Source organism: Diuraphis noxia, unplaced genomic scaffold (assembly GCF_037042655.1).
Source record: "Diuraphis noxia isolate RWA-SAM2 unplaced genomic scaffold, SU_Dnox_SAM2 contig0001, whole genome shotgun sequence".
In the NCBI taxonomy this organism is placed as follows: Eukaryota; Metazoa; Arthropoda; class Insecta; order Hemiptera; family Aphididae; genus Diuraphis; species Diuraphis noxia.
The window spans coordinates 91,090,503-91,162,591 of NW_028301711.1; the positions used below are offsets into that span (position 1 = coordinate 91,090,503).

The 72,089-nt window shown below is 27.8% G+C and overlaps 7 protein-coding genes across 7 annotated transcripts; 5 read left to right on the top strand and 2 right to left on the bottom strand.

Annotated features, from left to right (window-relative positions):
• Positions 1 to 1,214: 1,214 nt before the first annotated feature.
• Positions 1,215 to 1,563, bottom strand: LOC149062399 (THAP domain-containing protein 1-like). Its single transcript, XM_089219677.1, has 2 exons — positions 1,493 to 1,563; positions 1,215 to 1,425 (listed from the first exon to the last, which is right to left on the bottom strand). The coding sequence occupies exons 1-2, from the start codon at positions 1,561 to 1,563 to the stop codon at positions 1,215 to 1,217; spliced, it is 282 nt and encodes a 93-aa protein (XP_089075803.1).
• Positions 1,564 to 7,403: 5,840 nt separating this feature from the next.
• On the bottom strand, positions 7,404 to 8,205 carry LOC149062400 (uncharacterized). The gene is made up of 2 exons (XM_089228693.1): positions 7,984 to 8,205; positions 7,404 to 7,496 (listed from the first exon to the last, which is right to left on the bottom strand). Exons 1-2 carry the CDS (start codon positions 8,203 to 8,205, stop codon positions 7,404 to 7,406), a joined length of 315 nt encoding a protein of 104 aa, XP_089084819.1.
• A 7,162-nt stretch (positions 8,206 to 15,367) lies between these two features.
• Positions 15,368 to 18,555, top strand: LOC149062401 (zinc finger BED domain-containing protein 4-like). The gene is made up of 4 exons (XM_089216378.1): positions 15,368 to 15,958; positions 16,068 to 17,530; positions 17,667 to 17,918; positions 17,997 to 18,555. The coding sequence occupies exons 2-4, from the start codon at positions 16,313 to 16,315 to the stop codon at positions 18,285 to 18,287; spliced, it is 1,761 nt and encodes a 586-aa protein (XP_089072504.1). The 5' UTR covers positions 15,368 to 15,958; positions 16,068 to 16,312; the 3' UTR covers positions 18,288 to 18,555.
• A 9,876-nt stretch (positions 18,556 to 28,431) lies between these two features.
• LOC149062402 (uncharacterized) lies at positions 28,432 to 29,833 on the top strand. Its single transcript, XM_089215313.1, has 4 exons — positions 28,432 to 28,634; positions 28,684 to 28,837; positions 29,290 to 29,441; positions 29,671 to 29,833. The coding sequence occupies exons 1-4, from the start codon at positions 28,432 to 28,434 to the stop codon at positions 29,831 to 29,833; spliced, it is 672 nt and encodes a 223-aa protein (XP_089071439.1).
• Positions 29,834 to 30,060: 227 nt separating this feature from the next.
• Positions 30,061 to 31,671, top strand: LOC149062403 (uncharacterized). The gene is made up of 2 exons (XM_089215314.1): positions 30,061 to 31,507; positions 31,574 to 31,671. Exons 1-2 carry the CDS (start codon positions 30,061 to 30,063, stop codon positions 31,669 to 31,671), a joined length of 1,545 nt encoding a protein of 514 aa, XP_089071440.1.
• A 17,621-nt stretch (positions 31,672 to 49,292) lies between these two features.
• On the top strand, positions 49,293 to 51,641 carry LOC149062404 (uncharacterized). The gene is made up of 3 exons (XM_089216822.1): positions 49,293 to 49,535; positions 50,941 to 51,392; positions 51,492 to 51,641. Exons 1-3 carry the CDS (start codon positions 49,519 to 49,521, stop codon positions 51,608 to 51,610), a joined length of 588 nt encoding a protein of 195 aa, XP_089072948.1. The 5' UTR covers positions 49,293 to 49,518; the 3' UTR covers positions 51,611 to 51,641.
• A 5,825-nt stretch (positions 51,642 to 57,466) lies between these two features.
• LOC107172757 (uncharacterized) lies at positions 57,467 to 58,087 on the top strand. The gene has a single exon (XM_015523054.2). The coding sequence runs from the start codon at positions 57,467 to 57,469 to the stop codon at positions 58,085 to 58,087; it is 621 nt and encodes a 206-aa protein (XP_015378540.2).
• The last annotated feature ends 14,002 nt before the right edge of the window (positions 58,088 to 72,089 follow it).

Genomic DNA, 72,089 nt, shown 5'->3' on the forward strand with positions numbered 1-72,089 from the left:
CCAAGCTGTCGCCATCTAATCCATTACCCAGATCAACACGGCCATAATATTTTCCATCGGAACTGTCAAATTCAATATTTTGCCGAATAGCCATTTCATCCATTATAAGTGAACAATAAATAGGAATTGTTGAATTTTTAACTTTTAAGGATAGTGATTTTAATGCTTCTTCTGTAAATCCTGGATCAGCATTAACATGGGAGTACCACTTACTTAAAGTTCTAGGGTGTGGTAATATAGTATTGAACTGTTTTCTTACATAAGTATAAGCCTTAGCCGAAAAGAAATGTAACGAAAGAGCAAATTGACGAACTTCTGGACTATACTTTTTAGGTACTTTTTGTCCCAAATTTTTTTAGCCCAATTGGTTATGAGATGTTTATGCTTACCAAAATTATCTAGCAAAATTTCAGAAGCATCATCATTTAGTAAATTTTGGTTTTTCAGCTTATCAATGATGGCAGACATAGATAAAATTATTTTTTCCTGCCGTCTGACTCGTTGTTGAAGAACTTTCAATTTTTTATTTTTAGCAGCAAGTTCATATGATAATTTTTGGATACCATTTTTTAGGAAAATACGATTTGGTGTATCAGAGTCAGCACGAACACTTAATGCTTGATAGTTTGCTTTGTACTTTTTCTGAATAAAAATATATACTTTTTTTAGTTACCTAATCATACTAATCTATATATAAAGAAAATAGTATAATTTTTAACTGATACCTTAACTGCTGGATGGTTTATATTAAATTCATCAGATTTTAAAAGAGTTAACATAGGACTTTTTTTTTCTACCTTGTCATACTCAACATTACTTCTTAACAACTAAAAAAAAAAAAAAAATACATAATTACATAACTTTAAGCGTTTTGTTTTCAAACTAGGTACTTCAGCTGAAGGTGAATAAGATTTCAGAGATACAGAAGTACAAGTATCGAGAGTGTCGTTCAGCTTTTCTATACCTTCTAATGAAATATCACTGGTCAATACCTTATATTAAAAATAAATATATAAATATCATAATAAATATGTGTCAATTGTTTAATTTATTTCCAATATCATTATTAATTAAGTACCTTAACGGATGATGAAGAGCAACTTAAATCAGCAGAGAATCAAGGTTTTATCATTTCTGGGTAATCTATTTTTGCCTAAAATTGAGAGTTATAGTTAACTATATCAAAAAACTTATAGTTAGTTATAAAAAAATTATTAAATAGTTACATTTTTAACTCTAGATATAATTAGACATGGAACTGCATTATGATTTAGTAATCTTCTGGATTTATAGCTAATAAAATTTGAAGAATCAAAATGGCAAGAACAAATTATACTATTTTTAGTCAAACTATTTGAACTAAGATTGTTTGCCACTAAAAAATCATTCCATTTCTCCATCAACTCAGGATTAGATAGAGGAAATCTGGAAAAATATCAAAAAAATGATACTTAAAATTTAAAATGTATTTAATATTTAAATCTTGTCTTACTTGTGAAAGGAAATATCATGAGACTTGCTCTTAGGGTTTTTTGATCTGCCACATATAAAACAACTCGGCATTATGATCACACTTTTTAAGGATTTGAAAACAATTAATAATGTTAAATCATAGAGTATATTACTCTATGTGTTAAATATGTTAACTAATATATAACCAATTTTCCTAACTAGAATCCAGAGAAATCAAAAAGGACGACAATAAGAGTCAAGAGATCATAATACACATTTTTTTCTTTGATTTATATAGATAGATATTAATATAACCTTAGATCATATACTATATATACTACTGTATATGATCTAAGAATATAACATTATTATTGTACTACGCAATCTAGCGGACAAGGAGAGCGCAGTTGGACTCTCGATAAGGGTCAACGACCTAACATTTGGCTTCACTACTAGAACACGGGGAATATATGCAACAGATTCTCTATATTACTCTATGGGCTCGCCCCTACAGAGTCGCCATCAGGGGGTTACACCCTTCTACCTTAATTACCGACATCTCCTCCACTCTGGACGAACAAGGTCACCAGGTAAAACACGTTCACAACGTCAAAGACAAAAATAAACGTCCCCTCCCACTATTCTTTGTGGAGATATACCCGAACGAAAACAACGTGGAAATTCACAGTATTAAGTCTTTACTTAATTCCAAAGTGACTATCGAAAAACCCCACAAAAAGAGCCACAGCCTTCCTCAGTGTCATAGATGTCAATCTTTTGGTCATACGCAAAACTATTGCAACCACGCCGCCCGTTGCGTTAAATGTGGCGCGGATCACCTTACACAAGAATGCTCCAAGGACCGGGAAAGTCCAGCAAAATGTGCACTTTGCTCCGGTGACCACACCGCCAATTTCAGGGGTTGTCCAGCTTTCCAAAAAGCCCAAAAAAAAACAAGACCTCCAATAGCACCTACAACCAAAGTTCCGGAGCCACAATGTCATTCCAGGCCGAAATCGTACGCCGAAGCCACCCGGACTCAAGACGCTCAGATAATTTTTCCGTTACATTATCCAATTTCATTAATAACCTCAACTCTCTTATCAGCCCACTAATTACTCTCCTTTCCTCAGTTCTTAATGCTTTAATCTCCAACGTTAACTTATCTCCATAGCTATTTCCGTAAAAGTCCCCGTCATTAAATCCTTATCTTATGTCTCTACGTTATAGCTTACGTTGCATGTGCCAATATTGCTTATCAATTATCATATGTTTATTAAAATAATTGTCGAGCTGTAATACTTATTGTGAAAGCTAATAAAAAAAAAAAAAAAAAAATTCTAGTGTTATTATTTGTTTTTTTTTATGTTTTCTGATCTTCTAGCCATTTTTTCAATTAATCTATTTAAAAATAATGCATATTTCATAATTAACAATGAGGTTATAACCTTTGCTAAATTTCCTATAATTTAAGGTAACGCAAGGTTCTATACGGTTAGGTAAACATTGTTTAATACAATTTATATTTATATATTTATTGAACTGACCAGTGGCAAATGATGTAAAGTACTTATTTGAGTATTGGTATTTAAATACTATTTAGTGTATTAAATACCTACTAGAGTATTCAACACTTTCCATTAATTATTTATTTGAACAATTAGTTTTGAACAAACCATGTTTTTGAAGTGTAATAAACATATTTTAAATGTCAGGTACACAAATTTGATTGCACATGTTTAATAAATATATTATGAACTGCAGTGGTGTAATTAGGAATTTGTCTTAGGGGGGGATAGACATTTTTTTTACACACAAAATACTAGATTTTCAAGTACAGTGATAAGTGGTATCTAGGAATACTATTTCATCAAAAATCGTTAAATTAATTTATAGGTACTCAAAATGTATTAATTAATGTTGCTTAAAATTTCTACACAATTTAGTACCTATACAATAGTATAATAAGTTCTACAAAATGTAAATATTGAATAAATTAATATTAAATTTTACTTTTAAATTAAATAATAGTTATTAAAATATTAATTTTATATTATGCTATTTTTTTGTACTGTTTGATTTATTATATAGGCTCTGGGGGGATCTATCCCCTTCATTACACCCTTAATTACGCCCCTGATGAGCTGATTAACTGATTTAACCAAAATATAATTATAAGACTAGATTAAATAGTAATTGTAATTTTAGTACTATTTCTTTTAATATATTTTTTAGTGTGGTAGTTTAAATTATTAAATGTTGGTATACTTAAAAATATAATATAAACATTGAATTGAAATTACTGTTAATCTAACTTCATTAAATACAAGAATTATAGTAGTAATATAATATAATAAATAAAGATTAAATACCTATAACGTAATATAATATCCATATAATATATATTGTAATTAAAAACTGTCAATTATATCATGGTTGCACATTCTAAAAAATAGTTTGTAAACATATATTCTATACTACTGTTTATAAGACTTTAAGAATAAGATAAAAATTAAAAACCATGTTTGAATAAAATACTATTTATTTTATGGTTTAATACCTATTATAGGTTATCAATTTTTTTTTAATTTTCCCATTCAACTAATTGTATCTTATATAATATATTATATAGATGTTTATACGTTTTGAATAAATATTGGACAAGCAAATCTTGAGTCTTAACTTTTAAATAACCTTTATATTAATTGGTAATTACATACAAACAACAAATTTACAAGAGTTAATAATAGTAACAAATGTATACATTATTTTCATACATGAATCGTTTTATTCATTCATATTTTATTATAATACACATGAATAATATTCTTTAAATTAACATCAGGTTTTAAAAGAGCAATGATAACTCATTTAACTTATAGTATTTTTACATCACTATGTCTTATTTAAGCATCAATATTCTATACTGCCAATTGTATGTAATGTTTTTATTTTGAATCTTTACAGAAGAAAATTGTTACAAAGATAAAATAGCCAAATATGTAAGTTGGACAAAGGTCGCTACATCATGCATTGATGATTTTCATGCATATAATGAAGCAGTAAAAAAAAACAAAAGTATGTAATGGTATTTATATTATGGCAAAATTATTATAAAATTTTTTTATACAATTTATCACATGGCCAACACTTTGTTTTGCCAACTTAAGGCATTTTCAGGAGTATTAAAATATTTTACAAAATATTCCCTCAACTCTTTTGCATTTGTAGAAGCATTTCCTACTCCTCTTCTTTCTGATTCTTCTTCCATTCTACAACTCATAGAATCCTCTGTAATATAGCCATCCCTGCGGCGAACAAAATTGTGTAACACACAGGCTGCTTTTGTTATAGCTATAGCAACATTGGGAGAAGCTAAAATTGGGGTATGAAAAACTCTCCATTTATTGGACAGAATTCCAAATGTACACTCAATATGTTGTCTTGCTCTGGACAAGCGATAGTTAAATATACGTCTTTCATTATTCAAACTTTTTCCTGGAAAAGGTTGCAACAAATGTTTGTTTAATGCAAACGCTTCGTCACCAACTATGACATATGGGCAAGGCTATGGTACACATTCTGTATCATTTGGTAAACATGTGTCTGGAGGGAAATTAACTTGACCAGAGTAGAGTTTCTTACCAAATGCTGATTGTTTGAAAATATTGCAATCACTTTCTTTTCCAAACGATCCAACATCAATAATTGTGAAGCAATAGTTAGAATCACATATACCAAGAAGAATTAATGAAAAAAACTGCTTATAATTGATGTATTGAGTTCCACTACTTTTAGGACACTCTAATCTCACATGTTTCCCATCAACAGCACCGACCAAATTGGGGAATTGGGTTTTGGTATAAAATCCTTCAGCAATATCTAACCAATCCTGAACTGATGGAACAGGCATTTCACTTGGTTGTAATTCTTCCCAGATAACTTCACAAGTTTCTTTAACAATTTTTGCGATTGTTGAAACGCCCATCAAAAATCAAAATGTAACGCTGAATAGTTTGTTCCAGTAGCTAAATACCTTTAAATAAAATTAATTCCGTAAAATACACATTGTTATGCAGGCTGATATACTGTCTTTGCTCAGAATCATTTTTACAATGATTTTATATCATTGAATTCAAATTTAACAAATTCAAAACATTGAACCCACTCGACACCCACTGTACAGCAGAGCAGTACCCACTTGCCGAACCTTTTTTCTATTGAAATATTATAATTTTATTAAGATATTCACAATATATTTATACATCTAAATATTATTTCCAGTCTACTCTTCAAGACATCATTCGCCATTTCTTATCCCTACATACTTCATCTCTTATGGTGATAACCATCTTTTACACCACATGCTTCATTGTGTCAATAATGCCATGTAGATCTTTTTGTGTCCACCTGTCCCACAATTATATTTTAACACTACATTCTGTTTGTAAATATTCTAGTTTTAAGCTGTTTTATTTAATTTTAATTCTGTTATCACTCACTAATTTATGTACTTCACATACATTCTGTAAATTGCCGTTTGGCATATGTGTTAAATAAAATAAATAAATAATTTGAAATGTATAATAAATTATATACTTCTTTGTTATAATTTTTGTTCACAGTTCTTGAACTCCAAAAAAAATGGAAATCTCTTAGAGATTGTTTCCGTAGGAAATGTGTCACCAAGTCAGGGCAGGCAGCACAAATAACTCACAAATATATTTATGCAGATATTATGGAATTTTTGAGGCCTACTATGTTAAATCGAACGTATGTTACTCAGTATGCAAACAGATCATAAAATGTATATTATAAAAAATGTTATTGTTTTAGAACGGAAAGTAATTTTGAACACAGTGATGGGGACGGAGACAAGGAAGAAGAAGAGAACAATGAAATAACTGAAGTTTCAAATAACATAGCAATGGGGCATCATGATGAAGAGTATACAAATACACTTAAACGTAAGAAACTTATCAATAAAAAGCCAGCAGATTTTGAAACCCGTTTGATAAATATTTTCGAACAACGTAAGACAGAAGAAGACCCTGAAAAACATTTTTTGCTGTCTCTTTTACCTCAAATTAGATTGTTAACAGAAGACCAAAAAACACAGCTTTACATTGACATTCTAAACAGCATCCAAAGATTAAAAGGTTCTTCAAATGCATCATCATTTAACCAAATACCAATTGCTAATGACTATTCAACTCGGAGCCATCATAATATTTACAATGTTCCCCCTCACTATCCATCACAAACCAATTCCATTCCAACTTTAAACCACCATAATTATAAAGTAAATACACAATCTCCAATATCAGTCGCCCATGTTAATAAAATAAATCCCTATAGTTCATCTGGCATTCAAACACACTCTGCATCCCAAATTGTTTCAGTTCCAATTGAAAATTCTTATTACAGTCCAAATTCACAATCGCCATCTGTATCCAGCACTCTTTCAAACATAAACTATCAAAATACTTTCAACATTCCAACAAAATATTCATCTCCTTCTACTTCTATCCCAACTAGCCACCATTATAAGCTTAATACCCCATCAGAGTCTCCAATACAAACCACACATGTTAACAAAATAAATCATTATAATGCATCTTCTCTTCAAGAATTGTCTACATCTCAAACTGCTTCTATTCCCACTAAAAATGTTTATTACAATTCTAATTCTCAATCTCCACAGTAAAAATCCAACTAATTTAATTGCAAGTTGCAATTTAAAAATATAATACAATACAGACAGGATTAATATTGTATTTAGTTTAATGTTATATTTATTTTTATTTTTATTTGTACTGAATTTTATTGAAAATTCATATAGAAAAAGAAAAATTGATATTTAGTTTTATGGTTTTGAAATCAAAATGTTTAAGTTTTAATTTGTTTTTATTTAATATTTTGTAACTAAACAAGTTGTTTAATAAATATTTTTACCTTAACGTCACAGTAAGTCTTTCTTCTGCTGGAATTGGTAAACGCAAACAGGTAACTTGTTTTTGAAGTTTGAGGTTAACTAAAGAAATCTTTAAAAATATTTTAAAATTATTTTATTAGAACCCTTAAAATAAATAAATGTTTGAAATATTTTTTTTACCACATTTTTATGCATCTGGGAAATATTTTAACGGGGGGGGGGGGGGGCAATTTTTTTTCTATTACCAGGCCAATTGGTAAACATTTTTTTCTATATTTTATTATAGAATTTTTCTTTTAAAATTAAACATACTTATATAGGTGTAATAAAAAGTTAATTCAAATTTTTTTATCAAATTGTTAAAATCTCACATTCGTATTTAGGAAACATGCATTTAAAGTCATTTTAAATCCTGTGTGAAAATGTATAGGTATTAAGATATTTCAAAAATGCAATATATAAGTCTTCAGGCCAAGGCCAAAGAATCAAAAATAACTTGGCTAATCATAAATAGAAATTGCAAGAGTGTGTGAGTACACAACCTTCCCCCTCCAAATATCACCCCTGATTTTTACATTTGAAATTAATTTACTTACCAGCTCATCAAACGATTTAATCGACATTCTGTAGTATTTAAAAAATTCTTCTGGGTAACTCCTCAAAGTCATAAAATTTGTTTGAAATTGACCCTCGATTGGCCTTTTTAAATTTAATGGATGTACCCAATGTCGTCTTGGACCATTTTTTGACTTTTTTTGGTGCCTTTTATATAATACATAAATAATTGACATAGCTTCTTTGTCGTTTAATAAATCCATGGCAATTTGAAAATTTAAATATTTTTAAAGAACAAAATAGGTACTAATGATGTGCCACGTATGGTGTGTAATGATATACTAAAGAATATCAGGTCTCAAGTGCAATGACATCTGAAACTAAATTTTGAAAAACGCGGACGCACGCGTCCAAAACGCACAGTGTGTACGTAATCGGCGCGAGCGTTCAAAACGCAGCGTTTTTATAAAACGCCGACGCGCGCGTCTAAAGCCTAGTTTACACGATGCTAGTTTACTAGCGACTAGTAAGCTAGTTCACTATCTGATAGTAAAAAAGCATTGTCTAGTTGAGCGTGCTAGTAAACTAGCAAACTATTTTGATACTAAACTAGTTTGCGAGTTAAGTTAAAATATTTCAACTTTACTAGCAAATAAGCACGCTATTTTATCCGATGCGAGTAAAAATAGTATCATGTAATTGGGAAATAGTTGTTTATTTTGAACTAGTAGCTTGTATTTCCCCGGTAGTGTGTGTGAAAACAACAGCAGTGAGTTTGTGAAAACACTAAAAACGATACGTCGATACCGAATATTCATTATTCAGATATTATAATAAGTTTTAATTATTTATTGTTTCTGTTAATTTTCTTGTTGAATATATCATAAACAAATTAAATCAAACAACAGTGGGTACTTCACGATGACCAGTCATGAGGCTGTACTGACTACTGGTACTAGTGGTACTTTAACTACTAGTAACTACTAGTATTTGAATATCGTGTATATGAAATAACTATTTTACTATATACTAGTGAGATAGTAAGATAGTATGGTGTTTCACTAGTCGCTAGTAAACTAGCATCGTGTAAACTAGGCTTAAAACGTCTAGTGTGTAAGGCACTTATAGATACTCCGAATTTTATTATTTACATACCTATATGTTTAACAATTTATTATTTCCCGTTAATATCATAATTTCACAATTATTATGATATTATATAATATGTTTTATACGTCATTGCAGTCTAATATATCCAGACGTAAACTCGACATATTATATTATAAATAATTAAATAAATATAAAACTGTTTTTGAATTTTTAATACATGTAATTATTTTGAAAATGTGATGGTAATAGTACTATAAGTTATAATCACGGGATTCGGGGTGCTAGCATTAAAATTCAGGGTGCTAAGCACCCTTAGCACCCCTGCGATTTGCGCCTATGGCGTATATGAATATATTATGTATTATTATACATTATGTACCTATAATATAAATCTATAACATAAAATTATATTTATTGTAGACTTATTATTTGTATAAGTAATTTGCTAAAATAAATATTTATTTTGTATGAATTTGTTTATAAATATATATTTTTTTTGTCCTAAAACCATATTTTTTTCTAAACATCTAATTTAAAAAACTTCTTTAAGGTAATACCATTGATTATAAATACCATAGATTGCTCACTGACAGCGTATCTGTAGAGTTAATTATGGCGGATTTCGCCGGGATCGCTAGTGATTAATTTTATTACAATGCGTCTATCCATATAACGTGTACCACTTATATATATATATATATATATATACACTTATATACCACTTGATCATAATACACCAAGTTTAAATACCCATGGTTGTTCAGAAATAACTATTTTAAATAAGTAAAGAAATGTAAATGTCTATTTCCATCATTCACGTGCAGACATCGTCAGACGTCATGACGTCACACCGATGGTTGAATTCGTATTATTATTATCCTATAAATCGATGTTTAAATTTATTATTTTCATAAAATAATTATTGTTCTTTTAAAATACTATAATATATTAATATATTATAATGTGTGGTGATAAATGTGTTTTTTATAACTGTACAAATACAAGACGAAACTCCAAACATATTTTCCACAATTTTCCAACAGACAAAGAATTATTAAATAAATGGATTATTAACAGTCGTAAATTTTTAAACAGTATCATTTTGATTATAAATATTGGTATCATTTAAATAGTATTCATAGTCTATGATAGTACCAGTGGCGTATTTAGGGGGTGGGGGGGTCAAGGGGATAAATCCCCCCCTATAGACTGTATACACACAATTAATTCTAGTCCTTACTCGTTATAATTTGACGATTATTATTTAAAATATTATGATAATTTTTTTTTTTTTAATCAATAATTGATTAAATTTGCAAGAATAAAACCGCCGAGCGCTGCTAGTCAGACGGGCTAGATTTTTATTATTCCCAATAGAAAATGACATTTTTGACTGCAGACTGCAGTTCAGTCTTGTAAAATTGTTAAGTATTCGAATAAATGTAATAATATGAATATGTATTCAAATACTTTTTTTAGATTCTGAGTGGAGCAATGAATGTATTGATTTTACAATGATGTGTTTTTTTTATTTTTTATTTTTTTGTGTCTGTCATCGCGTTTTAGAATAGTACAAATGCTTAGATTTTCTTCAACAGTATCTTTTCTGATAGGAAAGTGAACCTATATGGTACTTTGGGGGGGTCAAAAGTAAAAATTTCCCCGTAGTTTTCAAAAGCGCCGTGAAAAACAAATGAAAAATTAAGGAAAAAAGGGGAATTTTTACGCAAACCCTATGTTGGTCAAAATCGATTTCGGTTTTTGGTGAAATTCTAAAAAAAAATGTCCATAGATACATGAAATTTTCACTGGTTGTTTATATTAACACTTTCTATAGGTATTTGATACAATTTTCAAAATATTTTGAATTGTTTTGAGCTGTTTACGGGTTTACTTAGTTTCCAACTTTTTTAGGTTTTTTTTTTTTTGAATGTCAATAAAACTTTATTTGTTGGTTAACAAATGTTGAAAATTTAACCCTTTCAGACCCGACTTTTTTAAAATAAAATAAAAAATTCTTTTTTTTCGTCATATTTATATTTATAGCCTTGAAATCAATTTTGCCAAGTTTCGAAATTTTAGCATTTTTTTTTGCGAAGTTTTAAGTCGGTACACTATAGTGTACCTTGGGTCTTCGTGGAGTCAATATTTATTATTTTTTTTTTTAATATTAACAAACAAATTTAGTAAAACAAATCAAATCAAATTTATTTTTAAAACCTTTAAAACATATAAAATTATACAGTCTTCTTCTGCGCTTTTTTAACAATACAAATAGTTCAACAAATCGTAAAATTACAGTATTTTTTTGTAAAATAATAATAATTATAATAACCTTTATCAAATATAACAATAAAAATAGTTCACCAAATCATAAAATTACAGTCTCTTTTGTATAATAATAACCTTTATAAATATTTAATTATATATATATACAGGGTGATTTTTTTATCATGAACCACTCATTATTTCAAAAAGTATCAATGTTTTTGAAAATATTTTTTTACAAAGTTTCATGTTGTTAAAAAAACAACGTTTTTATAAAAAAATTATATTTTTTAATATTTTTTATCCTTATAATTTTTTAAGTTTTTTACTTTTTTGAATGGCAACCTAGAGTTTTAATTTCATATTCCAAAGCAGAATATTTTTCTAAGTATTTTGATACGTAAAAGTCGAATTTTGGACGAGTAGTTTATGAGTTATAAGTATTTAAAGTTTAGATTGGCGGAGTGGAGTGGTACGGGGTTACCCCGCAAAATGTTTGTCCACTACTCCGCTTGTCTAAACTTTAAATACTTATAACTCATGAACTACTCGTCCAAAATTCGATTTTTACGTATCAAAATACTTAGAAAAATATTCTGCTTTGGAATATGAAATTAAAACTGTAGGTTGCCATTCAAAAAAGTAAAAAACTTAAAAAATTATAAGGATAAAAAATATTAAAAAATATAATTTTTTCATAAAAACGTTGTTTTTTTAACAATATGAAACTTTGTAAAAAAATATTTTAAAAAACATTGATACTTTTTGAAATAATGAGTGGTTCATGATAAAAAAATCACCCTGTATACATTATACATATAGGTATAGAATAGAATAATACTAACCATAGAATAATATTAGGTACTCTATGTCTATCATGCGTTATACACACAATCGGAATAATTATTATTATCGTCATGCGAAATCGAATTAGCGCGTCGAACGAACCGCTAACGTGATACGAAGACCCAGGGTACACTATAGTGTACCCATATGTTTTCGAATATAAAATAAAAACGATTCATTTCAAAGACGTTATACAAATTAGACAATATTCGTTACTATCAGATCTCTTCTCACGGGGAAAAAAAGCCGGAGATCAACAATGCGATCTAACGGAGTAAAAATCAACTGTAATTTTAAAATCTATTATAAATTTTTCAATTCGGGATTTTTTTCGATTTGTGATTATTAAATAAGTAGAATCACATTATACATCATTCTTATCATTTTTATTCAAATGTACGTGTTTTTTTCACGTAGTAACAATTATCATTAAACTGAAAAACCAAATAGTTCATTTATAATAATTTACTGAATTTTGAGTACACTATAGTGTACTCTGGGTCTGAAAGGGTTAATACGATGTTTCTTATATATTGTTACAATAGTGGTTGAAAAATATTAAAAATTCTTAGTCACAGTTTTTTTTATAACCATTTAAAGTTCAAATCTTGACAAAATACGGAAAAAACACGAAGATTAGCAAATTATTTTGAGTTAGAAATTCATAAAAATTTTTCTTTTTGAATCTAAGATTTGAAAATTTAATATAAGATTCTTCATAAGTATGCCTAATTTTATCAAAAAAAAATCTCTACCGGAAAGTCAAATTAAATCTTTATGAGCATTTGAAGTTCATATTTTGTATCTTGTATTGTTTTAACATGATTAACATGATTTTGGTTTAATAAAACATTTAATCTCAAGTAATGTGTTGTGTATTATCATTTTGGCCAACGTAGAAAGTATATTTTATATTAATAAGCTTTTATAATTCCTGGAAACTTGTGGGGGGGGGGGCTATGCCCCCTCAATTTAGTAATTATCTTAAAAAGTAATATACCCCCCCCCCCCCATAACAAAAACCTAAATACGCCACTGGATAGTACATATTAATATATTATAATATAAGAAAATAAAATTAACATATTATATTGTATCATTATATATATTTTATTCTTATAAATATTAGGAAACATTAGTTTAGAAGTCCAAAGCGTTTAAAAAGAAAAAATATATGTTCGGAACACTTTGGAAAAAACGAATATATTAATCCTCATGCTACAAAATCGAGACTTATGCCTAATGCAGTCCCAAAAAAATATCTGATTGGTATGTTAAATATTACACATACTTGAACTATATTTACGATTCAATTATTTTATATTAATTACTATTTTATTATTTTATAATAATTAAAAAGTACCTATATTCAACTGTTATCGTGGATGATTTAATTTCTTGTGTTTCAACCGACTAAGTTAAAAATAAGTCACCAAAATCTTGGTCGTGGAATGTCGAAGATAGTCCTATCGCTGGTAAATTTTAAGTTAATATAATTTATGTATAGTCTTATGACTTATTTAATATTTATTTAGAAACGCCTGTTAATGAAACTATTGACACTACTCCAGTCAAATTGATAAGAAATCAAGCTGTAATAAATTCAGGTTTGTTTTAGCTTTTATAATATATTTTAGATTCTGATCGGTACTGATTTTACAATAATGTGTTTTTTTTTATTATTTAAACATTGATAAAATTTCATATAAGGTTTATCATAATTTGTTGCTAGTGAAAATTAAATAAACAGTAGTCGAGTAAGTAACGCTCTGCTTTTTAGTAGGTCACTATTATTTATCTGTTAAATTTGAATCCAATGATAGGTATCATTGTGTTCAAAAAACAATTCATAACAGAGACATAGGTAGGCGCCCACAGAAGTTTTTCTAAGGGGGCAATGTTAGGATTTGAAGATAAATATTATAGTTTTATTAGATATTTTAAAATAATAAGCTTTTTTATTATACCGTAGGACGGGGTGTAGTGGACCTGGTCGTGTGAAGTGGACCATTCTCATTTTTTTGAATGTCCATCAGTATAACTTTAACACGGTTGGATCAAAATTAATTTACTGAATTTTACCTCCATAGCAGTATGACAAAGAACAATTTTTGATACCAGTGATAACAATTGTACAGGACGATCCTTATCAATTCTTATCATTTTGTTTTGCTCAAAATATCGATTTTTTTTTTACATTCAAACGTCGTCTGCAACTCAAAAGTAAGTAATACTAAGTATATTTTTCATACTTTAAAATGTGTTTATTAAGTTCTTGTTAACCATTTAACATACTAATAATAAGAAATTTGTTATAATTTTCATACTTAGAAATAATAATATTAAAAATTTCAGAAACGTAGTGCGAAGTGGACCACGACAAAATGGCCAGAAATCACAAGAAAAATTATACCGGTCGGTATAATTTAAAATACACAAAACAAAATTTAGCCTTGGCAATCAAGGCTATTAAAATGAAACAACTTTCATTAAGAAAAGCGTCAGAAAAGTTTAGTATTCCACGTACAACATTAAGTCGAAAAATAAAGGGAACTCATACATTAAATTACGGTGTTCAAAAAGTTTTAAATGACCACGAAGAATCTTTGTTATGTGATTGTCTTTTGTTATGTGCACAATGGGGATTTCCTATGTCAAGAAAAGACTTGAGGTTAGTGGTGAAAAGTTATCTTGATAAGTTGGGGCGTACTGAAAAAAGATTTAAAAATAATTTACCTGGTACAGAGTTTGTTATTAGATTTTTGAAAAATAATCAGTGTTGGGTAGTAACGTAACGCAAATTACAAATTACTGTAACGCAATTACTTTTTCAGTAACGCAGCAGTAATTTCATTACATTTTACTTACAATAACGCAATTGTAACGCAATTACTTTTTAAAAGTAATTTCTATGAAGTAACGCACTTATTCGTTATTTTCCACGTTACTTATTAAAATAATAGTTTTGAATGTAATACAAAAATAAGCTAACAAGATATTCCAGAAAAATTAAAAATCAATTTTATTTACTTTTGATTCTGATAATAGTTAACAATATTATTAAACATTCCAGGAATTAATGTTATTACTTTCATTATCAGAAAGAAAAGAGTTCGGTTTAAAAATAAAATTTAATTAAAACGAATTATGATTTACGACTTATGACTTATATACCTACCTACCGGCTACCTCGATGTTAATACCTTACCAGACTGCAGTGACCATTTCCAATTAATACTATATAAATAGACATATAGTATAATTATTATACTTATTATATTAATACGATTTACGAATACCATAGGTATTAGTGGGTATTTAGTATTTACCATTACTTATTAGTTCCAGTCGTTAAGGACTGATTTTGTAATTTAACAATTAACTACCTGCATCTCCCAAGTATACGCCGAATTATTATCGTCGGACCTCGCACGACCCAAAAGTTCTAGTAAATAGATAATAGTAACAGTTCAACAGTTGACTAGATACCTTATTACTTACTACATCGTTTATAAAATAATATTCTAGTGTCTAGTGAATAGTTATTATAACATATTAGTTTGAGTTTAATTATATTAACTCTAAATTAAAACAATGAGTGAAATGATTGAGACTGAAGTATCAGCAAGTGTAGCAAATATCACTGAACTACCATGGCCAACATATAATAAATATTTTGAAGTTACATATACGGATAGTAAAAACTTTTTCGTGAAATGCAAATTATGTATCAAATCCAAAACATATTCTACTGCCATAAGAAGTAGTTCAAATTTAAAAAAACACATAACAGTAAGTAGAATTCATAATTATTAAAGAATATAGGGGTTAGGGCTATAGGTATTGTAAATTGTAATCCTGATAATATAAATTATAATGATATATTCTTTGTAATTAATAGGATCTTTCCAATCAGTGAATGATGTGGAAAATACTGATGATACCATTGAAAACAATATATGTGATGAACCTGAGCCAACTTCAAGTTCAAATATTTGCAACACGTTGGACTCTTGGATCACTAATATTAGTACCACGTCCACTCCTAATAAAGAATTTGAACGAATAAGGGATAGTACTTCATCTGATACAAAATGCTTGTCTGCAAGTTCTTTTACATCATCTACTTTGAGTAATATTTCCACGATGCAAACATTTGTTGATAAAGTAACAAAGGATGAAAAATTAAAACTAGACTCAATGTTAGCAAAAGCTATTTATGCAAGTGGATCACCTTTATCACTTCTTGATAATATTTATTGGAAGAAACTGTTTGAAAAAATAAGGCCAGCTTATGTATTACCTTCTTCTTATCAACTATCGAATAAACTTTTGGACAGTGAAGTTAATGGTATAAAATGTTTTGTTGAGAAACTTATTGTTGGATCACACTGTCTAGGGTTGATGTGTGATGGATGGTCGAATATTAGAAATGAAAGCATTATTAATTTTGTAATAACAACACCCAAACCTGTGTTTTATAAATCTCTACCCACATTAACTGAAAGACATACAGGTAATTATATGGCAAAAGTAATGATAGAAATTATTGAAGAAGTTGGACCAGGAAAAGTATTTGGAATAGTAACTGACAACGCTGCTAATATGAAAAAAGCTTGGCGAGAAATAAATAATAAGTATGAGCATATTACAACATATGGTTGTGTTGCGCATGCATTAAGTTTATTAATAAATGGTATTATATCTTTGAAATCATTTCAAAAAGTAATAAAAGGTGGAGTATCAATTGTCAATAACATTAGAAGACGACACGTCTTACATGCAATATTTAATGAAAAACAAAAAGAATCGAGTATAAATAAAAAAAAATCATTGATGTTGCCTGTTCAAACCAGATGGGGTTCAGTAGTAGTTTTTCTTAACAGTCTTTTAGCTAATAAACAAATAATACGACTCTTAAACATAGATGAGCGGTGTGAAGAAGACATTATACCAAATGTGAAACAATTTATAAATAATGAAACATTTTGGGACCGTATAAAAAATTTACACAATTTTTTAAAGCCCATAGCATACTGGATTACAAGAATAGAAAGTGATTTACCACAACTCAGTATTGTTCCAGAGATATTTGTTGAAATTAAAAAACAATATGATACTTGTATAAAAAATGTTTCTTGTTTTGAGACTGAAAAAAATATAATTAAAAATAAAATTCAATCAAGAAAAGAATTTAGTGTTCAACAAATTCATTTAGCTGCAAATGTACTACATCCAAAGTATCGTGGAAATAATTTGACTGCAGATGAAAAAATTGATGCTGCTACATTCATTCATAGACTATCTACAATATGTTTGGATATTGATGAACAGAAAGTCATGTATGATTTCGCTCAGTATAAGGTAAATTTAAAAAATGATAGTTTTTTCAATGAATCTTTATTTCTTCAGAGATAAAATAATAAATAAGTAAAATATAAATTGTAGACTTGTAGTAAATACATTTTCCATTTTGTTAATAATTTATTTTTTAATGTAGGTTAAAGAAGGGATTTTTTCAAATACCTATGTATGGGAGGCGTGTGTCAATTTAGAACCAACAGTGTGGTGGAATGCTTACTGTTCATCTACTGAACTTTCAAAGTTAGCCTCAAAGATTTTGTCACTACCTGCTACATCAGCTGCTTGCGAAAGAACATTCAGTACATATAAAGATGTGCATTCGTCCAAAAGAAATAGACTTACCAACAGCAGAGCAGGAAAATTAGTTTATGTTAAACACAATTTAAAGGTGAGATTAATCAAACATAATTTGTATATTTTCATTTTTATTTACAGTATTCAATTTGAAATATATTTTTGTTGGTAGTTGAAGGAAGAACAAGAAAAACAAGTGAATCCACCACTTGCTCAACAAGATTATTATGAAAAACTTTTAGAAGAATATGAAGAAGACAGTAATAATGAGCTACAACTAGAAGAAATTGAAGAAGACAGTAATAATGAGCTACAACTAGAAGAAATTGAATGTGAAGACAATACTAAAGAGAGTAACTGTAGTGTTATAAGTGTTAACTTGGAAAATGAAGAAGAACAGAACTCAGACATTGATATAGATAGTACTGAAATAGATGAACTTATGAATATGATAAATTCATAAAATAATATTATGATAACAATTATATTATGTTTATGGTTTTTATTAATAAAAATTATTATATTAAATTAATTTATCAATTCCTTTTAGGCTTTAGGTATATCTACTAAACTAAACTAAACTATATTCAGTACCTAGTTATCTACTAGTTATCACTAGTATTCCTATTAAAAACTTGGCCATATACCTGCATACTACATTTATATTTGTATATATAAATCTATAATAAGTATTTAATTTTATAGAACTATAGAAGTGTATGGTACACTAATGTGAGCATTCGGTATACTTAATATAGACATATAGTATCATTTAAACATTTTTGTATGTTTTTTTATCAATTTAAAAATGTTGAATACTATTTTAAATGTATAATACCATTAATACAAAAAAAAACCATTACTAATGAAGTAATGAGTAGGTAATGGGTAATTAGTGATTGGTTTCAGTAGTATTAAATTATAAAAGTAAATTATAACAACTTTTTACTTTATACATAAAAATAAAACTTATTTAAAAAAAAACAAAATTTATTAAAATACTGAAATATTTCACACATTTGAAATATTTCATGAAATATTTCATTTTTTTAAATTTCATGAAATTTTCAAACACTAATACAAATACGATTCCAGAAAATTTCTTTCTAAACTATTTCCGTTCTGATAAATCCGCTCTATATGTAAATTACATGATAAAATTTTCTTAAAATATAACAACGTGTACATATTTTACTTTCTATAGATTTGTTAAAAAAAGACAATATTATAAACTCACCAGAAATATTGAAGCTCCGAACTCCTACATTAACGTACAAATCAATTAAAAGCTATCAGCATAGTCCTATTGATTTAGATAATAGTCCTGCTTTCACGGATATTACGCCGAAAACACGAACATTTGTATCACAATTAATAGACATGCCAAGCCCAGTAAAAAAGACTAAGCCAACCAACACAACTCTTATAAAAAGTCCTACAAAATTAACATTAAAAAATAACATACTTCAAGAAAAATTAAATAGAATAAAAAGATTATTAAAACAAAAACGAACAATTATTAATTCATTAAAGGCGAAAATTAATAATAATACAAAAAAATACATTAACATAGTAATACAATTTTTTAATCAGGCCCAATTTCCGTCAATTAATTCCAAAGCTCTTATTAATATGCAAATAATGCACAAAAAACGTAAACCTTGGTCGAAAGCAGAAAAAACTTGCATTAGCTATTTATTACAAATCACCGTCTACCTACAAATATATGAAAAAAAATATGGAATTATTCTGTCAGGCGAAAGTACTGTTCGGCATTGGTTAAATTCTATTAACTATACTAAAGGGTTTCCTCCTAAATAAATGGAACAAATCAAGCATAAGACTTCAGATGTCATATGACGAAAAAAAATGTGTCATTTTATTAGACGAAGTTTCCATTATGAAGGCCATCGAATATAATAAAAGTTTAGATGAAATTGAAGGGTTCGAGGATCTAGGCTCTTTAGGTCGAACAAATAAATTAGGCTCTCATGCACTTGTTTTAATGGTGCGTGGCTCATATAAGAACTGGAAATTCTCTTTTAGTTATTATTTCACTGGTAGCAGTATGAAAGGAGATTCTTTAACTGCAATCGTAAAAGAAGCTGTAGGAAAACTTTTGGAGCTCGGTTTATTACCTACGTGTATTGTGTGTGACCAGGGTACTCAAAATAGACGGATGTTTTCTCTGTTGGGAGGATCAGACAAAAATCCGTCAACAGTTATTTGTAATAAAAAAATATTTTTAATTTATGACGCACCTCACTTGCTTAAAAGTGTAAGAAATAATCTAATGAATGGAGATTTTTCAATTGAAAATAATATAATATAATTCAAGGATATACAAAAAACATATGAACTTGATAGTCATAGCGAGACAGCAAAGGCAATGTGCAAGTTAACACCAATACATCTTTTCCCCAATTCCTTTCAAAAATGTCTTGAAGTTAGCAATACAATTATTGTTCAGCAGATCAGTGTCAGCTGCAATTAAAACATGTGTAAGTACGGATCAGTTAACATCGTCATCAGCAATTCATACGGTAGAGTTCATTGACATAATGAATGACATATTCGATACATGTAATAGCAAAAATGTATACGATCCAAACCCTAACAGAAGGCCTTTATGCGATTCAAATACTGCGAATTTTCGTAATTTGGAAAAAGTTCGAACAATATTTCAAAAAGCAGTGAAAATATCAACAAAAAAAATCTAGCATAACCCCATGTTTTGTTGGAATTATTTGAACTACCACAGAACTTGTCGAACTTTTTCAATCGGAAAAATATGATTCTGGACGCTCTCAAACGAAAAAAGAATACTTTTTGTTAACCAATTGGCTAACACAAGATGCTCTGGAAATTTTTTTTTCTATTATGCGCCAAAAGAATGGGTACGTACAATTTTTTTAATGAAATATTATTTATTATATAATTGGAATTTGTTTAACAAAAATCGATAAATCGATAAAGGAAATTAATTTAAAATGCCCAGATTCGATTAATTCAATATGTAAAATATATTTAAATTATATACTTGGTATTTTATTCAGAACTAAAATTTTTAAACAGTGTAAGTGGGAAAACTCAAAAGTCAGAGATAAATATTATCAGAATGCTGCTAAATTGCGTGTTTTACAAAATGAATGATTTTGATTTATTTTACAGACAATTTATTTTTATTTTTAAGCAATTCATATTATCAATTATAATTATAATTTTGTATGTATATTTATGACAGAGTCAGTATGTTCTTGATTTATCAATTTTTTTATAATTAAAATTTGTACATTAATATTTTTCATTTAATAATTATTTACTTGATTTATTAACTTATTTTCATCTGAAAGCCAACAAAAAAAATATTAAATGAAATCTACAAATGACAACCAACTTTTATAAAAAATTATGCATACATAATTACTTTATTTTACATATTTAGTTTTCAAAAAATGTGCACATTATGAATTAATAATCATTGTTTATAAATACGTCGCGTCGTAGAGTATAGACGACAGTAAGACTGTACGTGTGACAATAATAGCGATGATAAAAACCAGTTATCCCCGCACCGCGTTCGATCAAAGTACTGGTGGTTGGAATCATGATAAAGAAAAGAGGTATGTCAGCCACATACGCATTTTCGTAAAATTTGGCGCAGGCAGCCATATTGCTTTTCTCCGTTATTATCATTTATTGTTTTATCAGTGTTAAATGATTAAACAAAAACAATAAACATTTAAAATTTTAAAATTAATAATTAAAATAATTTGGCATTTTGGCTTTGACATTTTCTTTTTAGAATTTTATTGTATTAAAATTTATTATTAAGGATGCCTTTATGTATTTTTGAAGGTTGTAAGAGTGGCAGTAGAAGCAAAAAGTACTTGAAGGACAATACTGTTCATTTGCATAAATTCCCTAAAGATGAAAGCTTACGTGCTAAGTGGATTTCACAAATAAATAAGGGATCAAATGTTCAAAAAATAAATTGTGATACAGGTATAGTTAAAAATATATAAGATATTTAAGTTAACTAAAATTGAACATGTATCTGTTTAAATTATATTTAGGTAAACACTATATTTATGTTTTTATTATTATTTACCTATATATTTTTGCTAACGTTTAGTCATGTTAATTTTTACTTAAGACAATTTGTTATGTATAAATACAAATATAGTGTTAAGTGCCTTTATAAATTTTTAGCTGTTGTATGTTCAAAACACTTTGCTAAAAGTGATGTTGTTGAGAAAACAGAATTACAAAAAGCAGCTGGATATTCACCTCAACGGGCTAGAAGATTAAAAGAACATGCAATACCCTTGAGGTAGGTAATTATAATATACTAATTAATATTTATTTATTTCCTCTTTTGGTTTGTTTTCTTTCAAGTATACTTGGATTACCTTATTCGTGTTCACCTAATTCGATAAGTAAAACATCAATTAAAGTTTTAACTCCAAGTGGTGCATTCACAATTACTGAAGAAGTCAACGAACAAAGGTAATGAAATAATTTGATGGCATTTTGATATTTTACTAAAAAAATAAAAGTTTAATAAGTGGTATTGCGAATTCATCCAAAACATTTTAAATTCAACAGCCAACCTGAGTCAAATCGAGAATGCTGCCGAAATTTATTTAATACACAAAGTGTTGATATTGTAGCTCTTTCCAATGAAGATATTTCTGTTGAGAAGTAAACTCATGATAGCATTTACTATTTATGTTTGCATGCAATTGTTAGGTAATAATGATCTAATTAATATTTATTTCCTCTTTTGGTTTGTTTTTTCTCATTTAAGCATACTTGGATCGCCAAATTTGTTAAGTAGAACTCAAGTCAAGGTTTTAACTCCAAGTGGGTCATTTACAGTTACCGAAGAAGTCAATGAAGAAAGGTAATAAAATAATTTGACAGCATTAAGATATTTTTCTAAAAGAGGTATTGTAAATTCATACAAAACACTTTAAATTCATCAGCCAACCAGGGTCAAATCGAAAATGCTGTCAAAACTTATTTAATGTATCGAATAATACACCGAATACTGATATTGTGACTCTTTCCGATGAATCTATTTCTGTTGAGAAGTAAACTCATGTTATTATTTACCGTTTATGTTTGCATGCAATATTTATGTTTAGATTCAGTGTTGAGAGTACAATGTCAAATGCAAATACATTTCAATGGAACTATGAAACTTTTCTACTTTTCTATTACAATAACAGGAGGAATTTAATATTGGTTTTATAATTTACATTTAATGCAGAATATTTGTTCATTTTCATACAGGAGTGTATAAATACTGGCTATCCATCAGTCATATTTATATCATATAACATCCTGTTTGATATAGAACTTATTTTTGGCATTAATACTATCAATAATACAATAACATTTTTTTATTAGTTTTTTATTACTAAATTTATTTGTTCATAGTATGTAGATTTTTTAAATGAGCTATGTTAATATCTTGTTTTAGCTAACTTTATTATAATTTATAATACACATAATATAGTTATGAGATATAGATAAAATTATAATTAATGCTTTTTGTGTTGTAAATAATTTGAACATATATTTATGGAATTATTTTGTTATATTAAATTATTTTAGTAAGTGTTTGTAAATATTAAAAAATTAAATAAAATGATATTGAACATTTTTTTGTTATTCTTACCAATTTTTATTAGATTGAAATATGAGTTAGAGCTTTTGAAAAAAGAAAATAGTGAATTGAAGTCCAAAAATATTGATCTAACAAATGTAGTTATTAGTCAAAAAAAATTGGTGTGAGAAAGAAAAAGAACGATTTGAATATCGTTTTAAAAAAAATATTGTCGCATTTATTCACCGAGACACAAATAGATAAGCTTTTAAACCCTAAAAAGAAGGTATACAAATGGAAACCAGAAGATAATTCTTCTGCAATTTCATTGAGAATTATATCACCTAAAGCATATAGATACATACGTGAAGAAAAACATTTTCCTTTAGTTGGTTAGTATTTTTATTTATATAAATTAATTTAATACATGTTAACATAAGTAAAAACAAAATGAAGGTTTATCAACACTTCGAACAAGAGCAGTTCAATTTCCAATGGAACCAGGAATTCTTTCAGGTGTAATGACATTAATGAAAGCTAAAGGTATCTATTTTAAAACTAAGTTATTTATTTTGTTATAACTAAATACATTATGGGAATTAAAATTAAAAATCTAAGGAGAAACACTGGATATGAAAGATAAACTCACAGTCGTATCTTTTGATGAGACATATGTATCAAGAAGAATTTGTTTTGACAAAAAGTATGAACAAATGATTGGACCATATAAATATGTTCAGACTGTTGTTGTTCGAGGTATAAAAATACAAAATTAATTATGTATTGGACACATCAAGTAAAATTTTTTTAGGGCTTGTTGCTTCCTGGAAACAGCCAATTTACTATAATTATGATACACCAATGACCAAGCAAATTCTAACAAATATAATTTGCAATTTATATGAAATTGGGTACAATGTAGTGGCCATTGTTAGTGACATGGGCCCATCAAATATTGGATTGTGGCGTGATTTATGTATTGCGATGGGCAGAACACACTTTGAACATCATCCTGTAACAAAACAAAATATTTATGCTTTTGCTGATGTACCTCATTTACTTAAACTAGCTAGGAATCATTTTTTGGACAAGTAATTTTAATAATTTCAAATAATTTATAAATTAGTTTATTTTATGGTACAAATACTACAATTTTTACAGAGGATTTGATTTACCTAATGGTAAATATATTGGTAAAAGTATTTTACACAAATTGTTAAATGTAAACTCTAACAAAGAATATAGATTTGCTCATAAGCTATCGGAACGACATTTGTTAGTAGAAGGTGCAAATAGGATGAGTGTTAAATTGGCAGCTCATATGTTTTCAAATAGTGTTACCAAATAAATCAGCTATTTAGGAAATAAAAATAAAATTAACAATCATAATTGGAAAGAGGTTAGTATATGCTTATTACAATACTATAAGTGTATTAAATATAATTACATTAGTTATACAAAACAAAGAAATTGAAATGTATATTATAAAAATAAGCTTTAGTATTCTATTTTTAGGCTTCAGAAGTTATTCAACTTTTTAATGATTGGTTTGATCTGTTAAATACACAGCAAAAATATGATAAAAATTCAGCTGCTTATGGACTATTTGAAGATACCCAAAACGAGTTACTTGATAAAATGAATAACTTTATAGTTAATATGAATGTACATTCAAAAAAATCATTGTTACCATTCCAAAAAGGTGACCAATATTGATATAATTAATGATATATTCTGAACAATATAAATTCATCTCATAAATAATGTACAATTGTAGGTATTATTATAATCAATATATCATTAAAAGGTTTACTTCAGAATATGAAAAAATATAATATAAGCTACATAATGTCAAGGAAAGTCAACCAAGACCTGGTTGAGAATCTATTCAGTTTCTTAAAAGGAATGTGTGGTTCTGCATTTAATAATATAACTACATTACAATTTAAATATGCGTATGTAAAAAATAAAATTATAAAATAAATGTAAGCACCCATTAATCTAATTCGTCATTACAGAATACAGGTTCATGGCCAATTTCACTCTAGGTTGTCTTTAGTTAGTTATGGACTAATGACTAAATAACGAAATGTGTTGACATTAAACAAAACTCCACACTAAATGTAAACTGCATTAATATATAATTCATATTATTTAATAGTTCAAAAACTACCTATTGAGCATTGACTATTCAATTCATAATTCATATTTCATTATATTTTTGTGTACATTTTCCTTATCATGATCATGCCGTTAAGCTGGTCGGTTTGTGATAAATGGATTATGATAACTTTTGGAGAAAAGCAATATGGTGGACAATGCGTATCACAGAGTTGCTGACATACCTCTTTTCTTTATCATGGTTGGAATTAAATACAATTTTATTAGTATTGTTAGTTCTTATCGCCCTCTACCGAGAGTTTTATTGTACGCCGCCGAAAAACCTGTCAGCGAGTAATCTATAGTATTTATAATCAATGGTAATACAAAAAATTTAAATGTAATTATAGTAATTATAAATTAACAAGGAGGAGGATCAATATTTTTACTGTATAAATAAACTATCAAAGTCATTGTCCGGTACCATCTACTTATTAAATATAAATGTTATGTACTTAGATTTTTTTGGAAGGGTTGAAGTTTTGGACCTCTAAACCCACCCTTATATTATGGGCCTATTTAGTAGTATGCCAGATGAAAATTTGATGTCTATGTGAAAGTCTATAATAACAATACTTAATATATCATGGTAGTGAATTAGAAATTTGATGAGAAGATGATATGATGTTAATTTGTGAATTTCGATAGAAGTATTCATAGTGAAGTCCTATATTGATTAGATAGAAGTTTCCCAATTTAGTTTTGAAAGAAGGATATGTCAGCTACAACAAATAGTTAATCTTTGGAGCAAAACAAAGATTTTTTGATAGAAGAAATTATATTAGACAACTCCACAGGTAACTATCTACAAATAACTAATACAATTATTATTAATAAAAAATAAATGTATACTTAATTTTACAATTGTATACCTTCAGAGAACGACAATGACATTGAAACGGTCGAAACTGAATATATTATGGATCAGGCAGTGGAAACTGAATGTATTATGGATCAAGTCGTGGAAACTGAATGTGCTATTTTTGCAGGTAATTAATTAAAATATAAAAAATAAATTTATATTTAATTTTACAATTGTATAACTTTAGAGAATGAAAATGATACTGACATTGAAATTGTTAAAACTGGATGTAGTATAGATCAGAAAGTTGCTAATGTAATACCATCAAAAACATTTTAAAATTAAAGAAAATATTATAATGGAATGGCTTACTGATAAAAAAGTGGTTGATCAAGTTAGAAAAGACAAATATATCATAGAGAAGAAGGATATTGAATGCCGCCATGAAGTTATTTGCAATGGTATTATGGAAGAAGACGTTGATATCCATATCATATGACCTTACTGCACAAAAGATGCATGGAAAACCATATTAAATGTAATAAAAGCCAAAAAAAAATATGACATGGATATGCCCTGTTTGTAACCGTGACATTGGATCGGAGTGTGTTTTGTGTGATTCTTGTCTAGTATGGTTTGATGCTACTTGTGTTGGATTTAATATAAAATCAAAACGCACAGGATCGTATTGGTTTTGTACACGTTGTAAAGAAACAAATACAAATAATACAATGAACAAATAAATTAATCATAATTATCATCTTACCTATATAAGTATTGGTTTTTATTCACTACATATTCATTATTCATGAAGTTATGTGATAATGTGATATTATGTTATGTTGTTTTTGTTTTTATTGTAATGGTCGGGCGTTCCTTATCTTACCGACCATGGTCGGGAGGCATATTAACATTCCGCACATCAAATAAAACCCATAGGGAAATACGGCATTCTCATTGGTCTGAAATGTTTAGCGCCAAATTCAAATTTAAATTACGATATACTATATACCTATACTACTATATATTATTTACTATTTAAAAAATATAAAATATATTGAATATATTATATTAACAAACAATACAAATAAATACAATACATAAATATAATAATAATAATAAAAATGAATATTTTTTTTATAATATTTTATAATATATTAACTTTATATTATTTTGAATGATGTAATGATTGTCCGTGATTGTCCGTTTTACAATCTGCATACTTTCTGTTGAACTCTTTTTATTTGAATCTTGATGAATGTCATGAGATATAGGTGACTGTGTATGAACTACTTCTGCAGGTAATAAGCCCTCGTAAAATGTCTTATTTGGTACTTTTTCACCTATAATGCCAGTTTTGCTATTAAGTATTTGTCTTCTATGGTTACTGGAGGAAAGTTAACTCCAATTTTATTAAAATATTTGTAAACTATACCTTGATGTTTACAAAATTTCCTATGTATTCCAACTTTACATGAACAAATACAAATAGTAGGTTCAACGCAATACATGAGCTGTTTGTTTTCTTCACTCGGTACATAATACTCTTCATTTTCAACATATATTTTGTCTTTTGAAGCATAGTCACAAATAACACAATTTCTAATGTTAATAAATTTACATTAATTAATTTTATTAACATAATAACAAAGTTAGTTGGACATATAATGATTAATATTAATAGTTATAACATATTATATATATATATATATATGTTAATAGTAATAATAATAGTATATTCATATTTAAATAATAATATAATAAATAATAAACTTTTATTAATGTGATTTTGCATTAATAACACAATTAATTAATTTTATTAACATAATAACAAACAAAGTTAGTTAGAAATGAATAGATAATTTTTATAAATTTATTATTTCTATTTTTAGTCACATAAACACTCTAATATGATTAGAGAGTTTTTGTTTTCTAAGTTATGTTATCTTCAATTGTCTGTAAATGCTTATGAGTAGTCGACAAGTTGTCCAATATTCTTTTATTCTTGAAGTTTTTTGAACTTCTGTGAAAATGAATCTTAAACTAAACTCAAGTAATCTCCCTACTTCTTTTAACAACGTAATTATTGAAACAAATGACGAAGTAACCAAGGTACGTTCAAATTTAGTAGATTTATGCAGTATAGGTAAGTGGATGGAAGAATTTTCAATTCTTACAGCCACTAAGTGGAATGTTCGTTCGTCAGTTCCAAATGGAAAATACATTCAATGCAAGTTAGTGGTTTTGTATTTAATTGAACTTGGTAAATTTTTAAATATGTAGAAAACATTTTGTGTGCCATCATAGTTCATATCATAAGGTTGATAAAGAAAGTAACAAAAGAGGACTGTCTAAAAACACAAGTTGCAAAGCTCAAGTCAAATTTGTGATTAAAGTAGATACTGTATCTACAAGAAAAACTGATCCATTTGTGAAAGTAAAATATGTGTATTCTGATTTTTTGTGACAATTACCTATATAAATTTTGTATAAATCTATATTAATCATGAGTTGTTTTAAGGTCTGTAATAAATGCAGACATATTAAGTACTAAATTATAGTTCTATTTTTATGTATAATTATTTATACTTGCAACGTTGCAACTTTAGCCTTATAACATTTTTGAGCTTCTTTTTTAGTAGATATTCTTCTTTTTGACCTATTTTTTATAATTTTTTTTTAATTTTTAGTTACAAAAATGTGTATAATTTCATATTTCACCATATTAAAGAGAATATTTTATTTCTTGTAGTTAAAATACTAATTCTTTCGAACTAAAAAGAATTAGGATACGCTTTATAATATAATTTGTTGTTAGGGTTATTTTTTTTATAATATGTTAATATATGTTAATTGTGTTCCATGTGCCTATGGTTACATAATTTACAGAATAAATTGTTTGGTGTTATTACAATGTGGAATGAACACAACCATAGCATTAACACAGCAGAAGCCCTTAGATATTTGAAAGCAACAGATGATTTAAGACAAACTTTTGAGGAATATATGAATGATGGAATGACAATGACAGAAGCCATTCGGTAAGAATCATACATACAAATGATTTTACTTCTTAATTAAATTGAGAACAATAATAAAATAACATAAATAATTCATATACTTATCTGTTTTATATGTATATAAATGTGAAAATATTAAAAGTACTTATAATTATAATTATAGTCTTATTTAAATATGACCAGATGTTTTATTATATTAATTTTATATTTAAATATGAATTAAAACTCGGTATAATTTCATAATTTACAGTTATCATGAAAGTGTGATGACTATGATGAATTGTTCAGTTGAAGATTTTGCTAATGCTAGACTAAATCCTACTTATAGAACTGTACAAAACTGGCATGAAAAATGGAGATCTACACATTTAGGCCCTCGTACTGGTCAAGGTGTAATCATGGTATGTTATTAGTTGTTACCATTAATCTACTAAAAATAGAGTATTTTTAAAATGTTAAAGAATCATCACAATTCAATGCATGTAATTTATATAAATTAAAATGTACTTTTTTTATTTATTTAATTAATTTTTAATATTTTAATGTATTAGAAACTTAAAGAAAAGAAAGAAACATATAATGAAAATGGAGTAGTTTTATTCAAGATAATCCTTTTTCAGTACTTATACTTACACCAATTATGTCAAGAGCCCATGATTTACCACTTGCTAAAGATATAGTTTTTGTTGATTCTACTAGTTCTTGTGACCCAGAAAACCATTGTATCACTTTTTTATTAACACCGTGTGCAGCTGGTGCTGCACCATTGGGTGTTCTTATAACAAAAGGTCAAAGTGAAGAATCATATAAAGCTGGATTTCTATTGATTAAAAATAATGTACAGAATGCCTTTGGTGGGAAAGGTTTTCCTACCATATTTTTAACAGACAATTCAGATGCAGAAATTAATGCTTTGAAAGCAGTTTGGCCAAACTCAAAATCTCTTCTTTGCATATTTCATGTTTTACAAGCTGTTTGGAGGTGGCTTTGGGATGGTAAAAATAATATAAACAAAGAAGACCATCAACCTATGATGCAATCATTTAGAAAAATGCTGTATGCTGAAACAGTTGAAGAAGCTTATACCGCATTTGAAGTTACTTTAGAAATTGGAAGTATGTATAGTAAATGGTGCAGATATGTTACTGTAGAACATTGGACTTATAAAGAACGCTGGTGTTTAGCCTGGAGAGATCACACAAATAGAGGCCATCACACTAACAATTTTAGTGAAGTTTCTGTAAGAATATTTAAAGAAAATGTGCTGTGTAGAGTTAAGGCTTATAATGTTGTTTCAATTGTTGATTTTTGCTGCACCAAACTAGAAGATTACTATAGAAGGAAGTTTCAAGAATTTTCAAATGATAGAAACCCCACAGCACGTAAATATTTTGAAAAAATTATTAAACTTTGTGACTATGCTTCAAAAGACAAAATATATGTTGAAAATGAAGAGTATTATGTACCGAGTGAAGAAAACAAACAGCTCATGTATTGCGTTGAACCTACTATTGGTATTTGTTCATGTAAAGTTGGAATACATGGAAAATTTTGTAAACATCAAGGTATAGTTTACAAATATTTTAATAAAATTGGAGTTAACTTTCCTCCAGTAACCATAGAAGACAAATACTTAATAGCAAAACTGGCATTAGGTGAAAAAGTACCAAATAAGACGTTTTACGAGGGCTTATTACCTGCAGAAGTAGTTCATACACAGTCACCTATATCTCATGACATTCATCAAGATTCAAATAAAAAGAGTTCAACGGAAAGTATGCAGATTGTAAAAGAACACAATCCCAATTTAGAAAAACAAGATTGTTTATCCATATTAGATGATATTACTCAGAAATTGTCAAATAATATAATAAAGTATGGTGAATCAACTTATGATAATTTGTTAAAATTCAAAAAAAGATTAGATAAAATACACACAGAAGGCCAGTTTAATACTTTTTTAGCAACAGCAGGTACATCCTCGTTATCTCTTAGACATAGAGACGGAGCATCAATAAAAGTACAACCAACTACAATAGCTAGGAGAAGACCAGGAATTACTAGAGGAAGTAAACGTTTGCTTGCAGGTAAAATTAAGATACACAATACAAATATAACAATTACAATTTTAACAATAGCATTTTTTACTTTAGGTAGACCAGCAACAAGTGATAGTAACCGTCCCAAAAAGAAACCCAGAAATTTACTGCATAACATTAAAAATTGTGTTACTAATGCAAAATCACATTAATAAAAGTATATCATATTACCTATACAAATTCACAAATAAAAGTAATAATATTAAATATATTTATTAATACCTATTAATCATTATATTTCCAACTAACTTTGTTATTATGTTAATAAAATTAATTAATGTAAATATATTAACATTAGAAATTGTGTTATTAATGCAAAATCACATTAATAAAAGTTTATTATTTATTATATTATTATTTAAATATGAACATACTATTATTATTACTATTAACATATATATATGTTATAACTAAATCTTAACTAATAGTTATAACTAATTCCACAAACCTATACTAAAGTATTACTACCATAGGTGTTTAGTTTTCTTTTGAGTTGGTTCTCATATTTAATTTTTAAAAAAAGATTAGACAATCATTACATCATTCAAAATAATATAAAGTTAATATATTATAAAATATTATAAAAAAATATTCATTTTTATTATTATTATTATATTTATGTATTATATTTATTTGTATTGTTTGTTAATAATATAATATATTCAATATATTTTATATCGTAATTGATATATTACAGTTTTTATATTATATTTATTTTATTGCATTTTATTAATATTTTACATTTTACAAGCCTATTATGTATGTTCATGAATTAATAGTGAAATTAGTACATATTTTGGTCCATTGGTCTAAAATTATAAATTTACTATTTATATTTTTGGTATTGGTATACCTACCATATAAAATATGTTTTTTTGTAACAGTTTGCATTGTGTGTAAACAGTAGATCTAATAGAACTGATTGAATTCTGGCAGTTAAATTGTACAATTATATGACTACTCTATTACTTATATTATAGGTAGGTTTGATCGTTTGATGGGATCGATATATAATAAACAATGTAGTAGGTACTTGGTATATTACAGTTTTTAGGTGAGTCAAATTATGTAGGTATATTAAAAATTTAACTTGATGGATTTAATCATATTATATGACTATACTATAACTATTTAATAAATAATAATAATAATAATAATAATTAATACTTGATTTTATTATCTACACATTTACCATGACCAACGGACCTATATTTTTTAAAAGGGATTCATTGTATATTTATTTTATTATTTGAATAGACAATAGTACAATATAACTAACCTACATGTATACTTTGTAGTACCTACTACCTACTTAATTAGTATATTACAGTTTTTAGGCGAGTCAAATTAAACAAAATATAACTTAATGTGTTTAATTAATTTCTGGCAGGTAAATTGCATAATTATATGACTATACTATACTATACTTATTAAACTATTTAATAAATGATAATAATAACTAACCTACATGTATACTTTGTCGTAGGTACCTATTAAATGTATCACAGTTTGGTTGAGGTTGAGTTATTGGTAATTACTAATTATGAATAACAAATTGATATATTAAATATATTATGTACTATTTATTATATACATGCATCTTTATACCTAATGATATATTTATATAATTTAAGCATATTATGTATGTACATGAATTAATAGTGAAATTAGTACATATTTTGGTCCATTGGTCTAAAAGTTTAAATTAAGTACTATTTACTATCTATATTATTGGTATTGGTTGGTATATGAAATAGGTTTTTTTTTGTAATAGTTTGCATTGTGTGTTTAACAGTATAGTGTCATAATATATGAACTAGGCATATTGTAATATGTATACATTAAATAAATGAATTAACATTGAAATTGGTAAATAAGGTAGTTGGACATAGGTGAGTAGGTACTCCAAGAGTAGGTACATAACATTAATAGACTAATAGAGAGTAACTAGGTATTGGAAACAGGTTATTTCACATTAAGTATACAATAACATATTATAATATGCTATGTAGTAGGTACTCAATTTTTATTTGAGTCAAATTATGTATATTAAAAATATAACTCGATGAATTTAATCATATTATATGACTATACTATAACTAATTATATGAATATACTATAAGTATTTTTAATAAATAATAATAATAATTAATATTTAGTTAATACTTGACACATTTACCATGATCAACGCACCTATATTTTTCAAATAGTATAATATAATACTCTGATGGTTCAATTGTATAATGATATGACATAATTTGATATTACTCAATATATAGGTCTATGGTCTATCATGTATATTTATTTATTTAATATCAAATGTAATAAACAAATTGATATATATATATATATTATGTACCTACATAATATGACTAATGTATTTTATAGATGTATGTATATACATAATAGTAGAGTTATATTATATGCATGGACATGAATTAATAGTGAAATAAAATTAGTAAATAAAGTAGTTGGATATAGGTACTCCAATGGGCTTCGGTATAAAATATACTATGTAGTAGGTAGGTACTTAATGTATTACAGTTTTAAGGTGAGTCAAATTATGTATATCAATAAACAAAATATAACTTAATGTATTTAATTAAATTGTATAATGATATGACTAAACTATATTATACTAATTAAACTATTTAATAAATAATAATAGTAAATACTTGAATTTATCTACACATTTAACATGACCAACGCACCTAAATTTCTCTGTTATACCTGAAAATAGAAAATAGTACAAGTACAATATAACTAACCATCTTGCAGTAGGTAATTGATATATTACAGTTTTTATATTACATTTTATATTACATTTTACAAGCATATTATTGAAATTATTGAAATTAGTACATATTTTGGTCCATTGGTCTAAAAGTTTAAATGAAGTACTATTTATTATCTATATTATTGGTATTGGTTGGTATATGAAATATGTTTTTGTTAATGTTTTTTGTTTTGTAACAGTTTGCATTGTGTGTTAAACAGTATAGTGTTATAATATATTATGAACTAGGCATATTGTAATATGTATACATTAAATAGATGAATTAATATTGAAATTGGTAAATAAGGTAATAATATCGTAATTTAAATTTGAATTTGGCGCTAAACATTTCAGACCAATGAGAATGCCGTATTTCCCTATGGGTTTTATTTGATGTGCGGAATGTTAATATGCGGTCGGGAGTTTCTTATCTTCTATGCTTCCGACTATGGTCAGACATATAGAGACTGCTCAGTTGTACTACTAGAACTCCCTCTGGTGGTGACTTCTTCAAGTTCGTTTATGATACAATTATATGGAAATATTTGTTGTGTATTAACTAATCTCCAATAATTGCCAATATTAAAGAAATAATTTTAAGTTATCTTATAAGTACAGTTGTTTTCACATATTATGTAGGTATAACAAATATCAATGTAATAGCACAGATTATATGTTTGAATAATAAAAACAAATTAAACCAATATATAAGTATTCATTTAATTTATTCAGAATTTGACAATGAACTTACTTTATCGTTATAAATTTAATCAAATAAAAATATTAATTATACTTTCAAATTCAAACCATAAAAAAACAAAAAATAAATTTAAAACATAACTAGTACAGTTAAAATAAAAAAAAAACATTTATACATTTAGGTAGGTACTGGACCAATTTTTGAAGATAAAAATTAAAATAACAATATGTCATTCTTTCTAACAATGATTCTATGAAATACTCATATTTTTCAATTATTATGGAAATGGGATCAATATTATTGTAAATAAATAGTATACATGAGTTTAAGCCAGTACAATGAATTAACATTTGGCATTGTGTGAAATACATAGAACTTTTTTTTAATTCTGGTTTTCCATTTTTATCTATTTGAATATATTTTAAGTTTGGTTTACCGGTTTCTATGATGGGTTTATTTTTGCATGAAATTGGAATTTCTAGAACACTTTCCACTATACCAGCATCACTCAAAATTATTCCATCTGGACTAGCACAAATCCAGGGTCTTACAGAAACAATGACTAATCCACATTTCAATATTATATTATATTTATTTTATAATAAATAATAGCACAAATGTGCTTACATTTACCACCTGCACCTGCTGGACACTTGCATGAAGTGTGTTTAACTTCACAATTATTATCCACCTAAAATAATACATTTTAAAATTAAAATAGGTACAATTTATTCAACTATGTCTACCAATATTTTATAATTGTTAAAACTTAAAATGTATTATTATGTTAATCAAGTTCTTACTTCTAGAGTAATTTTCCATGGTTCATTTGTTACAGACGTTTGTCTTATACAATACCCAATGATATTGGAATGCCCGAAAATGGATTTTATTTCTTGTACATGGATATATATATATATAGCCACTATTCACCAATTTCTCTCCTTTATTATTAGGAAATGTAAAACTAAAGTTCACAGACTGAAACCCATGTTTTATAATTATATCAGCCATAGTAAGAGTAAGTATAAAACATAATAGGCATTAGGCAGCTACTAAATTTTAGGAGTTAAAAAAGCTTTTTGTTTCATGTTTGTGATAACAATTATTTTAAAAATGTTGTTTGTGTTAATTTATTGTATTTCTCACACAGTGTAATTGCTAAATTTATTGCATGTGGAAATGTCCTTTCTACTTTGGTTGACCACTATATTAACCATAGTCCATAGACAGGGGCGGACTGGGATAAAAAATCGGCCCGGGCAATCATATAGATAAGGCCCACAAATTACACAAATTTCATAATACAGCATAATTTCTTAATGACAATGTCCAATCATAATTTTTTCATCTAATGTATAACATTAAAAAACTTTAAAAAAAATTCTTTGTGTCCTTGATGAACAACTAAATCATGCTATTATTGTGGTCCCTCAAAAAAAAAAAAAAACACATTATTATTATACCTTTTACTTATTTCTAACTAAATTAAAGTATGTGCTAAGTAAAATATAATGGAGATATAACTCCTCATATTATATTACATACAACACATCACTCATACACACATCACTCCTAATCACTATGTTTCTTCAGTAAATTATACTCCAATTCAAAACTCTGAAGATACCGTTCAAGAGGAAAATGTGGCAAGTTACTTGTCAAGATTTTCTTCGTTTTAAGTTAACAAAAAATATTTTTTTTTAGTTTTTATATTTTGAAATAAAAAAGGTTTTGATGTTATTCAAGTTGTTTTTATAGTTCATAATGATTATAATATGTTAATAATGATTTTAATATTGTAAAAGTTGTTTTTATATTTTAAAATGAAAAAGGTTTTGATGTTATTCAAGTTGTTTTATAGTTCATAATGATTATAATATGTTAATAATGATTTTAATATTGTAAAAGTTGTTTTTATATTTTAAAATGAAAAAGGTTTTGATTTTTGCTTGATAACCTCAAAAAATAAAATAATTACATACATACCTGTATATTATCTTTCAATGTTTCGATTATTGCATCAGAGGCTTCCATTATGATGCCTTCCAAAGTCTGAGGGGCAATATCACACATAAACTTCAAATCTTCCAAATCCATGCCAGACGCTAGATATCTTAATGTCACAGAAAGTCTCTGACTTGCAGGGATTGCTTTACGCATAATAGTGTCTTGTTTTTCTATTTTGGGCCTAACTAGCTCAAGTAAAGTTTCAAACCCTTCTTGGTCCATTCGAAGAAAATTTTTGTAATCTTCTGGTTCTGTATCTCGAAGAACGTTTAGCAAATTTTCATGAGTAAAACGACTTCGCAGCTTAAGCCACTCTTTTGACCAGCGTCTAGTTCTTTTCTTTTTTTCTTTTCTCAGTTTGAATATTGCCAAATTCACAGCTAGAAACCCCATATCACTATTGGAAACCATTTCAAAATATTTAAATTAACACTCCGAACACGACACGAATACTTTGAAATCCAGAATCGAATGAGTATTGACGGCTGTGTTTGACGAGTTGATTGAAGTACATTGACGCTGGTGTCAATCTAACTCGTCAATATTATTGATCGTCTAGGGGCCGCTTATGTACGAGTGCATACCCCCTGCAGTTATTAACTATAAAGCAAAAATGTATCTATTAAACATTAAAACATAAAATTAAAATTAAAATAAACAAAAGACACGAGCATGATTAATAACATTTTGAAGAGATTATAATCATAGATAATAAAGAAATTGATGGGCCATCCCTATACCGTATACACGGTGCGTTCTGTGATCGAAGAGAACTTATGTTACCACAGTGATTAGACAATGGTTGCCGGGTGGCAAAATTTTAAAGCATGACGTCTCGGCGCTCGAAATTTTAAAATATGTCGGCCCATTAATTACCATTCGACTATCAACAATCAGATAGGGCATAGAACCATAGATAGTTAATAATTTTTAATGATGACAATAATATTGATATAATAAAATAATAATTGTTCGGTATAAATACAAATTAATATAAAATGGGTGATCTGCAATAGGGCACTATGTCAAAAACTTATAATAATATAATGTATAATAACATCACAGAATAGAATCTATTCAATAGATAAATAAATATGATACAACTAATATTAATAATGATAAATAATGATATTTTCAATTTTGTTATTGTCAATCATAGACTTAAGTTAAGTCGAGCATGAGGTCTATATAGACAACATATGTTGTCATTTTGTCAATAGATAATAATAAAGTACATGACAAATAAGAATTTATTTAATTTATTTAATTTGTCATTTTTTCAGAACTTAAATATTTCGTTTTACTGCGAAATTACAAGAAAAAATATTTAAATAATCCTGTATAAGTATTTATTCTAAAGATATTCTGAATATTATGATAGAATAATTTAGTGGACACTAAACCCGCATCTATTGAGTTTGTTTTACACAAACGTACCACATGGCAAAAACTGTTTTACGTGGCCTGCGGGAAAGTATACTTCTTCTGTATTTATAAACTTATAATAATAGAAATATTGAATTACGCAGTGAAAAAAAAGGCGCTAAAAAAATGTAAAAATTTCGAGGTGAGGCGGATGCGTGGTTAGTCAGAACGTTAGGATCACTCCGGTGCGCGGCCCGTGACGGACCACATTATGCACAGTGGAGCAATTGATTGTATACTGATCAGTTTATGACCAATAAACGTTTAAAATTCTAAGCAAGACAAATTTTAATTTGTAACACGAACTAGTTATTCACTAGTGTCTGCCGTTCGGCTGGGTTGACGTTGACTACTACTTGCGCCTCACGATAGAATAACATCGGTTTGGTCGTATATATACTTGACACATCGGCCCCAGCACAACTAGTGAGAGCCAGATAATCAGATACTTAACTTACTTAAGTCATGGAGGCAGCTGTTCAGATACCGCTCTATCTTACGGTGGCGTGTGGTCGCCACTAGATTTCTCACTACTAACCGGTAGAGCGCATTGCCTTTACCACGGAAGTGACTGATTTTAAGAGGACGTGATACTGGTAAATTTTATTCTCTCTTTCTCTCTTATGAGTGCGTAACATAACAAATTTATGCTCAGCAGATCACGTGTAGGTGTAGCTTCGTTAGTTTAAAAATCTGTATCTATGTATTTAAGCGAATCGACCTCTTACGAAACTTGACGGTAAGAACATTATCTGTGTTTGTATGTAAGTTTTTTCACAATAATACAATTTTTTAGCAAGTTTTGTGTACATTAAATTTCATAAATTAGAATGTTCGTAACTCACTTTAATACAAACTATCGTAAAAAATCCACATACAAACACAGATAATGTTCTTACCGAAAAGAGTAAAAGACGTTTCCGTCAATTTGGGAACCATGTTCAAATATTATATATTCGGGTCTGGATCAATCGACCGACAACCAATCGACCGACAGGAAAATCGACCGACAACCAAAATACCGACAAGACTATTAACCGACAGGGTCGATCGACCGACAACCAAAATACCGACAAGACAATCGATTGACAATAATATAATATATTGTAATTTAAATTCACTTTATATTAATATTCTTGTTTTAAAATCTGTGCATAATGTATAATATTGGTATATTATTGTTAATAATGTATATTACAAAGAAAACGTTTTTTTTTTTAAAATTAAAACTAAGCCTCAGAATAATGTGGTTTATACCGAAATTATCGGATGTTAGAACATTTTAGATATAAATATTAGTCCAGAAATGGATAAGCAGTTCCGATTCGTTTAATGTTTTTATCTAATCGAAAAATTTTATCGCACGACAACGAGAACTCAATTAACGCGCAATACCTTTTTCCAACTGTGTAAATTTAGTTGATCCGACGAAGATACACGCAGTCTCTGTGCGTATTTTATATAAGTATAATGGAGGAATATTGCAATATTGTCCCGTCACAACAAGGCCGAAAAAAATTAGTAGTAAATGGATATTTGATGGTAAAAGATAAAAATAGAAACGATCTCTTTTACTGGAATTGTGAGAAAAAAGTGCTTTATAAATGTAAAGGACGTGCGTCCACAATTTTAATTGATGGAAGACAAAAGTTAAGAACCAACAACGAACATAACCATGCTCCAGAAACTATTGTCAATCGATTGTCTTGTCGGTATTTTGGTTGTTGGTCGATCGACCCTGTCGGTTAATAGTCTTGTCGGTATTTTGGTTGTCGGTCGATTGTCCATCTCCCATATATTCTTATCATATAAAAATATTTTTATTATTATAAATTATAATACAAGTACCTAGATAATAATAATACATTATATTTAACTATTTCAAATTATAATACAAGTATAGGTCAAATATAGTCTCAATAGAGTTTTGAAAAAACATATCGTTATTTTTAAATAATTAAAAATGTCACAAAAAATATTAACAAATTTCATTTTGAAAATCGTATTAACTGTTGCTAAACTCATGACGAACAAAACAGATACTGAATTAAAATATAAGAATTTAACATTAGTCAGATAATTATTGTGTGCGAATTATAAATAAACTATGATACAGTGTATACTTCCTTTCGTTATCGACGATTATCAACAATTATCGAAGATTATCGCTGTATATATTATTGTTGTACCTATTTCCAATTTCGCAATTATTTACAAATGCCATTCCTATTACCTACATTTTACATTACTATTTTATTTTATATATACGAGTATACGACAACATATTATAATATATTGCTTAAAAATTAAGACCATTAATTTCCAAACTTTTTTTGGCGGAAACGGGAATCGTACCTTTTTCGTTTTAGGCGGAAAAGGGCTATGGCGGAAACGGCCAATATTATTTTGGCGGAAACGGGTAACTCCCAGATTAACAGTGGAATGCTTTCGTATGGGCCAATGACACACAATATAATAATTATTTTTTCAAATTCATTTATCGATCTCTTGACAATTGTATATAACTAATCTATTTATCAGATAAAATTTTTGAAAACATATTTAAATATTAAATTCAACATGAAATTTACTTGAAAGCGACTTTCTTATATTTTAAAATTTAAAATATATATTTATACAGTAAAATTAAAATTGTAGAGATTTAAGTTTAGGTAACTTTAAAATAGTGAAGGGGTAACTAACTATAATATTACCTATATTTCCACTGAAAAAGGTTTTACTTTGTACGCGATTAGGTATATTGTATATCTATTATGTTGTGAAGTACTAAATTTTTTAGCCTGAAAATTGACATCACCAAACTTGAACAATCTTACGTCTATATAGACAACATATGTTGTCATTTTGTCAATAGATAATAATAAAGTACATGACAAATAAGAATTTATTTAATTTATTTGTCATGATAAAGTATAAACATAGGTTAAATAATAGGTTAATGAATAAGTTTAGTTACATTAAAATTAAAATTAAAAATCACATAAAAACATATTAAAGTTATTGGTTTTGAAATAAAAAAGTTTTGTGTATTTAGACTTAATTGTTATGATCTCATTTTTATTTTTTAATTCGTGATACATTCGTACAGCGGCGGATTAAGCAATTTGCCGCCTACAAGCAAAAGGAAATTTGCCGCCCGTTCATTTTTATAAGTTATTTTATAACCAGCAAAATACGTTATTGAGCATAATGTATTATTAATAAAATTACTTTTTATTATTTAAAAATACATAAAAATAATATCAAAACATAAAAAATATTAATATTAATCTATATAGGTACATTATTAAAAAATTTTTCTTCGACTTTTTATGCTTGCAAATTCTTCAATTATATCATTAAAATGTATTTTTGACACTAATTCCGCTTCGATACATAGTAAGGCTAATGAATTTAAACGATTTTCGCCAATGGAAGATCTTAAAAACGTCTTAATTCTTTTAAGACAAGAAAAAGACCTCTCTGCCGAACAGTTCGTAACCGCCATATAAATTTGCCGCTCCAATCATCTGCTTGTTCTGCTTGTAGGGAAACCTGACGCTGCATTCGTATATCTTAATATTTGAAGATAATTAAATTCGTCAATTGGTCCCTGTGAGTATCTAAAATGGATATGTTTTCGCTGCAATCGTTTTTATTAAAATATATGTTTAATTGATACAAATTAGTACATCATTTTTAGTTGTAATTCACAATATTGTCAATATTATTATAACTTAAGAGTTAAAACTTTAATTATTTGATTTCTCTATTTAAGACGAGATACGAATATAGTAATATACGGAAGCGTAGGAGTGCCACCCAAATTATAGGAAATGTTTTTCAATATTTGTTATAACGGATATAATTTCTGTTATTACAAATTACTTATTTGTTTTAACGGATATAATTTCTGTTATTACAAATAATTTATCTGTTATGACGGATATAATTTCTGTTATTACAAATTACTTATTTGTTTTAACGGATATAATTTCTGTTATTACAAACAGTTTATCCGTTATAACGGATATATTCTCAACTTAGTTAGTTAGTCTCAACTAATTTGTGTTCATATTATATATTATGAATTTATGATTGATTAACATACATTAGTATTATAATGGACATCGATGATATAATATCGAGGTATTTTAGTTTAAGTTTACCTTACCAGGAAATACTGTTACGTTTAAATTATAATTACGGAATAAATATAAGTATGCGTACACTTAAGAGAAAAATGGCCAACTTAAATCTATTTAGGAGAAAGCAATTTACTCCAATTGAAACTGTTAGATTATACATTGAAAATATTGTGAATACTTCAAATCAACTGCATGGGTATAAATGGGTCCATTTAAAGTGCATCAGACAAGGTTTTACAGTAACACAGGAAACCATTCGTCATCTACTGCTTGAAGTTGATCCAGAAGGAGTAGTATTCAGATCAAAAAAAAGATTGAGAAGACGAGTATATAGTAACCCAGGACCAAATTATTTATGGCACACTGATGTTTATGACAAGTTGACTCCATACGGAATTTCAATTAGTGGCTGCATTGATGGTTTTTCTAGGTATATTGTTTGGCTACATGCCGCACCATCTTGCAGTAATCCAAACATTATCGCTGGGTTTTACGTTAATACCGTTGAAATGTTAAGTGGATGTCCTCAAAAATTAAGATTTGATGCAGGAACAGAAAACACAATCATCAAACACCTTCAAACATTCCTTCATCAAAACAATCCATCTGAAAAGCCATGTGTTTTGATTGGAAAAAGTACAGCAAATCAACGAATCGAAGCTTGGTGGGGAATTTTAAGAAAGCATCAAAGTCAGTTTTGGATAAATTTATTTCAAAAACTCAAAGAAGATGGTCATTTTACGGGTTTATGGCTAGACAAAAATCTAATAAGATTTGTATTTCTAGACATTATAAAGGTAGGTAGATAATTGATTAGTTAAATATTTATTGTGTTTAGGAATTAGGAGTAACTATATAAAATATGCTAAGATTATAAGTTATAACTCACACCCTACCTCAAACTCATACCTATAAATTCAGTTATAAAATGCTTAAATTACCAGCCCTTTCAGACATTATAGACCTTTTAGCTATTGCTTTAAAATTAGTACAGGAAAATGTCTATGTAACTGACACTGATTGCCTGAATAACCATGATTTTTTTGTTTTACCGAAAATGAAACTATACTATATTATACTATGGTATAAGCTATAACTTATCAAAATATATTATTCTCATAAAATATTTTTTAGTTAATAACAATTGGTGAAATACAATTTTTGATTTGTTTTATTATTAGACTGAATTAGAAGAAATAAAAACTGAATGGAATTCACATAAAATACGGAAAACAAAAAATGCTATAGCACCAAGTGGACGACCAATTACTATGTTTCATAAAATGTCTGTAAAATCTGTATGTGAAGATCTGAACGTAGTTTCAAAATCTAAAAATAAATTTATAATAAATTTAAATGATAATTGAATATTGTAATAAGCTACCTACCAATGTCTTTATTAGTAGCAGAGCTAGATGTTCCTGCTTGATTTTCTACGGAAAAGTTTGCATAATCTTTCAATGACTCATTATCTACAAATATTTCTATTTAATACTTAAACACTACATCATTTACATGTATCAAACTGGCACTGTTATATAATTTAACAACAACTGTAGCTACAAATATTAATATACATTTAGTAGGTATAGAAACAGTATTATATGATGGCCAATAGATATTATAAATTAATTCTGATGAATAATTGTTAAAACATGGTTAATATATAATAAACATATATAATATATAATAAATTGTTTTATTTAATGTCCCCACCAAATTGTAATTCAATGTTTCTAATTTTTACTAATTAATTTCTTTAAATATTATAACCACCCACAGAATCTAAAAGAATATAATAATACATCATAATGTATTATAACTAGAGATAAGTTAGCATTAGAAAAGAACTAGATAGTAAAATACCTTCTTCAGGTGAATTGTGTTCTGTAAAATATGGAATTTTAATTTCAGCTACATTATTAACGTCATCATTATCACTACTATCTGGCGAAAATAATATTCCATAGTCAATTTTTTTTTTAATGAATTTAGTTGTGATGTAAAATCTTAATAGTGTAAAACCTGAAAAATATAATATGCAATACATAAAAGGAAAAAAAATATTGAATTAAAATGTTCAAGCTTTTATTTAATTTACCAGTTTCTTCATAAAACTGCAATAGCGATTTATCACAATCAATAGTTTTTCTTTGATAACCTACTACATCAAAAACAAATTTACTGATTAGACCTTTTGAAGACTGGCCATTAGGGAAAAAAAGTGTTTGTCCTTTCTCAAGTATATGTTGCTTTGTATCTGTTTTGTTCATTTTGACACGACGATTACCTCCACCTTTTTTTGATAAACCTAATAAAATATAAAGAAATAGGTTCACAAAAAAAAAAAAAAATGAAATCATCTATAAGATATGATATTTAAATGTCAAATTATCAGATTTAATTGTTTAATACAATTTCTTTTATGATATAGATTTATAATAATATACAGGGTGATTTTTTTATCGAAGAACACTCATTATTTAAAAAAGTATGAGTGTATGAGTATGAGTGTTCTTCGATAAAAAAATCACCCTGTATATAATGTTATATTATGCAATAATTATTAGTTAATGATTACTTAAACAAGAGGGGCAAAATGTATGAGCTAATTTTAGTGATTCGTATTAAATTACTTAAAAAAGTGATGAAAGTGATGAAAGAAAACTCTTAGTTCTGGAAAGAAAAATACTGAGGAAGATCTTTGGACCAGTAAAGGACAGGCTTAGTGGGGAATGGAGAATAAGGAAGAATGATGAACTAGAGACACTCTTTCATAAACCCAGTATACTCGAAACAATAAAGAACAAAAGATTGCTTTGGGCTGGGCATGCCTGGCGTAGTCAAAACCCACTCATACGTATGGTACTGGAGGAGAACCCTAATGGAAAAAGACCGCTGGGAAGACCACGTCGGAGATGGGAGGATGGAGTTAGGGATGATGTGAAAGCATTAGGTGGAGGAGAAGATTGGAGATTACAGGCATCGAATAGAGAAAACTGGAGGCAAGGACGTATGTCGGGATGGTCCTAGTGGCCGAGTTTACCGAAGAAGAAGAAGATTAAATTACTTAGTAGGTATAAGATAGTTTATAGTCTTATAGTTTATTATATAATATATTGGGTAAAACAATTTAGTGAAACCATAGTGACACACTGCATAAGTAATGACTAATCACGGAAGATAAACATGCATTTTTTTAGGTTTAATAACAATATATTACATAGGAACTACGTATTACTAACAATGCTTTTAAAATTCAATTACGAAAGTAAGATTAATAGTAAAAGTAAGATAATTTACCAAAACATAATACTAAATTAACATTTACATATTAAATATTATTTTGTAAAACAATCAAAGTGAATATAATTAATATAATTACCTAATTTTAAAATTGGACCTTCTAAATTAATTTGTTTCACAGAATGTTCATTTTCCGAATTGGAAACTTTAGTTTCATCTATACAATTAATAAATAATAGTATAGCATAAATAATAATAGAATTTATCATTAAAGTAACAAAAAAATAATTGTTTGTTTATAATACATATTGTAGGTATAGGTAGGTAGTTTTAAAAATGTCTATAATTTTTAAAATAATTTTATACTTTAAATTCAAAATAACTTAAGAAATAAAAAATAATTCATAAATACCTACTTAAGAATACAATTTAGTTTTCAGTCTGTAAGTTATTAATTGAAGAAAATAAGTAGATAATTGTTGATAATAATCTAAAATATTTAAATTAAATGAAAGTTGGGTATAATTGTGAGAGTTGTGTAAAACGGATTGTGGGGACACAAGGTCTATGATGTGTTCATAATAATAAAATTGTTCACCCAAAGTTAGAGATCCAACTCACCATTTGATAACCACATAGTATATTAATATTAACTAAAAATTAGGATATTAACGGTATTTAAGCATAATCGTTTAAAATTCGAACTCACCTTTTGAATAAATTAATTTCATTTGTTTTTTATTATTTGCACATTGCAACAATAATTCTCTTTTTTTTTCTTGGCGTTTTTTTGAACCGGATTTATATTTAAATTTTATTATTCATTATTAATAACAAGTTTAAACACTAAAACGTTAGACACAAAGTATACAATTTATACAAAACACGTAAATCTGAAATTTTATACGCACCACAGTCGTGAATATTTTAGATCACAAATAAGTAAGTATTACCAAAAAACAAAATAAACATCAATAGCATTAACGACAAAATGCATAGTCAACGCGCACGACGAAAATGTCGAAAGCTGTCGACTTCATAATAATTAATATTATTAACATTTTAAAATGGATACGATAATCGGTCTAATCGGATAATGGATAACAAAAATACAATAATAATACATCGCATCATGTTATTTGTATATTGTTTAAAAATAGATTTTAAATACCCAAATACCCAATCATTTCTGAAAAATGGGTATTTCATATCAGTATGGACTATGGAACGTGCGGTGTTCACGGACGGCGATCGGTCGGATATTTCGGTCTTCGATTAACAATAACGATTAAAAATAGTATTAATAATATCTATATAAATAATTATATAATATTGTGTTAAATATCTATAATCAAATTATTGATTTGTTGTGGACTGTGGTATTGTGGTATTATTATATTGTTAAAATCAACAGTAATAATAATTTATAGTTATAAATTTAAATTATTCCTATTTGGTGAATATTTTATTATACGAAAAAAAAATGTTTAGACTCGAGTGGGCCCCGATATAAATATAGACCGGGGGCCTACAGGGAAAATACCTTTTTCCCTATGGGCCTATCCACCCCTGGGTTAAACCACCGAATTCGGCCGATAAAATCAGTGGTTCAAGAGTAACCGAGGTTTAAACTATGATTGTAAAACAGGCCATACATTGATGGGTAATCGTATAAATCATATTTCCCCGCCAAAATCATGACATTTGGCAGCAATTAATAAATCTACAATCACAATTTATATACAATATATAATACCAAGGTTAATATTATAAATATATAAATTCATATTAACCTTGATATAATACAACTGTTCTATGATAATACCGTGATAAGTGATGCGGTTTTAAATAATAACCACGAACGTGGTCTGTACCATGGTATAAGTGTGATAAGGAAATGGATCATACGAACAATTTTTCCTGCGAAGAACGGTTCGTGAAAATAACAGTACTTAAACATGATATCATATTATCATAAGATTATATACGATAACAGAGATTTTTGATATTATCATTACATTTCTCGTGGCCACGGTTATATGGTTGATATGGTTTGTATTATATTAATATGTAATAATATAAATTTTTTTATATTATAATAATAAATATTTATATGTAATTCAAAGTAATTAATTTATTGTTGTGTTGTTGGGGGGTGTGGGAGGCTACGCCCCTCTTGTCATCCACCCCTAGAAAAAATCATAAATACGCCACTGCCATGACATCGAACAAAAAAAAAACATACCTACATGTTCCCGGGATTGTATTACACTACATTATACGACAAAAGAAAATACGATTTTCGATATCTTGGCTAGAGAGTGGAAAATGGCGACAATCCATAAAAGATAAAAGGTACCTTTTCAATTGAGAACAACAGAGAAAATAACTTAACATGACTTCACCCTAGTGAATACAAAAACTGTTTAACATGGTTTCGTCGTTGTATGTGAAATTAATCTGGCACCGGTCTAGGTTTTACCGGTATGTGTGAAAAAAAGAGAACAACCGGTACCGGCACCGTCGCTCACTCCGGTTCCGATTTTATCGGTGTGTACGAAACGGCCTAATAATACCTTGCATAGTTCAATCAATCAATACCAAATTACTATAGTCCATATCTTCTTCAAACAAAACAAAATATTTGCTATTAAAATGTGTTGTGCATAACAATGACTGTCTAAATGAATGTGTTATAAGAATAGGTTTACTGCTGATTCGCAATGATCGATGAACATGGAGGCGTGACAAAAATAGTATGTGTAGTTCATACGGAAAGGCAATTTCAGTATTTGGCAAAATGCTGCTATTCCGCAATTATTGTTAGATAATATGTCACAGTTAAAACCCAAAAGCCGTCGAAACTAGTTATAATTAGTCAAAACTAGTTTCCACAAATCCCCTTAGTCACTTCTGGTTTTAACTAGTTAAGGGGGCTGGAGCAACCTTCATATTCCACGCATTTATACCAATAAGCAAAAGTAAAATAAACATACTTCAAGTTGCTTGAATTTAATTTTGAAAACTACATCTGATTTGTGCTTATTTATTCTAGGTTTGCTCGGAAGTGAATTTTTGATTTTTTAATTTTGTGACTATCTAAATTTTAGTCAAAATATAAGTATTTTTTGAAAATAAAATAAACTTACTATGCATAATACTCTATTAACTAAAAATAAAATCGTAAATCTATTTCCGAACAAACCTAGAAAATAGACCAACGAATACAAATCACTTTTCAAAATTAATATAAGTCGATCAAAACAATACGAATTTTTCTTTCTTTTTGGTACTGTTGGCATAAAATTTGTGCCGGAGAACCGGAACAGAATATTATTCCTCGTTTAATTAGACATGTGCATGCGCGTACGGGCATTCGAACATTTCTAAGAATCTAGGTAGCCGCAACAAAAATAATACCTGTATGCCGGGCGATTATAAATCGATTAGTGATAAGTTGGTTTCCTACTCGATCAAATTTATACTATTATGACAAAACGAAAAAAGTATTACTTGTTTCCAAATAATCGGACAGTGAAGTTCAATTTTTCGTGTCACTTATTTTGTTTGAATTTCAAAATGAATAAAGACTGGCGATTGGGTAAAAAAGCGCGCCTCAGGTTGGGTGCACCACGAAAAAAACCTAACCTGGCTAATCTTAAATGTAAAAAACTTGAAAAAGAACCTGAAGATCATGGAAACAATAATGAGGTAATTATAATACATTGATTATGGTTTGATATATTATGGTTATATTTTTAATGAATAAAAACTGTTTTGTTAGTAACATAAGATTTTATCAATTTTAAATATAATATAGAATTATATAATATATTATATAGGTAGGTATGATTAAATTATATATTCAGTGGATAATTTATTGTATTGATATTACAATGGTCTGTGTGTGTGTGTGTGTTGACAAATTGGATTTTTGTATTTCGCTGTCATTCACAATGAATCAGGTACAACAGAAATTGAGCGAATATCTAATATTGTAATTCTAATGCTCATACAAATTTAATACGACTTTTCCGGTAAAATTTTTTTTTTTGATAAAAGTAGACAAACTCATGAAGAATCTTGTTTGGAATTTTCAAACCTTAGATTTGTAAAGAAAAATTTGTATGAATTTTTCTAACTAAAAATAAATTGCGAATTTTCGTGATTTTTACGTATTTTGTCAAAATTTGAACTTTCAATGTTTATTAAAAAAATTGTGACTATGTATTTTTAATATTTTTTAACTACTATTGCGACAATATATTAGAAGTCTTGTATCAAAATTTGAAGCTTTTTTACCCAACGAACAAAATTTTATTGTCATTTGTAAAAAAAAAACTTAAAAAGATTTGTACGAGAATTAGTTTTAGAGTTAAACCAATATCTAAAATCTAGTTTTTCAAAATTTGAATTTGCGTAAAAATTCCCGTTTTTCGTTAATTTTTTTTTTGTTTTTCCTGGTGCTTTTGAAAACTATTGGAAATTTCAAAAAATATAGGCATGATTTTTTTTTATAACCATTTTAAGTTCAAATTTTGACGAAATCTATTTAATTATTTTAATTGATATTAATTGAATATTAATATTGTATAAAATATCTAAAACTGAAAACTCGTCTCCGATCAGAATCGTTTTTCGTATACAATGATATTATATCATTAAATTCAAATTTAATATCATCCATTACAGTAGGTAACCCACTTGTAAACTACTGTATAGCAGAGCGACATCCACTTACTTACCCGCTTTTTAAAATTATAAATTAAAACAATACACTCGTAAAACTGAATAGCCCTCATTTTTTTTACAATTATTATTGTAAACAGAATGTATCATAAATCGATATATCACATCATATAATATACCTAACAAAATATTCAATAAATATAATATAATTTAAATATAATACATATTGATCATTGTTAATTTAATGCATTCCTAACTTAAAAATAAATAAAAATGAAATCCATGATTTAGAAAAAAAAACTATAAGGCAACACCAATGCGAGGAATGGCATTTAGAAAGAAAAAAAAGGTTTATTTCAATTATTTTTTGATTAAAAATTATATTTTTATTGTTACATAAATATTTATTACTTTTTACTTTATATAGATTAACAGCCTCTGTATTTGGTAAGATATGCAAATTACGTGAATCCACTTCACGAGACAAAGTCGCCAAGGAATTATTGTTTGGGACTTTTAGTGGCAATGCTGCCACCAGATATGGAATCGAGCACGAAGACATTGCCAAACAGCAGCTTGAAAAAGTTTTAGGCAAAAGTATTAAAAATTCAGGCTTAATAGTAGACCATGATTTATCATTCTTAGCAGCATCTCCTGATGGTCTGGTGGACCATAATACTTTAGTCGAAATTAAATGTCCAGCATCAGCGAAAAGTATGAGTTCTGAAGACGGAATCACTTCAAAAAAAATAAAATGTTGTGAAATAAAAAATGGACAGCTGCATCTCAAACGAAACCACAACTATTATTATCAAGTTCAAGGGCAATTACATATTTCGTGTAAACTATACTGCTATTTTTGCATTTGGACCCCTAAAGGTTTTTAAATATCACTGTACTATATATTTTATGCTTATTATCATGATCATCTATATTTAAATAATTAACTACCTATGTATATTGTGTATGTTTATACAGGTTTAATGTTTGAAAAAATAAAACGTGAAGACAGTTTTTGGGAAAACAAAATGAAAGATCAACTAAAAACATTTTATTTAGAAAGCATGTTGACTCAACTAATTAATGAAATTTATTAATTTATCATAATCTAATAAACTTATTATTGTATTTATTAGCATTTTTATTTCATGAAATTTAATTTTTTTTTAATATTGTGTACAGTTTACAGCAGTCGCGTAGGTAAAGATTATTGAGGGGGGGGGGTCGATATGTATTTTTTTATATTATTTCACATCTATTTACTCATAAAGAAATTTTCTATGTGGGGTTTGGGGGGGGGGGGGGGGTTGAATCCCCCCTTACACATGCCCTTGGTTTACAGTGATCACGGCATATTATGTACGCAAGTGGCTCCTGCTAAAATCAATTAAACGGCTAATAGGAAAATTCGACGAATATTTTGATAGTTATCGTAGTTCCGGGAATTCGTATTTCGTCGTGAATAGGCGATAACGGATTACTCACACTAATGTTCGTTTACATCTCACACATTGACAAGGCAAAATAGTCAATGTAATATTAAATGCCTAAACACTACTCCTTAAAACATGCCATGCTCCAGCCCCCTTAAAACTAGAATTTACTAAGACCATCACCATCAAAACTAGTTTTAACCTATTTTTATTCAGTTAGAATTAGTTGTGTCTAAAATATATTAGTGAAAACTAGAATTATCTAGTGAAAATGCGTATTGTTTATACTGATAGCTGGTAAAACTAGTTTTAATTAGGGGAAAGTAGAAATATAAGTACATATTAGGATAATTATTAAATATAAACATTTATTATATTATTTATTTTGACAGGACAAACTATCGTGGCATTTAGAGTTACATAGAATTTTATTTTTTTTACATAGATAGCGATTTGTTCCGCAGGTTTTTTACATGTGCATTTTACAAAGCCTTGCCCTGACTCCGTTGATGCTTTTGTTGCGGCTGCGCGGAGGGAAATATGATTCTTCGGAACTTGATTCTCCGTGATGAATTTTTCTTCACGTGTTATAAATTCAGACCTGTAACAATTTTTACTGATTAGGTACTTACTAATTACTAATTTTATTTTATTTGGTAAATAAAAAGGTGATAATTAACGAATATTAATTATACTATTATTATTATTATTATTATTATTATTGCATTTATTGTGATTACTGAAATAAAGTGTCGTACGTTCTTACACTATGCGACGTTTTCGTTTGTTATCCGAACCCCAACCCCTAATATGAGTTCGAATACATGCAAATGTTTAGTTAAATCTAGTTTTTACTGACTTATTTGAAGCTGCAGTTAATTCTAGTTTTAACTAGAACAGATACACATTTACTGAAAAAACACAAGTTATTTAAAAGGACAAATATTAAGTAGATGATTTTATCTTTTCTCTCTGGATCTCTAGTAAATTATATTAATACATCATAATTAATAATATGTATAATTTACTATATTTAATATTTATATAATAATTATTTATTAGTCATTACTTACCATAGCTTTATCATGTAACTGAACATTTTCAATACGAGCACCAGATTTAGACAATTTGGCCTCCGTTAAATCTTTGTACTCATTTTTGTGTAGGGCAAAAATGTGTTTTTTCAAGTTCGATGCATGTTTACCAGATATATATACCTCGTACATCCCACTACATTACATTTACTACTGTTTTTATTGATATCATAAGTAAAATACATTTCAAGAACCGGGTTCTTCGCTTTTAATTTTCAATATAATATGACTACTCTTTAAATAATTTAAAACTTAAACACTTTTACATTTTAAAAATTGAAACACTTTAAAATAATAACATTGACCAAAGTATAAAGTATAAATTGTATCAGACGACACACGACAGTACCTATTAAAATATCGTAACACGAGGGTGCAGATCGTAAGTCCACTTTTATTGTCATCGTATACAATGTATACTATACATGGTACATACAACAAAACAAACAATTACTTTTGGGTTGGATTAGTAGTTACACGCAATCATATGATAAAAAAAAACTCCTGGTCATGGCAAGGGTAGTAAGTGATCGATTTTGAATGCGTTATATTGTATTACAATGGGTAGGTAGGTGCATGTATATTATGTAGTTTCGTGCTAACGACAAAGTGACGTCTAAGCCAAAATCCGCTTTCATTGTCATCATATGTATCTATAGTACCCACTTTTAAAATATAATATAAGACCGAGCAAACAATTTACTATATTTTGTTCAGTTCACTTCAATTGAATAAAATTAATACAACATCCGGGTCATGGTATAGATGATGCATGGTAGAATTCAAATTCATTATATTTTATATTATATTGTACATGTGCATTGTGTACCTATTGGCTGTTTCGTATATGATACCTATGTAGTGATCAGCAGACGCCTACTCCCTGCTAGGCCACAGACCATATTATAACATTATAAGTCCACTTTAGTTCGTTCCCATATCTTATATTATGTAGGTACGTAATATACAACCGAACATATCTTCAAGTATGTATTGTAAATAACATAGTATATAAAAAAAAGATGTACTCCAGTTCGTCTCTCAGACAGTCGCACAAAGTACTTGATTAATGTGTTGTTTCTTTACCATCAAATAAAAATGTATTTTTTTAACGCTATTCATATAGTTAGGTATATGTAACAAAAAACATCAATAAAATATATTATCTAAGCGTTAAGCCACAAACATATAAAGATACTTAAGCCATACATTATTTATACGTTCAATAATTTAATGTTTTACAGGAAGTAAATAACCATTAGCTAAAGGGGTGCTTAGGAGAGGGGTTAACGCACAAACATTTATTTTAGCTCTGCCGTCATAATTTCTATACGTCCATCAATAGTAGCTACATTTTTACATTTTGATATATTATATTTTATTTTTTAAATAACTTGTTGATAACAAGAACCTAACCTAGCAACATATTTATTATTTTATAAGCTGAAAAAAAATAATAATCAACATTAGGTAGTATTTTAGTAACATAACTATTAATTACACAACATTACAACTGTTCAACTACTTTAAGCCAATGGCCAAATTTATGCTTATTAAATAATAATAGTAAATAGTAATTAGTAATAATAAAAAAGAATTAATTTGATAAAACACAATAAAAAAAAAACCAACTGTTAATTAATAGTTAATTATAATAATATTATGGTTACTGTATATTTTATTTTATTGATTTTTACACTTGAACATTAATACATTTTCAAAATTTTTATCGTTCATCTTACCCCTTTTTTTCGATAAAACAGCACCACCAATACTAAATATGCGTTCTACAGCGGCAATGCTAGGAAGTGGTGTGTTAAATTTAAAAAATACCTTTTTAAGTGTGGGCATTTCATTCAATATATTTAGATTTTTCGTAAAAATTTTACAAAAGTACTTAAACAAATACCTGGTTAATTCTTGATGTAATGAAAGATCCACTTTTGATTTATTTTCAGACCAATTAAAGTAATTATTTGCATCATCATTGATATTGCTATCAGATACTTCAGATTCAGGCAAATTTGACTGTTCAAACATTTCTAAACAACATTTTTTTTAAAATGATAATGACTTATTTTTTTATCATTGTCGGTTAGCCAGATGGTTTTAAAAAACGGATGTGAAACCGTTGCAGATAATAAAAACGGATCAGTCAAAAAATGTTCGAAACGTTTTTCCACGTTTGCTTTAATCAAACTAACTAAAGAATCACAATAAATTAAATTTTTTTTAGCGATATCATCATATTTTTGTAAGAGTATTGTAATAGAAGGCAACAAAAACCCAAAATACATATTATTTTCACCTTGCAACACATCAAGGTAAATGCACAACGGTTCCATAACTACAATATACTCTTCTAAAAATCATTTTTAGAAAACCGATTTAATTTGAAAGCATCACACAATTTAGTGAACTTGGAAGTACTGTTTTTAAAATGCAAAAGAAGAAATTTTGTTGAATCAAACCAACAGTTCCAACGTGTTTGATTAGGAGTTTTTAAATAAACGCACAAATCCATTTTAATTATATCAGCTATTTAAGATGAACGGTTCTGCTTATTCCATAATGCTTGGCATTTTGAAAATGTGAGTCTACTTTGTTTTCTGTAGTTTAACATAGATGGTCGTTTGGAAACATTAGGCGATAAAGCTTTTTCGATATCCTAAAATTGTAAATGTTATTATTAGGGTTAGGATGTTTATGACCTTAAAAACACTAAAAAATGCATGCAAATATGCACAATAAATATCAAAATATGCCCTTAAAAAAAAATTAAACATGCAATTTAAAAATTTTATTTCTAATCCAAAATGTATTTTAAATTAATTTACAACTTTTTTTATAGCTTTGAACTTAAATATAAATATATAAAAATATGATATTTTGAAATTAAAAACTTAGGTACTTACAGTAAATTAATATTTAATTTAGTAAGTAATAAAGATAAGTACCAATATAATTTAATTCCTATCTCAACTTGAAATAATATGATTATTATGAATATTATGATTACAATTATGATTACATTCAATTGACAAAGTGTTAAAAAAATTATTTTATATTATGTAACTAATAATAATAATAATAATAATAAGGTATTTTGTAAAAATGGATATTACTAAGGTACTAAATTGGCTTGATGAAATTGAAAGTTTAGATGAAAACAGTTCACAGTCTGAAAATGAAAATAATTTACTGACTAGTGATGTCATTGAAGAACCAACTTATCATGCGTTACAGAATGTAGCAACTACGTCAAACAGTATTGTAAGTGATGGTAAACCAACTATTTACTCCCCAAACACAGCCACTTCCACAACTACTTCTTCGGATTATATACCTTCTGGTTCTGAATCTAGTTCAGATTATTTTTCTGATAGTTCACTAAATAAGTGTGATGATTTGACAAATACAGTAGCCACCCCAGTACAGTCAAGAGCACATACTAGAGGTAGAGGAATGAGAATGAGAAGGGGGTTTAGAGGAAGAACTATTCACACCAAAAATGCACCACCTAATAATACATCAACATCTCCAAAATAACTTAATAATATTGATGGCATTAATATTAATTGGATGAATATATCTGGCCAACAATTTAAACAATTTCCATATACTGGTAATACTGAAATACATTCAGATATTAGTAATAAATTAAATCTAAGAGCTTCAGATGTTTACCGTTTTATTGTTGATGATGAATTATTAAACCTAATTGTAAGTATGACAAATGAAAATGCTAAAACTAAAAAACCTCATTGGAAAGATGTAGACCTTGATGAATTATTAAATTTTTTTACCATCATGTTGTACATGGGTTTAGTAAAATATCCAACGATTGCAGATTATTGGGCAAATAGTTTCCTATACAAAAATGAATTTGTAAAATCTGTAATGCCTAGAGATAGATTTAAAGATATTTTAAGATTTTTTCATAAACAAAATAATGCTACAGCTGACATCACAGACCGTATATATAAAATTAGACCTCTAGTTAATATTTTGAACAACAATTTTGAAAAGTTGAAAACCCCTGGTGAAACAGTGGCAATTGATGAATCAATGGTACCATTTAGAGGTCGTTTGGTCTTCAAACAATATTTACCAGGTTAATCATCTAAATATGGAGTAAAAATTTTTAAATTATACTTTTAAATCTATTGTTTATGAAGGAAAAATGAAAAAGCCAGGTTTATCTGATGAAAGAGTTAGTAATACTGTTGTAAAAACCTTAATGCACTCATATTTAAACACTGGAAGAACATTGGTCGCTGATAACTATTATAATAATATGAAAATTGCTGAAGACCAACTGAATCAAAACTCACATTTAGTTGGAACACTGAGGAAAAATGTAAAACACACTCCAAAAAATGTAATGAAAGATGACAAAAAATTGAAAAAATGTGATATAATTGGTATGGAAAATGATAATGGTATAGTTATTGGTCACTGGAAAGATAAAAGATCCGTTAGATTCATAACTACAAAACATACTGTAAACATAATTGATACAGGTAAAAAAAATCGATTAGGTGAAAATGTAAAGAAACCAGAAGCAATATTGTTTTACAATAGGTTCAAGCAAGGTGTAGATATCTCAGATCAAATGTCTAGCTACCATAATGTTCTTAGAAAAACCATACGGTGGTACCATAAAGTTGCGTTTGAGTTTCTCTTTGGTACGGCAGTTGTAAATGCATGGAACGTTTATAAAAGTGTTACAAATAATAGTAATATGCAAATAAAAAAATTCCGTGAAAATTTCATTCGTGAATTACTTAGTGATGTTATTTCTTCAAAGTTGTCAATTCCATCAGTCTCTCCAAAATTTGTAAAAATACCACATAACTTGATAGAGATGGAAGGCAAATCTGGGAATTTAAACAGAAAAAAACGTAGGAAATGTGTAGGTTGTTATGAAAATCTGAGGTTGACATTGGGCCCAACAGAATCCAAGAAAAAATGCAAAATGATTTCAACAATTTGCCAAGACTGTGACAAACCATATTGTTCACATTGTTTTCAACATAAACATTAGTCACTAACAATTTTTATATAATTTTTTTTATTGCAAGGATATAAGTCTTATGTTATTATATATTTTTTTTTACTTGGTTATAAGTTGTTTCTCATTTATACATTGTTTTTATTGCAAGGATGTAAGTTTTATGTTGTTCTATTTTCTTTACATGGTTATAAGGTGTTTCTCATTTATTAATTGTTTTTTTTTAAAGCTAGGATATAAATTTTATGTTATGTTATATTTTTTTTGATTGTGATAAGTTGTTTTTATTTTTATTTTAATTGCAAAAATTTTATTAAAAAACAAATTGGATTTTAATTTAAAATATTTTTGTATTTTGTAAAGATACAAGCAATTTACTTTTATTACCTACTACCTAGTATCTGTATACAGTTTATTATTATGCCAGGTATGTTGAATATCAATAATATCATGTTTATGTAATTTTATATGAGTACCCAAAGGTTTATTATGACTATCAAAATTAATTATTAGAACCAAAACAATAGGTTTGTATCTTAAATTTGTTTAGGTATAACCTGAAATGCATAGATTATTAATTTTTCTAAAATAGTAAATATCTCAAGTTCGACTCATTATAATCACTGACCAGGTTAACACAAGCTTAATAATATAGTAGTGAACATGATTCTGGCCTTAACTTACAATATAATTGCATTTTCAACTTAGGAAATTTTCTTAAGTGAAGAATTATATGGGAGTCACCGGTGACACCCGCCGTTCAGTAAAAAAAACTAGTTGGGTGTCACCGGTGACTCCCTACGTCTCCAACGTGTTAATTATCTTAATATAATTATACTGTTAACACTTATATAAATTACGCTATAAAATAAAATAAAAACAATTTAATAGAAAAAAACCGCACCTTTGTAATTATAATATAATTGATAATACTTTATATATAAAAATAGAAAATAAAATAAAAATGTTTGACTGTTACAATGTTTTTTTTACATGTAAATTTAAAAAAAAAATTTAATACATACTAAAATCTACTAAAATCTATGCTTTCTGTTATTGAATGTTCAAGTTCTGTGTAAGAGACCTAGTGGTTGTTAGTAACTGGAGTCAGTTGTTTACTGCATGATGAAATTTGTTGATTTCCAGTTGAATAAGGCTGAGATGAGAAAAAATTGGAGTGGTTGGGAGTGTTGAACAATTGTCGAGGATAAAATTGAGTAGGATTTGATGTGTTTACATAAAGTTGCAAAATTAAGAAGATGTAGTAAAATGTTTACGTTCGTGAACTTAGCGGCCCTCGTGTAACAGATTTCAATAAAACCTATCCAACAATTTTGTTGGACATTGTTGGAAAGGTTTTACAATTTGTTGGACCGTCATTAAGAAGATTTAAACATTTTTCCAAAACCGCCGCTAAGTTCTCACTAACGGCCAACATTAAATCAAACACATAACAAACTGTACAAAACTGTTCTCCACGGTTTGTTGGACGTTGTTGGAGAGGTCCCGCCATTTGTTGGAACTCTGTTTATTTTATACGAAATTTTGATAAAATGCCCCTCAGCCAACTATTTTTAAAAGTTCCAAAAACAATATAAAACGGTTCTATATGGTGCCACTCGGCCAACCATAAAGTTTATAAATAAAGAACGTTCAATAGGTTTTTTAGAAATCGCATTTTATCTGTTATCTTTAAAATACCATGAGATACTCTCCAATATATACTCCTCTACACGCCTTCTGACTAAACTTTTAATCTTACAACATAACTATATTATAAAGGTTAAATTGGTATTACTACTTTTAAAATGATAACATACAAATAATTTTTACAGAAAATCAGCTTCTTCTCAGTTGACTATCCAACGAATTACCAAACAAAAAGTTTGATATTGATTTTCAGTGAATTTAAAAGCATGGCTGGGCATTAACGAGTTAAGTTAATATTAACTAAGACCAAAGTTAAATAACTAGTTAATTTTTTTTAACTAAATTTTAACTTAGTAAGTTAATTTGTTTACATATTCAATGTGTTAAATTTGGTTTAAGTATAAACAGATTTCTTAAAATTAAGTTACACGAAAATCGTTATTCTTGGTTTAAATATGTAATTTTGTCCAAATTTAAAATTAAAATATCTGTAAAAAATAAATTTATTTATATATTATTAAGATTTTTGGTTACAGTATGAATTATTTATGAGAATCTTTGTTTAAAATTTTCAACCCTTAATTATAAAAACTGAACATTTTATAATTTTTTAATTACAACGGTAGATAATTTTCAAAATTTTGATAAATTTTGTCAAAATTTGAACTTAAATTTCTTATAAAAAAAATTCGTGTCTATGTATTTTCAATATTTTTCAGCTGCTGTTCTATCAATATATCAGGAACCTTGTATTACATTTTCAGACTTTTTGACCACCAAATAAAATGTAATTGACAATTATAAAAATAAAACTAAAAAACGTTTAGGAATTAATTTTAAACTCATACCTTATTTGTTTGTATATTAAATAACTATATTATATTTTATTTGTTGAAATTTTGTAAACATGAGAATTATCAAAAAAAATCAACAGAGTTCCAACAAATGGTGGGATCTTTCCAACAACGTCCAACAAACCGTTTACAAGAGTTTTGGATTGTTTTTTGAACTTTTAAAAAAAGTTGGCTGAGGGGCATTTTTCAAAAATTCGTATAAAATAAACAGAGTTCCAACAAATGGTGGGACCTTTCCAACAACTCCCAACCAACCATATAGAACCGTTTTGGATAGCTTTTGGAACTTTTAAAAAAAGTTGGCCTGGGGCACTTTTTCAAAAATTCGTATAAAATAAACAGAGTTAAGTAAAATAGTAGAAGGAGTATGTACAGCAATATGGTGCCTAATGAGAGAAGATTGTATTCCAACACCAACGAAAGAAATATGGTTAATTGCTTCTGGATTTGAGAAAAGAGCTAATTTCCCGAACTGCATAGGAGCCATCGATGGCAAACATATCCGTTTAACTTGCCCACTTAACAGTATTTTAATTATAAAGAATATAATTCTATAGTTCTCGTGACAGTTTCAGATTCCAAATATCGATTTGTGTACATTGACGTTAGAAGTTACGGTAAAGACTGCGATTCGTCAGTTTTTAAGAGGTCTAGTTTGTGGAAGTCAATAGAAAATAATGAATAAAAATTTACAGAAGCAAAATCTTTGCCCGGAATAGACAATCCAAGACTACCTTACTTCTTCATTGGAGACGAAGCATTTGGTTTACATAAACATTTACTGAGACCTTTTGGTGGATCACATCTGACAATTGATAAAAGAATTTTTAAGTATCGGCTATCTAGAGCAAGAAGATTTGTAGAAATGCTCTTTTGGGATCCTCACAAATAAGTGGCGGATATTTCATCGACCAATTAATATACAACCAGAATTTGCTGTAAAAATTGTAAATGCTTGCATTGTTTTACATCATTTTGTACTTTAGAGGGATGGATATAACGATTTGGATACAATGTCAATCACAGGTTTGTCAGATATATCTGATGAGAGTAACGTAAGAGGATAAGGTACGAAAAGGTATTAGGTACCACAAATTTGTGTAAGCTACAGTTAGATATCAGAAAAGGAGAAGAAGTTATTAGTTGTTTATACTTAACACGTTGAGTGCCGCGGTCGACGGGTAGTCGACAACAGTGGCGTTGCCTCTGAGGCCGCTGTCGACGGGTAGTCGACAATTTGTATAGGCATCTTTATGGTCTTATAATTTACTCGGTTATCAGAGCAATTCTTCTATTTTAATACGTGGTTATTCAGTGAAATGTCTACTTTTAAACGGTGTATTCGGTTTTTATTTTGGTTTATTTTTAGAAAAGTAATGTTTATTTTTTCCCAGGAAATTGTCGATGACGGCGACCACGACAATAATTATACATTAATTTATTGTTTTCATCATATACAGACATACATTTGTATAGACTGTATTCTAATTAAATTTTCGTTTATTTTTATAAAAGTAATGTTTATTTTTCGCAGGAAATTGTCGATGACGACCACGACAATTATACATATATTTATTGTTTTTGTGATACACAGCTGTGTTGTTATTTTTATTATATATAATATTCGTATTTCCAAACTTGTTTTATTTTTCTTATAATATCCATATAAATATATATATATATTATAATTTTTAAACGAAAATAATTCTAGGATTTTACATCATTCATTATTATTTCATTTACCTGCTAGCTGCATACTATTATTATGTTATTATTACAGTATTCATTAGGTACTTCAACTATAAAATAGTTGAACACGTTTACACGTCTATTAGTCACGTTCAACACGCTGAAGTTTTCAGTAATCAATATTGTATGGTATCGGTGTACATCGACGTATATAATATATGTTTATTTATATACCTGTATTATTATTCATAATTTTGAATCGCTAGTTATAAATCGTATACATTTTATTGTTATTTTATTTATGTAAGAACAAATTTTATTATTAAAATTACAAAAAAATGGATTCTTCTCTTTGTACACCTGGTACGTCCCATGATCGTTCAAAATCAACGGTTACTAAAAAAATACGTTTATCCGATCATGATATTTCTGAAATGTTTGAAGAACCATTATCGTCTGATGAACAGTTTTCTTATGACTCAGATACAGATCTAGGTGAAGGTGATTCGGCGGACGACAATTCAGATTATTGTGTAAATGAAAAGGTTTTGCAAAATGAGTCCGAAATTGAAAATGACAGTATCATCAGAGAAGTAAGTCCTTTGCGTTTAGATAATATCGATCAAATGTTAATGCAAAATGAACTTTCTCCACTTATAAACTCTCCACCTACAATTCATCGAAAAAAAAATAAGAATCTGACAAATTCACAAACACATAATAATATTTGGTTAGATCATTCCCCAGATTTGGACCTTATTGTTTTTGACGAAAATACCGGATTAAAAATAAAGCCTAATGGTGACAAACCAATTGATTTTTTTGACTTACTATTGACCGATGATTTTTATGACTTCGTCCTTGAGGAAACAAATAATTATGCAGCTGAGTTATTCTTGACTAGGTCCAGTAATAAATCTCGAATTTCAAAATGGATCGAACTTACCAAAAATGAATTGAAAACTTTTTTTGGATTAGTTTTTCATACAGGCACAATAAAAATGCCACGGATGTCTGATTATTGGAAAACCGATAAGCTTTTTAATTTAAATTGCTTTCGTGACTTTATGAGTAGAAACAGGTACATGCTGATAACACGTGCATTACATTTTAGTCGCAACCCTGACCCTGATGATCCCAAACCTAGTCGATTATATAAAATCGACCCAGTTTTAGAGTATTTCAATAACCGTATGCTCGAAGTATATAAACCGTCAAAACAATTATCCTTGGACGAGTCAATGGTCCTTTGGCGTGGCCGATTAGTTTTCCGCCAATATATAAAAAATAAACGCCACAAATATGGTATAAAACTTTATATGTTGACTGAACCTAACGGACTTGTATTAAATATTCTTATTTATTCTGGGCAAGGTACTGATAGTACACCTGAACAAACTCATACAGAGTATGTTGTTTATAAACTGATGGAAAATTATTTGGATAAAGGTCACTCACTCTTTATGGACAACTATTACAACAGCAGTAATTTAGCACACTCATTACTACAACGTAAGACATACTGCACAGGGACACTACGAAACAACCGAAAAAATAATCCGAAAGAAATCATTTCAAAAAAACTTAAAACTGGAGAATCCGTTTGTAAATATACTAAATATGGTGTGTGTATAGTCAAATGGAAAGACAAAAGAGAAGTCCTTGCTATAAGTTCCGAGTTCAAAAATGAAATGATAGAAGTACATAATAAATATGGTAAATCCAAATTGAAGCAGCCCTTGCCGATATCGGAGTACAACAAGTTTATGTCCGGCATTGATCGGCAAGACCAAATGATGTCATATTACCCTTGCGAAAGAAAAACGTTGAGGTGGTATAAAAAAATAGGGTTTCATTTTTTGTAAATAACGTTACTAAATTCTTATTTGCTGTATTGTAAAAACGTCAAAAAAATAAGCTATTATGATTTTCGATTATCAGTCATCAATAGCTTGCTTTATTCTAATAAAGACACAATCTCGGACCCAATACAACCACCATATTCACGATTACCACAAAAACATTTTCCTATCAAAGTGGACAAAAATCATAAAAGACGGTATATTCGTAAAAGATGTCGAATTTGCGCCACAAAGGGAAAAAGAGTAGAAACCATTTATTATTGCAATAAGTGTGAAGATCAACCGGGATTATGTTTGGAACTCTGTTTTGAAGAATATCATAGCAAAATGTAAGTCATTTCATTGTTATTCTGATTATTATTACCTACATAAAAATTATTTTTAGATAAGTAATATAATATTATAGATATTACATTTTATATCATGTTATTTAATTTAATTTTTAATTGTTTTAACTATTTTATATGAGTAACGTATTGTATTATACATTTAATAATTATTAAAACGTAAAACTAATAGATTTTAACCTTGCAAGTGGCATTATGATTTTTTTTTATGTATTTTTTTGATTTTTTACACTTATATAAAAAAAAAAAAATGTTTTTTGAAAAAAGTAAACGCGAGTTGCATTTTAAGTGAACTTTATTTAGTAATATTAGATACTAAGAAATCACAAGTGACATCATGATTTGTATTTTGATTTTTTATGATGTTTTTATTTTTTACGCATGTAAAAAAAATGTTTTATTAATAAAAAAAGGAATTATGAGTTGCATTTAAAGTGTACTTTATTTAATAAATTCCATATACTATACTATATTGTATTCGTAATTCAAATACTAAATAATAATAATTAAAAAGTATGAAAAAGACAACGGTATAATAATAATAAATAAATAATAATAGGTAGGTATTGCTCTGGGGGCCGACGTCGACACGTAGTCGACCGACGTAATTGCGCGACCGATTTCGCGCGGGTTCTGGTGCAACGCGCCCCAGTTGATACGAGGCACTCAACGTGTTAAAACTATATACCAATAAGAATTATACAATTTTCAAACAATATAAATCTAAATTTTAGTGTAAAATGTAAAATATATTGTTATTTGAAATGTTTATCAAAGATAACAGTAGAATCTTAAATTATCAATTTTTGTAACCTAACCTCAAAAAAGAACTCTTATAGTCTATCTCTCTCGTAGATATTGAACTTTCTCTCTTCCCCAAAAAAGCCCGCAACCTTTTGCGAAGCCACTATACACATGTCCTATCCATTCTTATATTATCTATGGGTAAAACAACGATGTGGAGAAGATAAGGTGACACCACTCTCGTATCTTTCAATGTTATAATATTGACGCAAAAAATCGCAGCAGTTTAGTAGTTCAGAATTGATCACCAGAGTACGCTACCATTCGCACGAAGGCCGACTTTTATACGAGTTGCAATGTAGATTATTTATATTTAAATTTTATTTATTTTAATTGTTATTCAAATGTCAATAATGTGCATGCCAAAGCCAATATAATATATTTTATATTATACTATATAAATTATTAAAATACACAATTGTTTTGGAATCGTGTACCAATTACTATGTAAAAATTGTAATAATATATGGTATTCACTATTCAGCGATATCGTACAAATATATTGATTTAAATAAAATGTATGATATTTATACATTCAATTATTAATTGATACATTTATGTACAAAAACTGAATTATTAAATAGGTACAGTTTAGTACAATAGGTAAAAGGTACTGGTACTAGTCAAACTGCTAATAAAAGCTCAAATATACTGCTACTACCTATTAACCCAAGTCACAAGTTACTTGGGCCAGTTGGGCCAAGTAGGTACATCCAAGTCGCAAATACCCAAACAAAAAATCTTAATTATATTTGTGTAGGTACCCATATTATAATATATAAGAAAAAAAATGAAATATTAAGTATGATGTAGAGAAGATAGATCTAAAATAGAGAATTGAATATATTATCAATTAAAATAATTATATAATATACATAATAATAATTAATAATACTTATAAATTGATAATTAGGGCCAACAATTATATGCCCTAAAAATCTATAAAATATGTATGCAGTTATGCCCTAAAAATTATCAAAATATGCCCTTAAATATGCTCTAAAAAAAAAAATGTTATTGTAAAAAAATGATTAAATGATTAATTTTTTTATGTATTATACAATTTATACTAGAATACAATATTATTATTTATTGCCAATGAATAATGATTTACAAAAATGTGTGATATTAAAAAATATTATAAATTAAAAAATTAAAATTAAAAAACAAAAACATTAATCAGATGATAAACATTTTAATTTTTACCCGATGTTATTACATTGAACAATTTATTAATGATTTGTATAAGTTTTCAAACAGCATTGAGCGTCGATTGTCCGTTAACAAATGTTTGTAGCGTGTAGAAATTTTCGTAAGAATATGAAAACCATTATTTTTTTAAAAAACATCTTCACATTTTTTGTTAATATCAGTGCCATTTGTACCACTAACTTCACATATTTTACTTCACGCAGTTTCTATTAATTTAATTGAGTCTGCTAGTAAAACATTTTGGCTTTCTAAAGATGTTATAGTAGTTGGTAAAAGTCCATAGTTTGAATAAATTAAAGTTAAATTTGCTTCAAATTGATCTTTAGAAATTAATTTTTGAACTTTGTCTATTGTAACGGCGTCTTCAGGGTTCAATTTCTGTATTACATTTCGAATAGCTTCTATATGTTCGCAATAATACATTGAAGCAGAAATCCATGTACCCCATCTTGTTAATATAGGCGTTGGAGACAATGGAATATCTGGAGCCTCAGTTTTAAACAAATCAATACGAGTTGGCGCTTTTAAAAATATTTTTTTTGTATTTGAGACAAGTTTCTCAATTTTTGGAAATTGACCACGAATTTTTTCTGCCACCCGGTGTAGCCCATGGGCCACACAAGTGACGTGGACCATTTTTGGATAAAAATCTTGTAAACAATTAGCTGCCTTGACCATATAAGGAGCGGCATCGCTCAAAAACAAAAGTGCATCAGGATGTCGGATTCCATTAGGCCATAATGTAAAAAGAGCTTTATCAAAAATTTGACATATTGTAGAGTGGTTGGTTTTTTCGAGAATACCGGAAAAAATTAAAAATATTTTACCTGGTTCATCGGCATTTAAAATACCAATAATTACGTTTGCAATATATCGAGATTGTACGTCAGTAGTTTCGTTGATCGAAATCCAGATTTTCTTATCAAGCACTTCTTTTCTTATGGCGTCCATTGTCTCATCATAGCACTCATTGACATAGGTTAGGTTAGGTCTTAATAAAGGATACTGATGGAATATCTTTATGCGTATACTTTTTTTACGCTATTTTTTGACCAACCAATAAAAATATGCAAATGCATACAAGTATTGGCCCTACTTATCACCTTATTCGGAAGATAATCTTAAAAATAAATTTATTCGATGAATTTTTATATGTCGAATATTGAATGATTGAAAAACTAGGCCTTAAATTAATGACAATCATTAATCGTCATAACCCGTAGGCAGTCCTGTAAAGAATACTTTTAAAAAGTATTTGAGTAAATACTCAAAAACATTTTTTTTTAAAGTATTTAAGATACCACTCAAATACTTTAATTGTAAAGTATTTCAAATACTACTCAAATACTTTAAAAAAGTATTTGGAATACTTTTGGTTTTTAAAGTAGGTTTCTAATGATTTATCGTATATTGACAGTAGACACATAGTAAGTTTATAATAATTTTTATTTTATTTATTATTTATTGAATAAATGTTTGTTAAATTTTAAGAACATGTTTTCAAAATATTCATCAGTCTTACTGCTTCTCTTTTTGGTCATGGTTTCCACCCACATTAAATACCCGCTCCCCGCAGAAGCACTGCTTAGCAGCGGAGTATTGAATTTTATGAAAAAATAAAAAATAAAATGTTTGAAATAAAAAACCAAAGTATTCGATACAAACAAGTACTTAATACAATAATAGTCAAAAAAGTATTTAAAATACCATTCAAAATACTTCATGCTGAAAGTGTTTAAAAAGTTATTCAATACTTAAAAAAGTATTTTTACTCAAATACTTTACAGGACTGCCTGTAGGCAACATGTTAGCCACTTACTCATTAGGTATATCAAAATTTATTGACTAGTCAAATTTAGTTAATAAACATTTCATTTTGACGTTAAAATTTTATTTTTATAAAATCAAGTAATAGCATTTTTACATTTTTATACAGGTATTTCATATAGTATTAATAAAAAAGCTAATAAGTAAGTATATGTCTATAAATAACTTAAAAATTATTGAAATATGTTGAAAATTTTAACAATTATAGGAATTAATAAAATGCATATGGACGGCGTTCGTGAAAAAGGGTATAAGTCAAATTTAACAACTTTTCAGGAGACGAAAAAAACTGATTAATTCTCGTTTTTTTGATAGATAGATAATGGATGTGGTTTTAATAAATTAAACTATTTTTATTATAATTTAAATTTGTATAGTTGTAATGAAAAAGTTAATTTAATTAATCATAGATGACTTATTTCCTATTGCACTGAATATATTGCAATATAATGACTTATGCCCTTTTTCACAATTGACTTATGCCCTTATTCACCATTATCATTTTATATATTTTTGAAAATATTCATTGTGAAGGTAATTGGTACTTATATTAGAAAAAAACTTGAATATGTGTGTGTGTGTGTGTTTACAGGTATATATTTGTTTATATAGAGTATATATAAATATATCTAATTATGTCATATTATAAAATAAAAACTTGGTTTTTTGAAAGTTTAGTACCTACTTAATTAAGTTATTATCAACAATCAAACTTCTTTATAACAAACATGCATTACTGTTGAATTAATAATGAAAGTAATTGCAATTAAATGGCAGTTATTATCAATTTTACAAAATGATTTGTTAATTAAACCAAACAAAATTTCCGTTGACTGTAAAATTGACAGGCTAATATTGTTGAATTAATCAAGATTTTAAACAAAATAACAATGCTTTTTGTAAATCTGGAGATGAACATTATTACAATTTTGTTATTAACAATGTTGTATGTTGGCCCTATGTTAACAATGCTTTTGTTGATTCAACTCATATTTTTGTAAATTGTAATGAGATTTTTTGTTCTGTGTAGATATATACCTATTACACTATTTACAATTCCACCTTGCCTCAATGAATCTCGAGTAGCGTAATAAATCTTCTTATAAAGAAAAAACTCAAAAAATAATTTCATAAATTATATAAAAGAATAGGTGATTATAATTGCTACTCTATATTCTCCAAACTGAGCGTTCAATGTGAATATAAATGAATAATTGCATGCTAAAAACAATTCTAAGCGGAGACGGATTGAGTCTGATATTTTATACTATATTAATTATGTTGTTATTATTTCAAAAAACATTTAATATCATTATCCCAACAAAATGTTTTGAATTCTAAATAATTAAATGGTACAATATCAGATATAATCTCAACAGGTATCCCATATCTAAATAGTTTCTTCAGTTCTTTAATAACTGTGCCTGTAGTTTTAGAGGTTTTTTTAATTGATTCAAACCACTTAGAATAGTAGGTTGTTACCATAAGATATGTTTGACCCGTAACTTCAGCAAAATCAACACCTAATTTACAATAAGGACGTTCTGTGAACTCATGTGGTACCTATTAGTGGTTCTTTGATATTAGCCTTCTTATGTTTATCACAAGACTCACATTACATGACATAATTTTTATGTCATTAGACATAAACGGCTACTACTTGTTTGGCTTGGCCCAGTATTTTCTCAAATCCTATGTGATCTGCATGTAATTTTGATAAAAATATTATCCTTATTACCTATTAGTACAGGCACTTCTACCTGTTTATTAAAAAAAATTAACTCATCACTTACTGTAATATCATTTTAATCTTTTACCAAATTTCCCATTTCTGAGTTGTTATTATATTCACTAGTCTTAATGGAGTATTATTTTATTTTAGACTATTAGTCCACCCATTGTGATAGAGGTTCAATATTTTTTTAGGAATTCATCCTCCCTAGTTTTAATTTTTAACATTTTTAGTTTTTCGATGAAATTAACAATACATTCTCTGGTGCTACTACTATCTCACGAGCTATGTCAGCACACCGAGTTTTCACATTTAAATCATTAAAATATAACCTTGACAGTGGGTCAGCTAATAAACTTTTTTTCCTGGTACAAGCTCAAGATTTATGTCATATTCCAGTAATCCTAGCTTTAGCCTTTGTAACCGTGCGGTTATGTCATTTATTTCTATTTTGAAGATTGTTATTAATGGCTTGTGATCAGTGTAAATTGTTATTCTATGGCCGTATATCATCTGTTGAAATTTATGACAAGCAAAGTACACAGATAGTAACTCTCTTTCAATCTGTGTGTAGTAAACCGACGTAGTCAATAATGATTACAAATCAACGATATTACATAATATACCCCCAAAACCGATGCGCATCTTCAGTATCACAAAAAACAACAATTGGTTTTATTACCATTTCATATTTTCGTGGAAACATTATAATAAAACGGCAGAATTGTTTTATTATTTGCAATATTATATATCAATGCACGTCTTCAGCCTTGTAATTTAAATACCGCTGCGAATTTATTACAATTCGTAGAAATATTTGATAGCTACGAATGGGAAACGCTTTCAACTACATTTGGCAACAACAACCACGACGGTACCTTTTGATCCACCTCCTTGTCTCTTACGTGTAACAATTTAGCCACTAAGATTCTGCATAAATACAGGACTTCATCCATAGCAGAATTAGAATTAGTTTGTGTCTCACCCTATGTAGAACTTAGTATAATCGTTGAGCATGTCAACATTGCCGCTATACATTAGTTCATTCCATTACTATTTAATTTTACATAACTAATTTCTCGGGCAGATACTTTACGTTCTGTTCTCAAATTTATATAATTTCTATTTTTCATTTAATGAACATTTAACGATTTTCAAACGTTGTGCAAATCATAAACTCTGTCAATTTCTCCTTTGAAAATCCTGACCATCAATCCAACGTCGCTGAACTCAAATATAGTTTCTATAGTTAGTGAGGGGTCACTACATGTGCATACATTTTACTAGCCCAACTAGCGACATCACCGTTCCAAAGTTCAACTTCGGAAGTTTCACAGACAGTAGACACGAACATGTTTCAATGTTTTGAGGTTAGACTTGGTGCGCAATAATCATGTGCTTAGCGCTTACTGCTTAACTGCTTGATCTGTTGAAACGTCAATCCAAAAGCGACTGCGCCATGATTCATGTTAGCTTCATTACTTTGATAATTATTATAACGAATGAACGCATAATACAATAATTAATGAATGACACTTTATTACACAAATGTTTTATTTTACAATATAATGAATTACAACATAACTGTTAAGTTATGACAAAAATGCAGTACAAATAAAATATATGAAACACAAAATAAATTGATAAGAATAATTATCCTTATCACACAAAAATATCTTCATGTTTTTGGTTTTATATAATATGAACTTATTAGTTATTGGCTATGTGGACACCTAACTTTTCACAGTAAAGATATCATTAAAGATATTCATTTATACGATTATATGAGTATTTGCTTAAAGAAATTGATGTAAAATCAGGATACAAATGTATTCTGATTTGTTATGGGAAATTGTATTTTAGAAATGTGAATAACCTACATGTTTAATGATTCTATGTCTCAACTCTCAAGTTGTGATAACAGTTATTGAAACATGTATTTAATGATTTCTATTGAGTACAGACCACAGTCGTTATCGTAACTATCGGTCGTCACGACATAATATTGTACCTACTAATTGTTCTCTTATCATAAAAATTTTATATTAAAGTAAAGAA

Bases quoted from the DNA above. Each gene is read 5' to 3' on its own strand.
- LOC149062399 (XM_089219677.1), bottom strand. From the start codon at position 1,563: ATGCCGAGTTGTTTTATATGTGGCAGATCAAAAAACCCTAAGAGCAAG. The intron at 1,426-1,492 runs GTAAGACAAGAT...ATATTTTTCCAG, and splicing joins CATGATATTTCCTTTCACAA to ATTTCCTCTATCTAATCCTG.
- LOC149062400 (XM_089228693.1), bottom strand. From the start codon at position 8,205: ATGGATTTATTAAACGACAAAGAAGCTATGTCAATTATTTATGTATTA. The intron at 7,497-7,983 runs GTAAGTAAATTA...ATATTTTTAAAG, and splicing joins TTAAATCGTTTGATGAGCTG to ATTTCTTTAGTTAACCTCAA.
- LOC149062401 (XM_089216378.1), top strand. From the start codon at position 16,313: ATGCAAACATTTGTTGATAAAGTAACAAAGGATGAAAAATTAAAACTA. The intron at 17,531-17,666 runs GTAAATTTAAAA...TTTTTAATGTAG, and splicing joins ATGATTTCGCTCAGTATAAG to GTTAAAGAAGGGATTTTTTC. The intron at 17,919-17,996 runs GTGAGATTAATC...TTTTGTTGGTAG, and splicing joins ATGTTAAACACAATTTAAAG to TTGAAGGAAGAACAAGAAAA.
- LOC149062402 (XM_089215313.1), top strand. From the start codon at position 28,432: ATGAATCTTAAACTAAACTCAAGTAATCTCCCTACTTCTTTTAACAAC. The intron at 28,635-28,683 runs GTTAGTGGTTTT...TTAAATATGTAG, and splicing joins GGAAAATACATTCAATGCAA to AAAACATTTTGTGTGCCATC. The intron at 28,838-29,289 runs GTAAAATATGTG...CATAATTTACAG, and splicing joins AAACTGATCCATTTGTGAAA to AATAAATTGTTTGGTGTTAT.
- LOC149062403 (XM_089215314.1), top strand. From the start codon at position 30,061: ATGTCAAGAGCCCATGATTTACCACTTGCTAAAGATATAGTTTTTGTT. The intron at 31,508-31,573 runs GTAAAATTAAGA...TTTTTACTTTAG, and splicing joins AAGTAAACGTTTGCTTGCAG to GTAGACCAGCAACAAGTGAT.
- LOC149062404 (XM_089216822.1), top strand. The intron at 51,393-51,491 runs GTTTTTAAATAT...ATGTTTATACAG, and splicing joins TTGCATTTGGACCCCTAAAG to GTTTAATGTTTGAAAAAATA.
- LOC107172757 (XM_015523054.2), top strand. From the start codon at position 57,467: ATGGAAAATGATAATGGTATAGTTATTGGTCACTGGAAAGATAAAAGA.